The 71,058-nt window shown below is 42.5% G+C and overlaps 2 protein-coding genes and 1 long non-coding RNA gene across 10 annotated transcripts; 2 read left to right on the forward strand and 1 right to left on the reverse strand.

Moving 5' to 3' along the window:
* Window positions 1–18,035: 18,035 nt before the first annotated feature.
* HNRNPU (heterogeneous nuclear ribonucleoprotein U) lies at window positions 18,036–40,196 on the forward strand. 3 transcript variants are annotated; one of them, XM_045537197.1, is made up of 16 exons: window positions 18,036–19,135; window positions 20,029–20,140; window positions 20,223–20,296; window positions 22,313–22,452; window positions 23,014–23,113; window positions 23,567–23,679; window positions 24,111–24,374; window positions 24,686–24,805; window positions 25,229–25,357; window positions 25,466–25,634; window positions 25,919–26,173; window positions 26,477–26,661; window positions 27,034–27,105; window positions 27,547–33,123; window positions 35,263–35,365; window positions 35,967–40,196. In XM_045537197.1, the coding sequence occupies exons 1-14, from the start codon at window positions 18,448–18,450 to the stop codon at window positions 27,598–27,600; spliced, it is 2,475 nt and encodes an 824-aa protein (XP_045393153.1). In that variant the 5' UTR covers window positions 18,036–18,447; the 3' UTR covers window positions 27,601–33,123; window positions 35,263–35,365; window positions 35,967–40,196. The 3 variants fall into 3 exon arrangements, with proteins under 3 accessions (XP_045393153.1, XP_045393152.1, XP_045393154.1); XM_045537196.1 differs by having other exon boundaries at window positions 27,547–35,365; XM_045537198.1 differs by having other exon boundaries at window positions 18,036–19,078; window positions 27,547–35,365.
* LOC123627554 (cytochrome c oxidase assembly protein COX20, mitochondrial) lies at window positions 34,085–45,298 on the reverse strand. 6 transcript variants are annotated; one of them, XR_006731340.1, is made up of 6 exons: window positions 45,190–45,298; window positions 38,870–38,984; window positions 38,682–38,745; window positions 37,720–37,916; window positions 36,010–36,208; window positions 34,085–34,255 (listed from the first exon to the last, which is right to left on the reverse strand). XR_006731340.1 is itself a non-coding variant. In XM_045537200.1 (4 exons), the coding sequence occupies exons 1-4, from the start codon at window positions 45,229–45,231 to the stop codon at window positions 37,778–37,780; spliced, it is 360 nt and encodes a 119-aa protein (XP_045393156.1). In that variant the 5' UTR covers window positions 45,232–45,298; the 3' UTR covers window positions 36,009–37,777. The 6 variants fall into 6 exon arrangements, 2 of the variants coding, with proteins under 2 accessions (XP_045393156.1, XP_045393157.1); XR_006731338.1 differs by having other exon boundaries at window positions 36,010–36,211; XR_006731339.1 differs by having other exon boundaries at window positions 37,659–37,916.
* Window positions 45,299–50,562: 5,264 nt separating this feature from the next.
* Window positions 50,563–56,861, forward strand: LOC123627555. The gene is made up of 3 exons (XR_006731341.1): window positions 50,563–50,613; window positions 52,683–53,338; window positions 56,745–56,861. It is a non-coding gene; the product is annotated as an uncharacterized LOC123627555 (long non-coding RNA).
* Window positions 56,862–71,058: the final 14,197 nt, after the last annotated feature.

Raw genomic sequence — 71,058 nt, forward strand, 5'->3', positions numbered from 1 at the left:
TGCCTCATGCAAAAACACAAACAAACAAACAAAAAAACAAAAACAAAACAAAACAAAGAAAGCCCAACATAGGTTGTAAGTTGAAGCAGGAGGAAGAAGAGGAAGAACTCCCAAATTACACGCTTGAAATGTTGAGTGGAAGTTGGTCTTGCCTTCTTCATTGAAAATGATCTTTATAATTTTCTGATTGGACAGATAATGTAGCTGGGATTCTGGATTCAAGCTGTGTGGAAGTGAGTGGGATTTAAGTAACTGTATATAGCAAAGGGTTGAGTAATTCTCAAAGCTGCTTTTAAAGAAAACAAGGACATGGGGGGGGGAGGCAAATAAGAGTGGAACACGGTATCTCCAAAATTCCATTGCAAATATGAGGGCTCAGAATAGTCTTCAAAAGAGTCCAAGTGAAAAATATCAGAAAGAGGGGAATGAAAGAGTTCTGGCCGTACTGGGCAAGCTGAGCCGGAGACGGGGCCAAGACGGTAGAGCAGTGACAACCAAAGGGCAAGGGATGGGCACGGGAGGCTCCATGCTGAAAAGACGTAATTCTGCTTGAGACCAAATTAGGGCATGGCCCAGAGCTCAGCCTGGCGACAGGAAAGTGGAAGTGTGGTGCTCACACAGAAGGGTCACGACAGGGGCTTTGAGGTGCACCTAGAAGGAATTTGTTAGAACTCTGAGTGTGAGGTGACATTCTCACCGTTCGTCATGGCCTGAATTGTGTTTCTCCAAAATTCACATGTCGATGTCTTAACACCAAGGACCTAAGAATGTGACTCTATTTGAAGACAGGGTCTTTAACGAAGTCATTAAGGTTAAATGAGGTCATATGGGTGGGTCCTAATCCAAACTCACGGGTGTCCTCATAAGAAGAGGGAATTTGGGCACATGGAGAGACACCAGGGCCGCTCGCACAGAGGGAAGACCACGTGAGGACACAGGGAGACAACGGCCATCTATAAGTCAGGGACAGAAGCCTCAGGAGAGCCCCAACCCTGCTGACACCTTGATCTTGGATTTTCAGCCTCCAGAACTGTGAGGAAATACATTTCTGTTGTTTAAGCCACCCAGTCTGTGGTGTTTTGTACCGGTGCTCTGTTTTGGTCTGTTTGCGTTGCTATAAAGGAATCCCTGAGGCTGGGCAATTTATAAAGAAAAGAGGTTTATTTGGCTCGTGGTTTCTGCAGGCTTACAAGAAACATGGCACCCGCATCTGTTCCTGGTGAGGACCTCAGGAAGCTCCCACTCATGGCAGAAAGGGAAGGGGAGCTGGGATGTCACGTGGCAAGAGACAGAACGAGGGGGTGCCAGGCGCTTTTCAACAACCAGTGCTCATGGGAACTAGGAGTGAGAGCTCACTCACTTTTGTGACAATGACACCCAGCCGTGCATGAGGGATGCACCCCCACGATCCTGACACCTCCCGCCAGGCCCCACCTCCAACTTCGGGGATCACATTTCAACATGAGATTTGGAGGGGCCAAACATCTAACCTACGTGACACCCCTAGCAAACTCATGCACTGTTTTACAACTCTAGGTAGTTTGTAATCTGAAATTTCTTCTGGCTGTAGTGAAATTTAATTACACACCTGATCCGACTTTGTAGCTAAACCACAGGGGACATGAAGGAAAAGGCACAATACCACAGAGGCAGTGGAGACAGGGTCACGACGGAGGATGTTGGTTCTCCTTGCAGAAATGGCCTTCCTTCTCCCCCACCGGCCTGCAAAGAAGTGCCTTAGACTCCCCAAGAGGCAGGAGAGGGCCAACTTCGTGCATTTCTTTATTATACACATTTTGATGTCAAGCCTAGCAAGAGCCTTCAAGCGCATAAGTTGATACCGATTTTTGAAGAAGCTTGTTGAAATAAAAGACATGAAGAAGACACTCTGGTGAATTTATTTATTTGACGCAAATGTGGACAAGAGAGTTCTCTTTGCCACTAATGCCCTAATTAAAAAATAAAGCATGATTTGATTGGAAAGCCACAGTATCAATGACAAACTGAGGCCTTAGTTGGGAACGGAGGAAGAGCTGGCTGACTGGCAGGCAGGACACCTTCCCTGTGCCATCTTTGACTTCCAAGAAGCACATTTCTTAAGATGCAAAGGAAAAAAAAAAAAAAGAAACCATAATAAAGTAAGATGGTAAAGTGACTTCATAAATATAATATTCTGAGGGGCCAGAATAGAGAAAGTGGCAGCAGAGACATGTGTCCTCATAGATTTAAACTGGATCGTCTGATGAGCTTTGACTCTCACTCTGTAGACTTATTCTGGAAGCAGCTAGAGATGTCAAAAGTACCAAGAGGTAATCATCATTGCAGTTTAAAGTTAACCCTAAAAGCCAGAGGGAAGGGGCTATGGGACGGGGGTGGGGGGCCCAGAAGTAGTGAAAGCGGTTAAGAAGCTTTATAGTCCAATTAGAGATGAATAGGACCCGAATGAGGGCAGGAGCCAGGAAAATTGGAAACACATATGGATTTTTCCAGAGATACTCCAAGGTAGAAGCAGAAGAACTGGGTGACTTATTAAATGTGTGGAGCTAGGGAAGAGTTGTCAAAGGCGAAGTCAAGGTTTCTGGCTAAGGTCGTGTATTAGTTTTTTATTGCTGCTGTAACAAATCATCAGAAATCTAGCATCTTAACACCGATTTACTACCTTACAGTTCGGCAGGTCAGAAGTTTGATATGCATCTGTCTCACTGGGCTAAGGTCAAGGTGTTGCAGGGCTGTTTCTTTCCGGAGGCTCTTAGGAAGAATTCATTTTCTTGCTTTTTCCAGCTTCTAGAGGATGCCCACATCCCTTGGCTCGTGGCCCCTTTCCTCTGTATTCAAAGCCAGAAATGGCAGCCTGAGTCCTCCTCACTTTGCGTCTCTGTCCCTTCTTCCATGGTCACGTGTCTCTCTCTGATCACAGCCGGGAAAGGTTCTCCACTTTTAAGAACTCATATGGTTAGACTGGGCCCACTTGGATAATACAGGAGAATCTTCACATCTGTAACTAATCACACTTGCAAAGTCCCAATTGCCATGTAAGGTAACATATTTGCAGGTTCCAGGAATTAGGGTGTGGACATCTTAGGGTGAGCTCTCAAAGGTATCAAAGAGCAGAGTTTTTCAAACTGACTCATTAATAAGTTGTGAAATCAATTTAATAGGGCCCCACCATTTTTTAAGAAGGGAAGTAGAAATTAAGGGAATGCAATACATGTAGTAAGAATACTAATTTTTGTGACACTTCAATTTAGTTGCATGTATGTGATATAAAATGTATTTCTTATTGGAGGTCACAGTCAAATATGTTTGAAAGCTATTGACTTAGACGAAAGGATGATGAGAGTGTTAAGCAACATAGGACATAACCCTGATAGCTGACATTCACTGAATGTTTGCCATGAGCTATGCCTGTTCTAAGTGCTTCATATGTAATCTTCCCAATAACCCACTAAGGTAGACATTGCCATTATGTTCATGTTGTGAATGAGGAAACAGAGAGATCAACTGTCTTGCTGAAAGTCACACAGCTAGAAAATGGTATAGCTGGGATTCAATCCCAGACAGTCCAGCTCCTGGCTCCCAATCCTGTATACTTAACATCACTCTGTAATGTCTAGGAGCACCCAGGGCCCTAGGAAGACGGCAATCCTGCCTCTCTGGTTCATCCAGCTACTCTGAGAACCTTCGCCCATGCATGGTATCCTATTAATATTTAAAATAGGAAACACCAATCCTGCAGAGTGGAAAACAAACTTCTTACATAACTCCAGGTACAGGTGTATGTTAGGGAAGAAGGGAAAGACCCAATCCAGAGTCCACAGTGAGCTTCCCCCTGCAGGCTGACAGCCTGAACTTCAGCCTGGAAGTCCAGTGTAAGTGTAGCATTCACCATTAAGTCTAATAAGTGTGAAATTAATATTGTTTCCTGAAAGTTCTTAGCAATAAAGGACTTAATAATAGATAGGTAAACCTTCTTAGAAGAGAGACATGCAATATGACACATAGCATAAATACACATATACAACCTGTTTTATTTCCATGGAAAGTATTATGTTTATTATCATAGTAATCAAATAACTATGAATTGATTAACCACCCTGTGCTTTGCTATGGTAATAAGAAAAAAAGGTGCTGACCCTTTTTCCTTGGAGATAGTGTAGAAAGAAAACGCTCATTTTTCTTTCTGATCTGAATTTTGTCTGAAAGCCATCAACTTCACAAAACACCTAGCAAACTTCATTTCTTGATTCATAGATAAAGGTAATAATACCTACCGCAGAATTGTGAGGATTTGATGAGGTGATATACACCAAAATTGATTTGTAAACTAGAGGGTGCTAAGATGTGATTTAACCATATTTTTAATTTTATTTACTTATTAGTCACTGATATAATACTTAGGAGCCTGGCATCATTTTAAGTGCATTGAAAGTATTAATTTATTTAATGCTCATTAAACTGTTTGAGTTATGTCTTATTATTCTCATTTTGTAGATGAGGAGGAAACTGAGACACAGACAGAAAACTCGCCTGAGCAGCCTGGCTCCAGAGTCTGTGCTTTTAACCCCTGTGCTGGGTGTCGCCTCTGGCAGGAGCATTAGAAAGAGCCCTCTGCCTAGACGTCACAGGCATCAGGCATATAGAAGCCAAATGAGATCTCCAGCTTCTTATCCAACTACTGTCACCTCTCTGCTGCTTTCCATTGTGTCTATCTTAGTCCGTTTTGTGTTGCTAGAGCAGAATGCCCAGACTGGGTAATTTATAAAGAACAGAGATTTATTTCTTACAGTCCTGGAGGCTAGAAAGTCCAAGGGTGAGGGGCCGGCATCTGGCAGAGGCCTTCTTGCCATGTTATCCCATGGTGGAAGATGCAACAGTAAAAGAGGATGAAGTGGGTGAGGGGGAAGAGAGAGAGAAAGAGAGAGAGAGAAAGGAAGGGGGCCAAACTCATCCTTTTATCAGGAACCCACGCCCGTGGTAAGGGCATTAATCGACCTCTCATCACTGGTGCATTAGGAATTAAGTTTGCAACACGTGAACTTTGGGGGACACTCTCAAACCATAGCCTTGTCTGTGATTGACAACCAGGGTTTGAGGAGATCTTTCCTCCTGGTCCCCATTTGACATTAAACTTTGAAAACGGGGAATATTCTTTATCACTCTGATTAATCTCATACTTTTGGTATTCTCTTTTCTTTAGGATGCCTCCTAATATTTTATTATACGGTATTCTGATTTACTTCCTTACTTTATAAAAAGACTGATGTTTATTCAGCAGAACATGAAAGAAGAAACCGGAAAACATGACCACCATGCAAACTACTGATAGTGAACAAATTGTGCATAATACTTGCTGTCAAGGATGCCGAGAGGCTGTGCAGCAGGTGGAGGGGTTTGCACGATTCTGGGGCATGTCGCCCAATTCAACTCCTGCTAGACTGACCTTTTCCCCAGTAATAGGTCTCGCACCTCAGCGTCAAGTGTAACTGTTTTCTGGGACTCTTGGACTTTGTTAAGTGGAAAGGTATAAAATAGCAAAATTTGCTTAGGCATGAGGGACTGAGAGCTAGAAATGAAGAAATGGAGGAAGCTGTGTTGATTCTGGCCACAGAAAGTCAGGAAGGGGTGGCTGCTAACACGAAGGGAAGGGAAAAGAGAAGAAAGGGTAAAAGTAAAGAAGTCTCGATGGTAACACGAGATATTGTTTGTGGAAGCATTTTGTAATGGGGAAAGGCCTAAGCAAATACTGTATTTTTGCCAATAACCTATTTTTGATTTAGCAAACATTGAGCACATATGAAGTGCTAGCTGCCTGGGCTATAAGGATAAATAAGACCTGTCTCTCTGGTTTTTTACACACAAAGGGTGATTAGGTTTGCATCTGAGTGTATTTTATCTATTAATACTATTACATTTAAGTTCAAGAGTGCATCCTTATGCCTTACCCACAGTAGGTACTCTACAAATATTTATTGAATTGAAATATTCAAGTTGGATAGGACCTGGTTCAAAATCATTTATGTATTTATTCAGCACTTTTTTATTGTGGTGAAATATACATAATGTGAAATTTAGTATTTTAACCATTTTTAAGTGTAGAGGTCAGTGGTGCTAAATGCCTTCACACTGCGACCATCACCATCATCCATCTCCAGAATGTTCTCATCTTCGCAAACTGAAACTCTGTACCTATTAGACAATAACCCCCCACTCCCCATTCAACCCATTTTTATATGTTCCTTCATTCAAGGAGGATTTATTGAGCACCTACGATTCAGCCCAGTTCTCATTATGGGAGGTCTGGTTACAGAATGGACAGGAGGGTACGATCTAGGGAGGAGGACAAACATGACCAGGAGCAATAGGCAGAATGCTCGATGCTCCTTTGAGGGAGGTACACATTCCTACCAACTCCCAGGACAATAAGCACTAGGAAAAGGGAGGTGCGAGCTGCTCTTTGGGACCAAACTCAGTCTGGAGGACATGACTTGGTCAGGGCAGTCGGGGTTACACTGAGACCTGACATGTAACCCTGGAATGACACCAAGGCCAGCTCTGGGAACAGAGGGCCCCACGAAGCCCTGAGAATCCTGAGATAAGAATGGAGAGGTAGCAGGAGCCACATCCCCGAGGGCCCAGGGGAGGGCTCCTGCTCTATCTCCGGGACAATGGAAGCCACTGAAGAGCTTGTAGCAGAGCCTTAAAAAGATCAATCACCCTGGCGCTTTGTTAATAAGTGACTCATTTCTCTGCCTTCGTTATTAGCACGCTGATGGCAAGGACACTAACGTAGAACCACCCATGGTACAAAAATCACTCATATTTACATTGTAAAATCTTTCTGTATTTATGTTTGAAGTTCCTGTTCTGGGAATTCCCATTTCTTTAAGTAAATGGTATAACCAAACTCTGAGAAATATGACACAGGGAAAAAACTGGCAATCAGTCTCATTTTGCAGCCCATCACACCTCTCCGAGGTTGGGAAGAAATCTACCCCTTCTCCAACTGATACAGAGCATAAGCCTGAAACATATCTGGTCTCTCCCAGCTTGTTGACTCACGTCTTCCCTGGGGCAGGGAGGCAAATTCCCTCAGTTCCTTCTGGGCCAGCGTAAATGAAGATTCTGTTTACAAAGACCTTAATTAGCTTGCCTAGGCGATATTATCCATCATAATTTGAGAGAGAATTTGCTATGATCTCATCTGTTGTAGGACTGCACAGGGCTGCATGTGCACATATGTGATAAAGGCCAGGTTTGGAGGTTCAGTTTCTTGAGGGGACAAGGATCGGTTAAGCACCTCTAAGTGAAAGTCTATTCTACACCCTGAGCACGTGCTGCGTGCAGCCCATAGGGCCTTCGTGTCAAACCGAGGGTCACTCAGTAGTCTCAGGTAAGAGTAGATGGCTGTGCAAATTCATTCCCACTACGGGAAGGAAACCTGTCCTGCTGGATGGGAAGTCGGTACCTTTATCTTCATATTTTAAAGCACAAACATTATCAGCTTTATTATATTATATTTAATTTTTTTTTGAGACAGGGTCTTGCTCTGTCATCCTGGCTAGAGTGCAATAGCATCATCATAGCTCACAGCACCCTCAAACTCCTGGGCTTGAGCGATCCTGATACCTCAGCCTCCCGAGTAGCTGGGACTACAGGCATGCACCACCATGCCCGGCTAATTTTTTTCTATATATATTTTTCGCTGTCCAGATCATTTCTTTCTAGTTTTGGTAGAGACGGGGGCGTCTCGCTCTTGCTCAGGCTGGTCTCGAACTCCTGAGCTCAAATGATCCTCCCGCTTCGGCCTCCCAGAGTGCTGGGATTACAGGAGTGAGCCACCGCGCCCGGCCTGCAATTGTCTTGAATGCTTCTGTCCCAGGCCAGGCTGAGGACACACAACAGACAGACACCCAGCAGGGTCCCCCCGGAGAAGGTCGGCCAGTGGGGGAGACAGACACAGAAGCAGGTAATTATGAAACTGCGGGGCAAGAACAGCATCGGGGGGGTTGGAAGCGCAGAGGAAGCATACCCAATCCAGGCAGGCTCAGGAAGGGAAGATTTCCTTGGGGGAAACAGGGAAATCTTCCTGGAGGAGGTGATACCCAAACTGAATCTTGAAACAGCATATGATAAGCAAGGCCTGGCCTCTTATCTCAGAATCATTGTGCCGATTAGATAATGAGACAATATTTATATGTTTGATATAGGAAAAGTAATTAATAGATGACACAGCTGGGCAGTGACTCAGCTGGGCAGTGACTCAGGGAGATGGTCGGTGGAGAATGGGGCCTCTCCGCAGCTGAGACCCATCTAATGAGACTCTGCTTCCTTCTCTCCACACCTCCCCGTGTGACTCCATTCCACGTCAGAGCTCTCCTTCGCTGTGCGTTTAATCCTGTTTCAACTGTAGAAGGACGTGGGGAAGAATGGAAACAATTTCCCAGGCCTTACATGATGCTAAGTCTTGCATTGGTTCTTCGACTTCATTCGTGTGCCTCTTAATCTGAATTGGACAATTGTGGGGATGATAAGAACGTAAGGAACCAATTCCAGGCTGGATACCTTCACATAAGCTCATCCAAAAAGCCCCAAAAGCTGGGCATTGCAGCTTTTTCCTCTTAGTAAAGACTGTGCCCACTCCCACCAATCATTCCTTCTCCATTCCAACGGCAGCACTGTTTAGAGAATTAACCCAAATGGCTCTATTTGCCAGGACCCAGGGGTCATGTCAGAGTCCAAACAAACAGGGTCTAAGAAAACCCTAGGAGTCTTAAGTGATCTTTCCTCACAGCCCTTTTGCCCTTCTCAAGATTAAACGGATCAATCTGACCTGGGGCAGAGTGGCCTTCACCACTTCTCACCTGTTTAAATAACCTACCTCCTCGCTGGTCTTCCTGCCCGTGCCCCCTTCAGGAACCTTTAACCCAGGGTTAAAAGTGCATGGCCAAAGATAGAGTTTTTTGGAGTGCATGGTGTCGGTCATCTCTAACATTCAGTGGATGTCTATCAAAATAAATATTTTCCAGTTCACTTAAAAAAAAAAGAGAAAAACTGATAATCCTGGGGCCCATTCCACATAGCCGTAGGCGGTTGCCCCCTTCAAATAGGGGTTCTCACTCCAGTTCTCCTCCATCTCCATCACTCCCCATGGTGTCCTGACCTGAAGCCAAGTGTCACTTGTCATGTATTATCATCACCGCCGTTTTTATCACACCTGTTCCTCTTCATTTGTTTCCTGCGTACAACCTGTAGGCTTGTGCGTTTTCAACACTCCAGAAGCCTCCATGATCTTTCCAAAATTCAGACCTAATCATGCCACCTGTCAGCTTAAAATTCTTTACTGTCCCCACTTCCCACCTCTTTATCAGAGGATGAAGCTCCAGCTTTGTATCTGGGCTGGGTTCTTTGCAATCTGTCTCTTCATCCGCTATAATCATTTCCTAGCCCTGCTCCTGCCCCCGCAACCTTACCCATTCGGACTGAATTCCAGCCACAGGAGTGACTCTCACCTCTGTGCATTTGCAGAGGCTGTTCCTACTGCCTGGAATACTCTTCCCTCTCTCTCAGCTCTGCTCCCTCTTTGAAGACTCAGCTCAAGTGCCTTTGGCCCCAAGAACCATTTTTTTTTCCATTTCCCATGCTGAATACATACCTCTATCATATCACATAGCACTCTTGTAATGTAACTGTTGGTTGGCCCGTCTCTTTCTCCTGTACCATATACTATAAAATCTTGCTGGATCAGAGCATGCAGTGTTTACCGTTGAAGCTCTAACGATTTGAACTTTTTCATGCAGGAGGAAAAGCTTGGGTGTGGAAGTCAGGCAGCCCTGATCTCAGTGTTACCACTTATTAACCTTGGCCAAATTTCTTAATCCCTCTGTTTCTCGGTTTCCATATCCATACACTGAGACTAATGATTCCTGCCTGAGGTTGCCATGAGGATTAGAGGTATAAAATGCCTAGCTCAATGGTTGGTACATAGCAAGCGCTCAATCACTGGCTGCTAATATCACAAATAAATGGATCAGGACACGACATACCAGATTTAAAAGATAGCCTATATGAAGTGTGTTTGGATGCAGCAAAGTGAAAACAAGAAAAAGAAGGAAAAGTTATATAGACATAGAGTATGCACGGTGCACTTTCAGTTTGATGTATTTTCCCCGAGAGCCCTGACAGCTTTTGATGAAGGATGTGCTTAGTTATCTGCTGGCAGAAGTCTGCAAATGACAGGCAGCTCTGTATATAGAATAATGAATATCACAGACGATAATCTTGGCTAATGACTGTTTACTTGCAAATGCCATACAACTGGCTTCTTGAGTGTGTTGTGTGTGTTGGGGGTGGTTTTGTTTTGGTTTTGCATGTGTGAATGTTTGTGTGTGGGCAAGCATGTGTACAAACCTACACCATAGGAACCCTCCAGACAATGGCTCCGCAGTTGGTCAAGATGACTGGGTCCCTCGAAGCTGTGCTAGTGTTCCACGGCGTCCTGGTTATAGCTTGTCTTTCTCTCCAAATTGCAAGCTCCTGGAGGCCCAGGACTGTGTCACTCATTTCTGTTTTCCTTGCACATAGAATAATATTTGGTACATAGTAGATGCTCAATAAATACTTGTTATATAATATTTGTTGTATAGATAAGTGGGTGAATTAGGAGTTAACTACATTCCATATATTAATATATATCACATGTTTACTCCCATTCCTGGGCCAACTTTCCATTAAGTCTAGCTACTGAGTCACATATATTGTTTCTTACTTGGTGTAAGTTATACCTTCGAAACAATCAAAGCAGGGCTGTCACAAAGAAATTTCTGTGATGATAGAAATACTCTATTCTTCATTATCCAATATGAGACTGGTGGCTACAGAGGTACTTGAAATGTGGCTGCTCTGATTGAGGAATTGAATTTTGAATTTTATTCCATTATAATTTAAATTTAAATAGCTACATGTGGCCAGTGGCTACTGTATTGGTCAGCAGGGGTCTATAATCTCTAATGTTTGTCATCTTTATGTGCTTTTCCAAATGATACTCATATGCTAGATCCTAGATGACACTTTTTAACGGTGCATATATCTGGAGTTGGAAGACTTTCTTAATGGTCTAATGTCACCTTCTAAAGAAAGTCAAAAATATTTATTGAGCATCTGGTATTCTGTAATATTGCTAGAAATTATGAAGTCCCTAAGTTTGTGTTACTACCATCTAACAAGGAATTGGATTAGGAAGCAAAGCAAGAAACATTAAAATAGGGAAATAGATTACACAGCCTCAGGCATGGTTACTCTCAGTGTGAGTGTGAAATCAGTTTTTGACACAACCCTGCTCAACTAAAAGGGAGCAATTGCACAATACACTCACTGTCAGTATAGGTGGGGAGAGTACTTAAACATATACTTAAATTCAGGCTGGGCGCGGTGGCTCATGCCTGTAATCCTAGCACTCTGGGAGGCCGAGGCGGGTGGATCGCTCGAGGTCAGGAGTTCGAGACCAGCCTGAGCAAGAGAGATCCCGTCTCTACTAAAAATAGAAAGAAATGATCTGGCCAACTAAAAATATATAGAGAAAAAATTAGTCGGGCATGGTGGTGCATGCCTGTAGTCCCAGCTACTCAGGAGGCTGAGGCAGGAGGATCGCGTAAGCCCAGGAGTCTGAGGTTGCTGTGAGCTAGGCTGACGCCACGGCACTCACTCTAGCCCAGGCAACACAGCGAGACTGTCTCCAAAAAAAAACCAAAAAACAAACAAAAAAAATTCATGGGCCATGAAACATTGGTTCAGTAGCTCTAAGAGTTTACTTTGGCACCACTGATAAAAACCTTTAAGGGGTTCACTCATGGTGCCCCCAATAATGGCAGCCTGTGGAAAGCAGAGCCTTGCAAATATAATTTATTTATTTTGCAAGTATTGTGTTCAAAAGGGTTTGGTGAATAAAATTTATTATCAGAGCCTTTACCTAATTTTGAGACCTCTGTCTTTTTTTTTTTTTTTTTTTTGAGACAGAGTCTCGCTCTGTCGCCCGGGCTAGAGTGAGTGCCGTGGCGTCAGCCTCGCTCACAGCAACCTCAAACTCCTGGGGTCAAGCGATCCTCCTGCCTCAGCCTCCCGGGTAGCTGGGACTACAGGCATGCGCCACCATGCCCGGCTAATTTTTTCTATATATATATTTAGTTGGCCAGATAATTTTTTTCTATTTTTAGTAGAGACGGGGTCTCGCTCTTGCTCAGGCTGGTCTCGAACTCCTGACCTCAAGGGATCCACCCGCCTCGGCCTCCCAGAGTGCTAGGATTACAGGCGTGAGCCACCGCGCCTGGCCTACGATTTCTTCTTAAATCCTATTAGTAGTTGATAAATGCATCATTCTTAACACAATAAAATTGTTTTGGGGAAAAAAAACCCATGTGTTTGTGAAATTTTTTACTCTAGTAAAGCCCGGCTTATCAAGTCACAAAGGTGCTGGTTCACGCAGGAATTTAAATGCTTCCTCGTAGTATTCTGAACCAAAGTTTCTTATGAATAGGTAGCACTTTCCCGTCAATGACTGGTATTTTACTGACTTTGTGCTTGTTCACACTAGGGTAAGCATCACAGCGTATTTGCCAGTACTGGAGTTGGGAGGTCAGGTAGGATGGAAGTCAGGAAAAGAAGACATGGTTTATTTGGGCTTAAGCAACTTAAACTGAGTGGTTGTGAAGTGCTGGGGATCAGGGAAGAGTGAGCCACGGTCCTGTCTTCAAGGAGTTTCTAATCTAATGGGGGAGATGGCAACAGAAACAGACAATTTGAAAACAACACAGCAAGTTTGAAGGCAGCAGTATCTGAGGGCTTAGTTCTTCCCCAGAAGCATTTGCCACAAGTAGGTCATATATGGTTAATGGTGAATGTTGTTGCTACTCCAAAGACAGTATGGTTATTTCCTTTGTGTAAGGTGAATTTTGGTGAATGTTATCAGTCTTCACCTGGTAAATATTTTAGTTATCAGAAAAGGCCTGGTATCTTACTATTAACCACATGACTCTGGTTTGCCAGCAACTTTCTAATTGGCACCTCTTATTCTACAGAAGTTACATAATTTACATGAAGACAAAGATTCAAAACATCAAAGACAAGAGGACTCAGATAGATGCCATTTAGTTTAAAACTTTTACCCTATTAAGTCAGGTGCGGTGGTGCATGCCTGTAGTTCTGGCTACTTGGGAGGCTGACAGGGGAGGATTGCTTGTTGAGCCCAGGAGTTCAAGTCCAGCCTGGACAACATAGCAAGACCCTGTCTCTAAAAATAAAAAGAAAATAAAATAAAGAAGTGTTTTATTTAAAATTTAAAAATGTGTAGTACAGTAGTTCAAATTTCATGTCTACTAGTTACTTGTAAAATGCTTTGAGACTTAAATCTTTTTTCAGTATTAACAAGTAAAAGCTGAATATGAATAAACAGTTATTTCAAAATTTAACAATGCTCACCCATTTACGGTCTTCTCCAAGTGAGCAAAAAAACTCACAGAAGGTTCTCCCTGGGGGTTCTCTACAAACCTAGTCTGCTCTGCCTCGCTCATAGATGAGGAAACTCACATGTAGAAAAGGTCATAAGGTCACACAGCCTGTTGCCCTGACAGCGCCGGGCCTAGAAGGGAAGTCTGCACACCTTTGGTTAGACTTTCTTTCACTTTTTCCCAGATTGACATCTTACCATGAACAATTTATTGACAATTTACAAAATGTGTACAGTCATAATTTCCTCAGTAAGATTTTAACGTTAATAATTCAATTATAGATTTTTCTTAACTTCCTTAAATTGCTCAGAGTATCTAATGAAGACTACTATTCATCGGACTTTACCGTGCGCCAAGCACCGCACTTAGGGTTTGTATTTATTACCTCGCTGAATTTTCCCAACAACCTCAGGCAGCAAATATCATTTTTATATATGAGGAAATTCAGGCATAGAGAAATAAATACCGTGTGCAAGATTACACAGCTATGTGGTATAGCTGTGAGTGTCTGATTTTAAAGCTTGTGCTTTTTTTTTTTTTTGAGACCGGGTCTCGCTCTGTCACCCAGGCTAGAGTGCAGTGGCGTCATCACAGCTCACTGTATAACCCCAAACTCCGGGGCTTAAGTGATTTTCCTGCCTCGGCCTCCCAAGTAGCTGGGACTACAGGCGAGCAGCACTATGCCCAGGTAACTTTCCTATTTTTTGCAGAGATACGGTCTCTCTTTTGCTCAGGCTGCTCTCTAACTCCGGGCCTCAAGCGATCCTCCTGCCACCAGAGTGACAGGATTATAGGTGTGAGCCACCGTGCCCAGCCTAGAGCTTGCACTTTTAACCAGAACTTGGTACAGCCTCCCTCCTAATGGGGCTGTCTTGTTTTTCTATGGAAAAATGTCTACTTTTTAATGCTTAATAATTTGGAGGCACTTGTAATTTTTCAATCTTTTGTAAAATACATTGGAAAATGTATTTCAGCATATTTCATGCTTCTTTGATTAATTTAATTTGGGCTTGATTGTGCTATAAAAAAATAACAGAGTTAAATGGAATACCTTCTGAAGTCCATTTAATTTAGCATTCTTGTCAATTCACGTCATTCCTTTGCTAACCTCACGGGAGATATTTTAAGTCTGTTTGGGCTGCTATAAAAAATTACCATAAGCTGGCTAGTTTATAAATAACAGAAATTTATTTCTCACAATTCTGGAGGCTGGGAAAGCTAAGATCAAGGCCCCAGGCGATCTGGTGACTGGCAAGGGCCCACTTCCTCATAGAGAGTGCCTTCCTGTCATGGCCTCCCATGGTAGAAGCAGCAAACTCTGGTCTCTTCAGCTCCTTAGAAAGGCACTAATCCTATCAGTGAGCGCTCCACCCTCATGCCTACTCACCGCCAAAGGCCTCACCTACCTACTAATATCATCACAGGAGGGAACAGGTTTCAAAGTATGAGTTTTGTGGGGACACAAACATTCAGTCCATGGCAGGAGGCATCCTGTCATCTCCCCTAGGCTCTTGCCTCTGCTGTTTCCTTCGCCTATTCTAGGTTATTTGCTTTCATGTTACCTGATTTCTTTTGTCTTTTGTCCCCCCAGCTTTATTGAGGTATAGTTGGTATACAGAAAACTCCACGTAACTAACGTATACAACTTGGTGGGTTTGGACAGATGTATACACTTGTATTACCATCACTCCAATCGAGTAATGAACATAACCATTACCTCTAACAGTTTCCTTGCGTCCCTTCGGTCTTCTTTTTTCTTTTTGTGGGGTAAGAACATTTAACACAACATCGACACTCTTAACAAAATCTGAAGTACACAATATCATATGGTTAACTGTACGCCCTGTGTTGGACAGCAGATCTCTGGCGCTCACTCATCTTGTGTCACTGTAAAATGTTACTTTACTTCTCAGGCTTCCCTGACCACCCCGTTTATAGCTGAAAAACTCACCCTACCCCTCCCTCAGCACACCCTGCCTCTCTCCTGTTTATGTCTTTTTCTTTTTTTATAAGATACCATGAGTGAGATCTCCTGTTTTTTTCTATACTATTTGTCATCATCTCTATTTTAATTGTTAAGACTCCTTAAGAGAGTAAAGGCATAATTACGGTCACTGCCATATCCCCGGTAGACTAGTGCCAGTTTGAGAGAAGGTACTCAGAAAATATTTGCTGAGTGAATTGTGTGGCAAAGTATAGCGTTTGGGTATGTTCCTTTGCTTTGACCTTAAAATGTAAGTTATATATGTTAAGCACCATAACTTCGTAATTACCTGTCACAGATCTATTATCTGTAGGTAATTCACTAATCATTTTTTGCTATTGAGAATTAATTTGTCTCCTCTCCCACTCTGTATTCTTGGTAGTCTCCAGGATTTCAAAAAGGGGGAATTTAAAGTTCCTTATACCTCAAAGATTTAGAGGAAGTGACCTGGACTTCTAGTGGTCTCTGTAGAGCAGGGCTATCATAATAGCATTAAAAATATAAGCAGCAAAAATAATCAGTAAAATGAAGTCACCATTTGTCCTTTCAAATGATAACATAAAATATAGAATGGCAGATTTCCCCTGTTTGTGAAAAGGACAAGTAGCAAGATGATGGTTCTTTGAGCATTTAGAACTAACCGTTTTTCTTTCAGATGTCGTCTAAGGCAGCACAAGGTAACGTCTAAGGCAGCACAAGGTAACGGCAGGAGTACTGTGGTGGGAGGGAGGGTCTCAGCTCTTGGGCTGTGAAATGAGCAGGATGAAGGTGATCTCTAGGTCTCACTCAGCTCTAAAAGTCTGTAAAGCTCTCAGAAGATAAAGCCATGGAACCATCTCGTGTGCATCCAAAGTTATACTTCATGTTTATTATTACAACTGACTCAATGTTCCAAGAATGACTGTTACAGATCTATTATACTTAGATGCATAAACTTAGTTTTCATAGTTTACTTTTTTCTGGTTAAATGAAAATTGTTTTCATATCACTCATATTTAAAAATGTAAACAATATCTAAGGACACATAAAAAAACCATCATAATTATTGTATTTAACTCTGATTCACTAAAAGACTCATTATCTGGTGTGAATGTGTGAGTCCCCTGTAGCTCTTTCCCATTTTTGAACATGAACAAAGCAGGGTTCAAATTCCAGTTTGTGGCTTGGTCATAAGCTTCAAAGACATTATAACCAAAGGTTAAAATGACGTTTTGGCACTATTTGGAAGTTTTATTTTGGGTGCTATCCTCACCACTTAATTTGAACTGAGGATTTCACTAACTTGAATTGAGGATTACTGGTAGTACTGTTATTAATTTCAACTCAAATCATTTCACAAATGTTAATATTTCATCTTTGTACATGCTTGCATCGTGTGATGCAATGCTTCTTAAAAGCTACTGAAAAGAAACTAAAAATAAAATTTATCAATCACTTAGCCTATGGGAGAAATTTCACAATTTTATACTTGTAAATTTCAAATTAATATTGGGCCTGTATTATTGTGCCAGCGAGAGCGCCAAGCAGTGGGTACAACCCATTTCCTTAGTCAGATAGGAGAACACAGGCTGGACACTGTGCAGATTCTCTGGGGTTTAAGATGTTAACTTGTATCACAAACCTACATTCTGGCATCCTTATCTAAAATTTCAAGAATATACCATACCTTTCATTTATTAAAGAGAAAAATCAAACTTCAAAAATACAACAAAATGATGGATTTTTTTCCCCTAGAAAGATAGTCGAGTTTTTGCTTTTTTTAACAAAATCATAGCCCTTTATTCTTTATGAGCTATAAGAGTTTCAGCATGATTTGGTCGAGTCTTTCTACAGGAATAAGAAGAAGATCCAAGCGTATGACCTAGCTGGGTCTCATCCTCACCGTTATCTATCTATTGGGACTTCATAACCAGACGACTAGGTCCTCAATTGGACAGAACAAGTCTTACAGAAGGGCCGTCTTTTTGGTAGGCATAGAAAACTTACAAATGCAATTCCGAGGCTTATTCCAGGGCTATTAATACCATCAGAATAGCTGCTATGAAAAGGCTGGTAAATTGCGTTTTGCAGCACGGAGTAGCAAAGCCAGCCTCTAATTCCCAGGCCCTGCACACGGGGCTGTGGAAGAGACAAAAGAAAGGCTCTGCCCTCGCCCTTCTCGAACTCAAAATTCAATTCGCAAGGCAGGGCTTGCAAAAATTAACCTAAATGCAGTGTTATGCAGGAAAAAAAGAAAACAATCTCCATATAAGATTTGCCAATTTGTGCTATACCAGCCAAACTCGAACAACATTTTAAGGAGTTTTAAACGAATAGCTCGAGAAACATACAAGAAGGGAATCTAAGATGGAAGAAAGAGTGGAAGATTCGAGTCGAAACGCCAAGTTGAAGACGGAACGAAAGCATGCGGGTAAAGCAGCCTCCAGGCTGGACAGGCAAAGAGCAAAACGAGGACTGCCACCAAAGAAGCAGAAAGGCCAACAGACTTTGCAGCAGGCCAGTTTAACTGCAACGCGGCTTCCTTCCCCCCATTTGCTCGGCCGCAATTGCAGGCGCCCTGCGCGGCCCGCGCCGCGCTCCCGCCCGGGGCTCGGCGTGGGGGCGGGGCGGGAGGTCCGGCGATGGGCGGGGTCGAGCGCGGGCGCGCTCCCGCTTCCCTCCCGCGCGGCGCGCCCGGCGGCGCAGGGGGCGGAGCGGCTATATTACGTGCGCGGCGCCGCCCCTGCGAGAGGACGTTGCGTGCTCGCTCGCGGCAGGCGAGTCTCCGCGTCTCCCTCGCGAACTCGGTGAAAGGAATTGGCGCCGTTCGACGCCAGGCGGGTCCGCTCTGCAGCACGAACCCACCTCCAGCCGCAGCCGCAGCCGCCGCCCGCGCCGAGGAGCAGCCGCAGCAGCCGCCACCAGTGGCCGAGCGAGCGGAGCCCAGTTTGAGCCAGCGCCTAGCGGTGAATTGGGGCCCTCACCATGAGTTCCTCGCCTATTAATGTAAAAAAGCTGAAGGTGTCGGAGCTGAAAGAGGAGCTTAGGAAGCGGCGCCTTTCTGACAAGGGGCTCAAGGCCGAGCTCATGGAGCGACTCCAGGCCGCGCTGGACGACGAGGAGGCCGGGGGCCGCCCCGCCATGGAGCCCGGGAACGGCAGCCTAGACCTGGGCGGAGATTCCGCCGGGCGCTCGGGAGCAGGCCTCGAGCAGGAGGCCGCGACCGGCGGCGACGAAGAGGAGGAGGAGGAGGAAGAGGAGGAGGAGGGGATCACCGCCCTGGATGGCGACCAGATGGAGATAGGAGAGGAGAACGGGGCCGCGGGGGCGGCCGACTCGGGCCCGATGGAGGAGGAGGCCGCCTCGGAAGACGAGAACGGCGACGATCAGGGTTTCCAGGAAGGGGAGGATGAGCTCGGAGACGAGGAGGAGGGCGCGGGCGACGAGAACGGGCACGGGGAGCAGCAGCCTCAACCGCCGGCGACGCCGCAGCAACAGACCCAACAGCAGCGCGGGGCCGCCAAGGAGGCCGCGGGGAAGAGCAGCGGCCCCACCTCGCTTTTCGCGGTGACGGTGGCGCCGCCCGGGGCGAGGCAGGGCCAGCAGCAGGCGGGAGGTAAGAAGAAGGCGGAAGGCGGCGGAGGCGGCGGTCGCCCCGGGGCTCCGGCGGCGGGTGAGTGCTGCGTTGTACGTTGCGCGCGGCGGGAGGCCCGCGCGGGTGGGGACCGTGCCCCAGGCCTGCCGGAGCCCCGCGGGGGGAGGGAGCCCCCGGGCGGGCGGGGGCCGCGGTGCGGGCGGCGGGCGGAGGCCGGCGGTGGGGGAGGGGGCGCGGGGAATCCCGGATTAGCCGGGAGGCCTCGGGCTCGGTGCGTGTGTGACGGGGGTGGCAGCGCCTCCATTATGTGGCACGGGAGCCGGGGGGAGCCGCAGCTGCCGCGGGAGGGGGAGGAGCCGCGGGCGGCGGGAGGGAGCCCCGTCGGCCCGCGGTGGCGCCGTCGCGCTGCGTGCGCGCGGTGCGGGCACATGTCTGGGGGGGGGGGAGAGGCCCGCGGGCCCGGGGCGGGCGCGCTTTGGCGGCTCCTGGCCGCTGTATTGTGCAAGGAACGCAGGGGCTCGGCGTGACGTCACTTCCGGCGGGAGGAGCCGGGCGGGGGGAGTGGGGCGGAAGGCGAGTACAATGCGGCCGCGGGGAGCGCGGGCCCGGGGGGGAGGGGCGGGGAGGGCCGCGCTCGGCCCCTCCCCCCTTCCTGAACTCTCGTCGGGATGCACGTGGGCTCCGGCCCGGGCCGCGCTGGTTTTCTTTGCCTTTCTCGAATAATCGAGTAGACTGGGAAAATTAGTAACGTCTTTAGACTGCGTCACTGACTGCGAGCCGATTGTTCTTTGAGTTAACGTTCGCTTCGTCGGTTAGGATCTCATTACCCGGTAAAGTCGAGCTGGTTTGCGCTTTAAAAGAGAAAAGGCGGCCTTTTATTTTTATTTATTTATTTATTTTTTATTTAGGGCGTTTTTTTTTGTTTTTTTTTTTTGAGTTTTGGCCTCTTATAGCGGTGTTGTGTGTTTTAGGAGACGGCAAAACAGAGCAGAAAGGCGGAGATAAAAAGAGAGGGGTTAAACGACCTCGGGAAGACCATGGCCGCGGATACTTTGAGTACATTGAGGAGAACAAGTATAGCAGGTAGCGGAGCCCCCAGTTCAGTGCTGCCCGTCGTGTGTTCCCCGACGGGAGGGCTGTATCAGGAGACAATTGTGTCTTGCAGGGCCAAATCTCCTCAGCCACCTGTTGAAGAGGAAGATGAGCACTTCGATGACACGGTGGTTTGTCTTGATACTTGTAAGTGAAGCTGTTTCCCCCCTTCTCCCCATGTTATCGAGTGGCGATGGTTTTTTGGTGCCAGCATGTTAAAACTTAATGCAGTATGTTGAACTTAAGTGTAAAAAACTCAGGTTTAGTTTTTTAAAAGCAGGGAGGTAATGGCTTACAGTCACATTACAGGACTTTAATGTTTCGTTTGGTATGGGTTGCATTGATTATTTTACAGGCTCTAGCATTTTATGTTTTTAAGATTTGGAAGTTCTCAGGAATGTAAAATTAATGTCAATTTTTGACTAGCTAATGGAAACTTGTAACAAAACTACCTATAACTTGTTCTTGTAGGCTTCTATAATAAAGTAATTTCATTTTTTGTGGAACTATATTAAGTGAGCTATTTGGGCTAGTTAAATATTTATTGATGACTTTTCCCATTAGCACACCAGTATATTCCCTATTCTAAAAGATTGTAATATTTTTTCAATAACTGCTCTTTTGTTCTCAATTCCAGTTCAGTAGCTGCTGCTTTAACATAAGTTGATTTCTTCCAAAGACCTGGGGCAGCAGCAGTGGGCCATCACTGGGCCGCTAGCTTTCTTCAGCAGCGAATGGTGGCAATGGCAGCACTGTAAATACTGCTACTTTACCCAGTTGGGTTGCAATTGAGTATGAGGAAGTATTGCAAACCTCTAAGTGAGCCTTGGCTGTCAGACTTGTAATTTTTTTTTTTGGTTAAAAAAAAGGTTGTTGGTTTAGTAATTAGAAAGCACACAACTTTCATTGTGATAAATAGAACAAAAGGTAGAAATAAGTACTTGAAACATAAGAAGTAAGGTGTCATGTCAACATGCTTTGTTAGATGTAAGGAGTTGAAGCTTAGATTCTCATGTTTTCTGTTGTAAAGTATTGTTCAGATTTGTATGAGAGTGTAAATGTAAAACTCAGGATTTCTTATTGAATATTCCTTAAGTTGAGATAGTCATTTGAGTCTTTTAAAAGAAAAAACTGCAGGTGGAAAAGTAGTTGATTCAAAAGATTAATGTCAAATTTAGTTGCTTAAGTATTGTCACTAGGAATTGGCGGGATACCGAAGCAGTGATTTAAGAAGGTAATGCCGCTGTCATAGGCTTTTAACAGATCAGCTGGGAATATCAATTTGTTGAGTGCAATATTGGGTTCAAACACATTTATTGAATTAGAAATTCTACCAGTGATTAGGAATTTTAGGAGCAAAGCTAATTTAACAAAAATTCCAAACTAGATTTAATTCTCCCTCATCAGTAAAAACTGCTAAAGAAAACAGCTTTCTAACTTGACTTTAGCTGTCCCTCAAGTGAGAACTCTGAGAAGGGTGCATACTAATGAGCCAGTGACCCATAGGTGGCTAGGTTAAAGACACTTTGGATTTGGATAATCCGGGAAGTGGTTAATCCCTAATTGTAACTAACAGGCAAACCTGGGAAAAGAGGACCTACAATGGTATTAACAGCATTTGATGACCAAGTTTGTACTTTGTAGATTTAGGCTGTCTTCACAAGCTTTAGGAAAGCATTCAGGACCTAGACCCCGAGTGTTAAGTTAAAAAATGCAGAATCACCAGCTCATGGGTTATTTTGAAATATTTGGTCGTGGCCTCCCTTCAGTTTTATTGTGGCACTGGTAAATTCTACCTGGTTCTGGCATGCTTCACTTTGATTTCCTGTTATCCTCTACTGCTTGCCTCTAAATCAAGGTAAAGAGCAGAGCAGGTATGTATTAATGTCACCTTGTCTTGATTATTTTATAAACTTAAAATACACATGTTAAGCCTTGGTATTAGTTTCACAGGCAGTTTACTCTTTAGTACATAATTCAAGAGTGACTTCTTGGTTGGGGTGGGGCTTAAACTGAAAATTGGAACAAGGGTGTGATTTGTAAAAATGTTTTATGCAGCATGAAGAAATACATGCAAAAATTTAATAACCAAGTTTTGTCTACATAGCAGATACGTTTACATTGGATATCAAGCGAGTAATGTGATATTTGATATGCTTACAGATAATTGTGATCTACATTTTAAAATATCCAGAGATCGCCTCAGTGCTTCTTCCCTTACTATGGAGAGTTTTGCTTTTCTTTGGGCTGGAGGAAGGGCATCTTATGGTGTGTCAAAAGGCAAAGTCTGTTTTGAGATGAAGGTAAAAGCAATTTTGTGGATTTTTTTTCTTTTTTCTTTAAAAGAACCTTCGTGAATTTTCATTTGCCTGACACAGCTAAGCGTCAGTTTTCTGTGAATTAGGGGCTTTAGAACCTTTGTTTTTGAGACAGACAATTTGTTATATCAGGACTTTCCATATATTAGAGCCAGGTCATTTTATCAGGCACTTGAAATGGCCACCAAAGAGTTAAAAGAAAAATTTGGTTAGATTCTTGTTAGAAAAACACTTAGCTAAAGGTATATTTTAGCTGGCTTTAAGTTGAGATTGAGAAATGTACTTTAAAAATAGTAACTGTTCTTTCAAATGCGAGTCGGTCAAATATTTAACTCAGACTTTTTCGATTTCAAGTTGTAGGCACTTACGTCAATTTTTAAAGTTCTTGTAATTGTTGGGGATGGGGAAGGGAAAGGTGAGGCAGAGTTGGGTGTCTTCATATAACAGCTAGAGAAGAAGCAGCCCAGAGTCCGTATGAAATAAGCCAGAGTTAAGGGTTTACCTTCCTGGGTTTATAGTTTAATCATTTAATGATTTGACTTTCAGGTTACAGAGAAGATCCCAGTCAGGCACTTATATACAAAAGATATTGACATCCATGAAGTTCGGATTGGCTGGTCACTAACCACGAGTGGAATGCTGCTTGGTAAAGTTTCCATTTTTGACTTCCGTGGGTTTATGAATGTTTAGGGTCTGACTTAAGTATTTTATAATGGAAGGTATTCTAAAATTTTGGCCTGTTTTTATCCATTCATTCTGTTAATATTTTAGAAGTAGGTAATACTACTAAGCACATGGCAGGTGCAGACACAGGCTAAATTTTAGTTTTTGTTCCTTCGTGGTTGATTAAGTTTATGACCGATGGCTAAGATAGACTTACCCATGACACAATTTGTCAACTAATTTTATTTACATATATACGTGTGTGTATGTATATCTCCTATCTCTCATCAATTCAGTATTTGGTACAGAGGTAGATAAATGAAAATGTCAGTAAGAGATTATTAAGTTATGTACTCACCATTTCTCTTGCACCTTACAGCTTAAGTATAATACAAAATAGATTGAATTGTTTTTAAAAGTAAGCTGTTTTCCTTAGGTGAAGAAGAATTTTCTTATGGATATTCTTTAAAAGGAATAAAAACATGCAACTGTGAGACTGAAGATTACGGAGAGAAATTTGATGAAAATGATGTGATTACGTGTTTTGTTGTAAGTTATAGCTAAATTTCTATGTATAAATGGCAAATTAGTAGCTATATGTAGGAATTTTTAAAAAGCTACATCATCGTTAGCCTTCAGCGTGTTCTGTAAATACGTGAACCAGCCCTGGGTTAAAGACTTAATTTAGCAGTTGAACTGGGAGAATACAGAAAATATTTAAGGGAGAAATCACTAAGTCATTTTGACTGAAAAGTATTAAACATGAAGTTGACCTGAAAGTCTGTTCCGTCTTCCAGGACAATATCATTTCTGGTTTTGGGATATGTTGTATGTGTTTTATTGTTTATAACTATCTGAGATTTCTTAACATTTAACCTAAATATATCTTTTACAGGATAAGCTTCCTTATTTGAATTTTAAAGTTTTTTAGAAAGCTTACAGAAAGTAGCTTTAAACTCTTAAATTATTTTTCCTAACAGAACTTTGAAAGTGATGAAGTAGAACTCTCTTATGCTAAGAATGGACAAGATCTTGGCGTTGCCTTCAAAATAAGCAAGGGAATTCTTGCTGGGCGGCCACTCTTCCCACACGTTCTCTGCCACAACTGTGCAGTTGAATTTAATTTTGGTCAGAAGGAAAAGCCATATTTTCCAATACCTGAAGAATATACTTTCATCCAGAATGTTCCCTTAGAGGATCGAGTGAGAGGACCAAAGGGGCCTGAAGAAAAGAAAGATTGTGAAGTAAGTGGTTTTTTGGGGAGGGAGGGAACTGCAGCATTTGATTGAACATTGCTTTTGCTTGGCAAAAATGGCATTTAGAAGAGTTGGATTAATCTTGTTCTGCTGTACATATTGCTCTCAACTAATGATTTTCTCTAAGTAGCTTTTTCCTTTACATGGAATGTTAAACTTTATGTAAACAAATAAGCATAAGGACTATGAAAGTTTAGCTACCCATTGTTAAGCATTGTAAGCTTTAAAATAATATTTTTAAATATTAGGTAGCCTCTAGTGATTGAACTGTGAAATAACATTTTTTCTTTCCATTATAGGTCGTGATGATGATTGGCTTGCCAGGAGCTGGTAAAACTACCTGGGTTACTAAACATGCAGCAGAAAATCCAGGGAAATACAACATTCTTGGAACAAACACCATTATGGATAAAATGATGGTAAGTAAAGTGTTCAGGGCCTGATCTCAGCATTTAAGATATACCAAGAGGTATTCTGGGTAAGTAACTCATCTGCCCGTTGGTACTATCCATTTTGTTAATACAGTGTCGTGAAGATAGATGTGTGGGCGTAATTAAGAATTTTACTTAAGCTGTTTATGTGTAAGGTAAACTGCCTTCCAGTAGCTAGGCTTGTGTTTTTCCAATAGATTTTTTTTTGAACTCTTATAAGCATCTTGCGGCTAAACAGGATTGAATAGCATAGGGTCTTGTTACAGGATTAAGTGACCTTTTTTCTATAGCAATATAGATGAAGGTAAAAAATTATAATTGCCTGCTTTTCATGATAGATCTAAGCTGGTGTTAAAGGCTTGACTTGAGAGTCACAGATTTAAAGGAAAATTTTAACTTTTGAAAATACAGGTGGCAGGTTTTAAGAAACAGATGGCAGATACTGGAAAACTGAACACACTGTTGCAGAGAGCCCCACAGTGTCTTGGCAAGTTTATTGAGATTGCTGCCCGAAAGAAGAGAAATTTCATTCTGGATCAGGTAAGCTGTAGCTTTCTAGTTGAAAAATGTTAACTGATAATTGGGTTTGGTGAAGAATTAATGTTTAGGGTTACAAACTTTAAAAAAAATTTTTTTTTTTTTTTAAAGACAAATGTCTCTGCTGCTGCCCAGAGGAGAAAAATGTGCCTGTTTGCAGGCTTCCAGCGAAAAGCTGTTGTAGTTTGCCCTAAAGATGAAGACTATAAGCAAAGAACACAAAAGAAAGCAGAAGTAGAGGGAAAGGACCTACCAGAACATGCAGTCCTCAAAATGAAAGGCATGGAATCTAACTCTGCTATTACTATGTTAAATCTGTTTATATGATTTATATCTGAAAAATTAACATTTTCTCCAGCTATACTGTTTGCAGGAGTTAGAATAATTTTGGTAAATATGAGTATGTTTGGTTTATTTCTGTTAATTTTTAGGAAAATGTTAAACCATAAGTAGATACTGTAATCTATTGAAAGAATAAAGCCATTCAAGAATGGAAAGCTTTAGGATTAGAGATACTTGCTGAGGCGGCATTCTAAGTTAATAATTTGACTTTGTTTCCTACAGGAAACTTTACCCTCCCAGAGGTAGCTGAGTGCTTTGATGAAATAACCTATGTTGAACTTCAGAAGGAGGAAGCCCAGAAACTTTTGGAGCAATATAAGGAAGAAAGCAAAAAGGCTCTTCCACCAGAAAAGAAACAAAACACTGGCTCAAAGAAGAGTAATAAAAACAAGAGTGGCAAGAACCAGTTTAACAGAGGCGGTGGCCATAGAGGACGAGGAGGATTCAATATGCGTGGTGGAAATTTCAGAGGAGGAGGCAAGTTAATTTTGACTGTTTTGTATATTTACTTCAGGATGGAAAAGAAGTGATAGTCTTAATGGGTTTAGCTAAATTCAACATAGAAAGTCTGTTCCTCCTCGATGCTGTGCTGTCCTAATTTAAAGTATTGGTGTAATTTGACATTAAATGCACTTCTTAAGTGAGTGGTTAAAATTAAACATTACTTTTGTCTTTAAACATTTATTATGTTCTTTCAAAACTGAAGGAATGGTCCAGAACACTAATCTTGTGTGTGAGTAGGGTGTAACACAACAAAACTAAAACATTTCCTGTCTTTAGCTCCTGGTAATCGTGGTGGATATAACAGGAGGGGCAATATGCCACAGAGAGGCGGTGGCGGTGGCGGAAGTGGTGGGATCGGCTATCCATACCCCCGTGGCCCTGTGTTTCCCAGCCGAGGTGGTTATTCAAACAGAGGGAACTACAACAGAGGCGGAATGCCCAACAGAGGGAACTACAACCAGGTAATGGTTTAAGATCCCTGGAGGGCACTGTTGTGTGTGCATAATTTTGTCTGGAAAGTTGTAGGCCTACGTCGTGGGGTCTCAGTCATTGTAAGGAACATTATGTATGCATTGACATTAGCAAAATGCAACTAGTGATGGTAAAATTAATCCACTTAATTTTGATTTCTCAGGTACACTGACTAGCAACAAGTCAGGTAGATTTCTTGTAGTAAATAAAAATTAAAACACTTAAGCCAGCAGAGGGTGCGGAGAGTTTCTGTATTCCCCTGAGATCAGTGGCTAGCAGCCTGTCCATTTCTGCCCCCTTTATGCCCCCCCTGACCTAACAAGCAGCTGGGCTCAGAGCTCCTGAATTTTTCCTTTTTGTAGAACTTCAGAGGACGAGGAAACAATCGTGGCTACAAAAATCAATCTCAGGGCTACAACCAGTGGCAGCAGGGTGTAAGTAATTTCTTACGTGCTTATGTACATTAATTATATTTTGAATTCCTAAGAATCAGTCTTGGAAGAGATCTTGTTCCAGACATTGAAGTGTTTAGAAGTGTTAATAGGCGAGGTGTGAATTGTGTTGCAGTTGATAGGTGGAGTTTGCTATAACTTAATTTTTTTAATGAAGTAATATTACGTAATACATATGGTTCTTTTTACTACTAGCCTTAATTGTGTAAACTAACCAAGTCATGGTGTGTTTCCTTTTGTAATGTTTATTGATAATAATGGAATATTAAAACTAACTAAATGTGGTTTGATAGAAATCAGAGGTATGACAGGTATAAATTTGTTTCCAGCAGTTACTCTGAATTAGATTCATTGTCATTTCCTAAAAGCAGTTTGAGTGGCTTATTGATGTTTTTTCTTTAAAAAAAAAATTTTCTCTTACAGCAATTCTGGGGTCAGAAGCCATGGAGTCAGCATTATCACCAAGGATATTATTGAATACCCAAATAAAACGAACTGATACATATTTCTCCAAAACCTTCACAAGAAGTCGACTGTTTTCTTTAGTAGGCTAACTTTTTAAACATTCCACAAGAGGAAGTGCCTGCGGGTTCCTTTTTTAGAAGCTTTGTGGGTTGATTTTTTTTCTTTTCTTTTTTGTACATTTTTAATTGCAGTTTTAAAGTGAATCGTAAGAGAACCTCAGCATTGTGCACGATAAGAGAATGTGTCAGTATTTCAGGGTTCTACATTTTATCTGTAAAATGTGACTTTTTTTTTTATCACAACAAAAGTAAAATGTTGCTTTGTACCTGGTGTCTTTTATTAAGAATTTACTCCCCCCATTTCTCACAGAGAATAACAGTCGGGAGTCATTGTCACAATATAATAGAAATGTTAGCAACCAGATTCATGTAAGGACTGAGTGGTCCTCATGAATTGCGTAAGACTCTGTACTGCTCATATTACACTCCATCCTCTCTGCAGTTTGCCGGGTAGTGGAGGGGGTAAGCTAAATAGTTTCTGACAACAACTGGGAAGGCTTTTTCTTGTTGAGTAACAATGGAATTGGCATAATTGGGAATGAAGATTAAAAACTTGGAACTAAGATAGAGAAGATGGAGTGTATGTAGAAGGGCTGTTAAAAATGTAAATCTTGGTTGCATTATTTGTGGAGGCTCAAACTTGTGAAGGTTAAATACCATAATTTTTTCATTTGTTCTGCATTTTGATTCTGAAAGAAAGCTGGCTTTGCCCATTTCTTATTAAAAAAACTTGTTGTAAATCCAGTTGTCTAATGGGATCTATATGAAGTTAGCTATGTCTGTATGCCCTTCTCCCACAAAATACTGTATAACTAGTGTGCTTGTAGTAGTTAACTCCACCATCTTTGTAAGCTAATGAAATTGTGAGTCACCCATTTATATCTTAATTTTTAATCATGTCAGTTCTTGAATGGGTATCTCCTTAGCCTGCTGATTTCTTTTTCTTTCTAAAGAAAGTGGGTGGAGAAATTAATTTAGACGTTTTGTTTGCAATAAAAAGAATTCATTTTACTCTCGTTTTGGGATTCTCGCCATCAAGGTTCAAAATCCCTTTATATAACTCCCAAAGTGGAGAGATTCTAAGTGTGTGCTTTCTGGACAGCTTATTCTTTACTCTGTACTTAGAACATTTAGGTTTTAAAAACTTAAATGTATGCTGACAATTTATAATTATGAAGTAAAGTTGAATTCTTCCCTTCCCCTCCCCCACAGACAACTTTTATCATTTAATGAGGGGAAAAGGTACTGGCTGGGAGAAGTTAACACTCAGTTTATCATCTTTACAAAATGCTAATGGCTGTCCTCAACCGATTATTTTATATACATATTTGAGATACATGAAACTCTGGGAACAGATGCTTTTAGAAGCCATCATGCAAGCCAGTCATTGATTTCACTACTACACAACACTGCTAACTTAACTGTAGCTATGTGATAACATTAGATCCCCTAATTGTAATTTTATTGGGTTTGCACAGAACACTTTAATCTTCCCCTCACTAAGTGAAGTGAGGAATAAGGAGTCAAACTGTAGAACTAAAATTTGACTTCAGTCTAGTGTTTTGTTGGTGTTTTTAGGTTGCTTCTGGTAAGTTTAGGTGTGCTGTATTTCTGATTGCTTAGAATTTTGTTGCAGCCTTTTCAAATCAGATTTTTAACTTGAATTCATATTCCTAGGAAATTTTTTGCAGCAAGCTAGAGTTCTAGATTGTGGTGTAGGTTTAGTTGAGAAATTTCTTGAACAAAGGCTAATCCTTGATTAATGTAGGATACTTAACAGTCTCAAGGTAGTGTCTCATGAATTTTTGTCTTTTTAGCAATTAATGCTAGCAGCCATTGGACTGAGCTACTTTTCAGTATACATTATTTTTAGGATTGCATATATTTGCCCAGAGGAAAAATTTAAACTTGATTCTTTTTAATCAATGTTAGGTGTCCTGAAGTTTTCATTTGTGCCTTTTAAAATTTTGAATATACCTTCTAGTAGAGAATTGCTTATTAAGGAATTCATTTCATAATTACAACAGGAAAGTGATGGTCAAATAACACGCCTATATAGGCCAGAGAATTTTGGGGAGGAGAGAAAAGGGGATAGATAAAAATGCTGTTCAGAAAAAACTGTTAAGATTTTAAGCAATCAAGATTAGAATTAAGTTATGTCTATATTTATGTGAAACAAATCTTAAAGTATTTAAAAAATTCAGAAAAGAGAATACACCAAATAGCAAGCAAAAGGGAGAAAAATAGGTAAGTTAAGAAATGCCAGGTTCTGGAAGAAAAAGATCTCTGAATGAGAAACTTGATTTAGATTTATTGTTCATCCAACGGCATGCCATCCCCACTCCTCCCCCCAATAGCAAGCAAAAGTCTGAACAAAGACACTACAGACTTAGTTATGAACAAATTCTGAATGACCACAGAAAACTGAGATTGTGGTTGGTTGAAGGGGCAGTCTCACTAGGAATTTTTGTAGGTAATCTTACATGTGCTGCAAAAAATTGGATTGGTTTAGCTACAGTAGTATGAAAACAGCATTAGAGACTAGTGACGAAAGGAAACGAAAATTGCTGCCAGGTAGAAATGGTAAAAAAATTATGTAGAAAGTTTTCCTTGTTTGGTAGGTTATATTGTACTCAATCTAGCTTTTGAAGGCCCCTGGTTCTAACTTACTAAGAAATCAGTGACCAGCTTCTTCTGCCCTTAATATCCACATAGCAAGATTAAATCATGAAGTAACAAAAGCAAGCAATATTAAATCTATAAAAATAATAAGCTGATTTGCCTAGGATATATTTTATGTAAAAATTAGGAATATGAACCTAGATGTCCTGAAGCTCTATCTAGTAACAAGGTATTTACTCATTAAAGGCAATTTTCTTTGAAAAAGTATTTAAAATTTTTCTAGGAAATATATTTAATAGTATTTTTAAGGGCTTTTCACCCTGGAGATTTTATACTTACAGACTGATAAACCTGTATTTAACATTTGCCTCACCTGTGTGGGAATTGGATGGCGTGTTTTTCTGTAAATTTGTTCATAACATAAATTGGCGTTTTACCTTAGGACCACGTCTATAGTGGGTTCCTCTGCATGAATAAATATAATGAAATATTTTAGGACCTTGTAAGGCAGTGGTATAGACATGGATATAAAGACCTAATTGTAGAGCTTCTAAGAGTATGTTTCATTTTTTTTTTTATAAGCCAAAACTAGAATAAACATAGTTTAGTGAGAAAAGCATAAACACCTCTTAGAGCCCACATCTTCAGTGTCTGTTATTGGACATGATAAGTGGATATATTACAGAGTTTCCGTAAATCTCTTCCTATACATAAATGTATACAATATTGTATCTGAGTCTAAGCCTTGTCATTTATTGTTCGTAATGCTGGAGCTCTGAGATTGAGGTGTTGAGGATTTGTGAAAAATCGTTTAAGTTTTAACATTTTAATAGTAGTTAATAAAAGCAAGGATATATATGTTAAGGCCTAACAGTAGGTTGCCATACCCATGCATTGGGACTCAAACCTAAGCATAAATTTTAAGGGGTGGTAAACATTGTGTTTTCGGCTAGAATCAGTTAATCTAAGTCTCCAAACAGTAATTTAAATTTATTACTCTTGTAAACCACAAGTCTGTTTAAATTGCTAATTGCCTAAACCTACCCTAAAATACTCAGTTAAATTGCAGTACCCTTGGAAGAAAGCCTTTTGCTTAGTTTTTAGCTATGGAGGGGTTTTTTGGCCACAGCTATTCCTCACCGACATTTTTAAAACATGAAAGTGAGTGATAGATCTAGCTAGCTTAGTGCTCGAGTTTTTAGTTTTGTAGGCTGCTCTTGGATCATCCTCAAAGTTGTTTTTTTAAATCTATTAGTACTACAGGTCCATTTTTATGAAATAAATAAGCATTAAAAGTACTTTGTCCAGCTCACTCACATTGGATTGACCTTTGTCTTACTAACCCTTGCTGGTAACCTTGATCTTTGAGCCCTTTAGAATTTGAAAGTGAGTTACAGTACTTACTGAAGTGTAATGTGTGTCCGTTGAGTGTGTGGGAATAGATTAAAAACCAGGGCTTCCCAAGTTTGTTGACATTCCACAATTTTAATTATGTGTGTGTTTATGAAATAGAACAATTGAAACAACCTACCTTAAGGTGTAGTTTTCATTATGTTTAGCTACATATGTATGCTAGTTTATTTGGGGTCACACTTAGCTTAATTGCAAATCATGTAGAACAGCAGGACCTCCGAAAATAAGAACTTATGTGAGAAATAGCTAAAATAGATTGTATATTCACATTAAGGCATACTTTCATGTCTTAGCCAATTGACTAAAAAATACAAGTGATTAAGCTTAATTAGTTGCCTCAAGAACTTCATTTAGTCTACAAGGAATAGTAGATTGGAAATAGGTAGGTTGGAAATTTTAATTTAAAAAATTAAAATTTATTATGTTAACTAGAATTGTTCAGAAAATGACACCTTCATAGTGGAATTGATAGTTGGTAGGAAAACAAATGTTCAAGATAAGTGACAGGCCAGAACCACTGATCACTGCTTGGTTAGGTGAGTAGTTAGGACCGGGAAGTTAACCATGTGTTTTTGTTATCTAATTACTGCCTAGGAATGTTGTTTAATTTCTTTTTTTTTTTCATGCCAGGAGTCAGCTTAGATTTTGACAAGAAATGGGTTTTGCTTTTAAACAAAGCTGAATCTGGGCATGAGAAACTATATACTATAGTTGAAAGTGATGAGGTAAATGAGAGTCTAGAAATGTTTCTAGAAAGGTTCAATTCGTTGTTATACCATTACAATCACTGAACTGTCCGATGGCATAGTTACTCATGAGCATGCCCAGCCTGAGCGTCCGCACTGTCCAAAATTAATGCACGGATTACAGGCTGGAGAGCCAACATAGCATCTAACTGATAAACACTGAATTTGTGGCATGTTCTCCTGCTTTTCCTTTAACCAGTACCATTCCATGACCTTAACAGGAAGTAAAATCAGTTTTTTCAGTAAAATATACTTTGCAAACACAGCATTGCCACAAGTTGGTATCAGCCAAACAATTTTTCAAAATTTAAAAAGCCACCAAGAACAGATTACTGACTAGTATAGACATGTAATTTATAACTGTGACAAATGCCTTTGAAAGTATTGAAGCATACATAGAGAAGACGAGATAAAATCAATACTTTGCATGAATGATTGGGGCTTATTTGAATGGCAACTAAATGATTTTTTGAGGTAGCGTGTACCAGTTGTCTGTAAAGGGAAACCCGGAGATTCATGGTCAAGTACAAGAACACAAGGTTCCAACTTACTTTTTTTTTTTCCTTGAGAAGTAATAAAACAGAAAGAAATGTGCTGATTTAAATTTCATCTCCTTTTCCTTAGTCTGTCCATGTGAATGTGCTGTGTGGAAGAGTTAAAGGGCCCAACTAAATGTGTTCCAGTGATTCCAATAGGTATTCCGAATTAATTGCTGCTTGTACATTTAGCAATTGTTAGGTTAGGCATCCAGGATCACCTTAAATAGGACTCTAATTGTTTTAAAAAGATGGGGGGGGAGAGTAATTGGTAATCAGATGGACAGATTCTCTGCAACAGAAAAAAAGGTGTTCCAATTTCTCTCTTGCATACCTGGAGTATCTCTTAGCAGTTGGTACTCTAAGGTTTAGGGGAGTATATGCAATTAGACCTGAGTCCTTTCAAGGTTAGGTCCATTTTCTTGGTGGCTCCAATTCCTTCTTTAACTTTGCAGGACATTTAACATCCTCTCTACTTGTAGGGCTTTTTTAAAAAAAAAAATTAGCTGAATTTAAAGATTCAGACTTACAGGGTTTAAGTAAATACTTCCTTACGGTGTTCTAATGAAAAACAGTAAGTCTAGGTTAGGATACCTTTCCGTCCTCACTTTCCAAAAATCTTTTTTGCATTTATACTAAATACACAAATACTCCTTTTTACTAACTTTAGAAAATTTGAAAAACAGGTTGAGGTCCTTTCAGTTCCTGAACTGATATAAATCCGTGTCTGGAGGTATATAAAATCAACTAGGAAGTAAATTTAAAATCAAAAGGCTGAGGGAATAGGAAAGCTTGGGGTGAGCTTTGATTGTGTCAGTCAGTCCCCAGAGCATTTAATTTTCAGCTTCCCTGAAAGACTTGATAAGCTTAGAGAAAATTTATTTTTCCCACTACATGCTCCAGAGTAATGTCTTTAGGTGAAATGAGAGGGATTGGGTGCTGTTGTGATTCCAATGTACCTGTCAGGGTTTGCTTCTTAATGAAATACGGCTCTGCTCACAAAAAGCAATATAATGACTTCGGAAGAGCGTGTAACTTGGTTGCATAACCAATTCTGTTCGTTTGAAGAAAAAAAAAAACCATAAAACTAGAAAAGCAACATTCAAAAATAAGCTTTGAATAGAGATGGTAAGGCTTAAGGCATGTTTTATTTCACATGACTTTCATAATGACTTGTCTTTATAGGGGAAGAAACATTTCTGTGGAAACTTAATCCTTTAAGAAACCAGTAGATGCAGAGATAGGTTTTTGGTATCCGTTAAGGGTGTGCCGTATAATGGGTGGTTTATTCCTAGAAAAAGAACAGACATCAACCATTACATTGACACAAATTTTTAAAGTGAACAATAGAAACTTAAAATTATTTGCCTATTGTAATCAATAGTAGCCTTCTCAAGATAAAAATACTCATGTCATCCTTACTCTAGAAAATGGAAGAGTAAGGTGGAAGCGATGATTGAAAAGCACTCAAATATCTGCAATACATACATCTGTAGTGCTCATATTACAAGCTTTAAAATGTAATACTTTCACGATAAAACTTTTTGTCCCCCATCTTCCCTTTTAATGAAAAATCTAAAAACATTTTAAAATGGAACTGAATGTGCAAAGCAAGCTGTGTAAAATGCCAGTATTTGGGTGGTAGAGAATATTGGTATATTATATTGACCTGACATTATTACTGGACTATTTTAAGATGCTTCCAGAAAATACTTTATTCAAGAGGACCATTGAAAATCATAATTATAGCAATCTTTTAATTTTTCTACTTTCCTTGTTAAGGTCTTCTGCTTACCCCAAAATAGTGTATGTCTTAACATGACTTTTAAAGGGGTGTCTTGACCCCCATCGCAGATTTTTATCTAGGAATAGAAGGATTCAAACCCTATTTGTTACCTAGCTCTTTGCTGAAAAGTGCATAAACAGGAATCCTGAATTTATTATATAGACCTCCTCGCATTATATAATCGAAGCAAAGGGAAACCAGCGATGGAGTAGAGGTACGTAGACTAAAGAGATGCTTGCAAATCCAATAATGGTACCAGGGATAGTCAGTTTCTTATTGACAAACTCAAGTCATTATAAATTACAAATCCAGAGAAAAGCTAGTTAATTTGAAATTCCCTGAGGTCCTTTTATTGAGATGGAAAACCAAGTAGTCAAGGAGAAACAGAGGGAGGGGCAAAGGGAAGGGGGAAATGCATAAAGCACTAGAAAGATCTTTTTAAAAGCTGATATGATAGATAAGCCACAAAAAGTTTTTAAGACTACTAATGCCCACAATTCTATTTTAATCAGCTATTTAGCTGGTACCTACTGCTATGTCACCTAGTGTGAAATTTCGGAATTAATGGAACGATGAAGGAAGCAGTGCTCTGGAGGCTCCAAGAGGGCGTGGAAGGTAGGTTACTCTTCACGGTTTAAGATTTGCAAAGTGTGAAAGTCTAGACGAGAGGGGAACGTGGACACCATTTGGTGGTGAGCATTAAATCTAACATATTTTTTTACTATATTGTGCCAGATACCGGTTAAGAATGTAAAGGTAAAAATGGGGACAAGGTTCTTGCCAAGAAGAAATGTAGGCTGTGTGCACTAGTGGTGCTAGCAGACACCAGTGACCAATAAAAGTCAACTATTACAACAGATAAACATAGTATTGAGAACTTAAGTGAAAAGATGATCAATCCCCAGAGGTTAGTGAGCAAAAGAATAGAAAGTTATGGAGAAGGTCAGAAAGGCATTTCAAGTGGAATGTACAAATTGGATTAAGGTAAGGTCATGGTGGGCTGAAGTTTCAGCATAACTTAATACAGTTTGGACTGGGAAGTTTTATGGCAGAGTAGAAACTGATTGGAGTTACTGGAAGTGTTGAGAACAATTATAAAATACATTTTGTAACATCTTAATAGTTCAAGAAGAAAATAAAGTTATTAATGATCATGCAATGATGTTTTAAAAGTAATCCGACCAAATAAATGTGTTACACCTTTGTTTTTATCCAGGTCTCCAATTTATACAATCATTCTGCTGTGAAACTGAACTAACCTTGTAATTGGTGAAGGCGTTGGAAATTTTACCAGCCGAGAGGTTTGTTTCTCTCTTACTCAGGGTAAGATGTAACCGCAGTATGCTAGAGCTAGAAGGGACTTTAATTACTTAATCCATCTGCTCAGTTTTACATGTTCCATACATTAGAATGTCAGCTCTCTGTATCCTCCAGTTCCATATCCTCGGACTCATGCAACTGCTGATCGAAGGTATTGGGAAAACCAAACAATAACAATGCAACAACAAAAAAATACAATCGTTAAACAGTACAGTGTAACAACTAGTTACATAGCATTTCCATGGCATTAGATATTATAAGTAATTAGAGATGATTTATGGGAGGCGGAGAACAGCAGACACCTGTATGTAATCCCAGATGCCCAGGAGGATTGCTCTGAGTGCAGGAGTTCGAACCCAGCCTGGGCAACAGAACGAGACACTGTCTCATAAATAAATGAATAAAAACTATATGGGAGGTTGTGCATACTCATGCCAATACTATTTTATATAAGGAACTTGGGGATGTGCTGCGGATGCCCAGGGAAGACTGCACACGAGCTGAGAGCAGAAGTGGTCTGTCCGTACAGCCTGTTAAATACCAGATCATTAGTGCTCCTCAGTGTTCCCCCCCTTCATGAAGTGCTGCCTCTTACTACAGGTGAATGTCACTTGGAATTTTAAACTATTCTTTGGCTGAGATCAGTGTGAATAATGTAGACTGCACTCAACTTTGGTTTGTGCTAGTACGAGCAGGCAGATCATGCAAAATTGCATTTTCCTTTCTGTTAACCTTTTCTTAGCAATGTCTAAATCCCTCCTTTGGTGGCTGCCAGATTAGAATCAGTAAAAGTTTTCTCTCAGAACATGTGTTTGACAATGTCATTCACTGGTAGTTAAGGCACATGGTAAACCTCTCAACCGCTGTACCCTGACCCTCCTAGTGGCAGCTAAAAGCAGGTGGGCATGGGAGGGGAAACGCTCTCGTGAACTGACTGGAGCGAGCCCCACTTTTCCTTGAAGACTTCTTCCTTCCTTGCTCTGTTTCAGTGGCTTGCCATGGTATTTCAAAGTAACAGGACCAATCAATAACGGCTACAGTCCTGTCGACTGATGTCTTTTTTTTTCCCCTCAGTATTTCTTTAGCACTTAAGCATCTGTGTTTTATTGTATTTAACAGATCCTGAAAAATAATGTCCATTAATACTTTGCAAGAAAATAACTTCATTTCCTTAGGGAGAATTTCTTCTGGGTGAATAATATTGATTTACTTGGATGTTGGGTAATTTTATACTTGTATTTTAAAGGATTTTTTAATGGGGGCAGCCAATTGACTTTCAAATGGCTTGTTTACCTTAATGCAATGACATTAAGTGCAATTCTACAATATTTCCATTGCACCATTCTACCAAACAAGTTCTGAAAGCATTTTTATACATACCATGCACATAATTTGAATTCAAAACCAATTTTACTTAAAAATTAAGACCGTGCATACTTACAAAAAACATTTAGGGCACTTAAAAAATTAAGTATGACAAGTACACTATGTGCAACACAAGAATGCTACATTGGCATTAGATAACAAGGCCAGAATAAACTGGCGAGTTGTCATACAAGTGTGAACAAAAAAAAAGACTACAACTTACACATACTTTATTTACTTGATGGCGAGCTTATTGAACATAAAATGTTTTATGTGATTAATACCAGCTTTGTTCACGTCGACATCAGGGAGTTGTGTTTGGTATTCTGTGCTCAAGATTGCTTAGCTGCTGCTGTCGCCGTCAGTTTGTTTTCTTTCAGGATCAAGGTGGGTGCTTTCATATAGTATCTTATTTTTAATCCCTTCTCTGGCAATTCTTTCCTGGATTCTTTGCTTTGCATTATTATACCTACAATGGAACCTTGTAAGAAAAGAATATGAAGAAATTATTAATATAAAGTTCCTATAGAAATTAGTTTTATCAAATTTATTTATTGCTCTTTATAATGGCACGGTTTAAAAATGCTCACAGATAACTACCCCAAGACTGGAAATACAAAGTGTAGCTTGGAGTGCTATTTTGGGATGGTTGTCAAAATACCTATGAACACATGCTTTTTTAAAAATTAAGGGATGTCTACATAAAATGAGGCTTTCTATCACTTTAGCTTAGTTCATCTGTTAAAGAACTGCATATATAAATGGAACCATAGAGTATGTGCATCGTGCACTGTGGAATCTGGCTTATTTTGCTCAAGAAAATATGTTTGAGATTTGTGTATCTTACTATTCATCAGTAATTGTGAACACCCTTAAAGTAGCACTTTCAGATGTGATGAACAAGCAGGAATGATATATAGGCGTTAGCGTAAGGGCAAGGTTGAGGCCTTCCTAAATGAAGTGTAGAAACCATGACTTTGTTTTGATGGGATGTCTAATGTCACACATTCATCTGTTCAAGCGTGCAGTGAATGATATGGTATATGGATAGATGTGTTGAAAAGGTAAAGGCATTCCAGCAATGTTGTTTGGTAAGACAGATTCCATTAAAAAGTCCTTAATCAAGATTCATTCTTCATTTTAGGTGGGACTCTCCCAATGGGAGATAGCTCTGAAAAAAGCATGTGCTTCGCTATTAGATAACCTATTATAATCATGGATTTTCTTCCATACTTAGCAAACATACCAGCATCCTAAAGTCACCAAGATAAATCCTCCTACTCCAACATCACATGATCTTCTAATTCTACCTGTTTAAGTAAGCATAAACAGTATAATTAATTAGAATGTAACTACACATTATAGTTACTCTAGAAAAAAATTACTAATCAACATAGAGAAAATTTTTTAAAAACAAATAAAAAAGATACTCACTAGTTAACAAAAGATGTCCAAGGCCAGCCACAGCGGATCCTAATGAACCATACAAGACCGAATCCCGTGCACAGGGGATGTTTTCAACATCCAAAATTCCTAGGAGCTTAAATGGCTATGATTGAAAAAAAAAAAAAGCTAGATTGAACAAGAAAATAGTTTATTTCAAGGTGTGTTGGCAAAGATTACAATACATTCCCCTTGGTACCATCAAGAGATTATTAAGCTAGAGTATGTGCCGTGTGACAGCCTGGAATCAATTTCTGCTTTTTCCTGCTTTTGGTACACAGTCTGAGTCTTGAAATTGGAACCCTTGAAAACTTGATCAGAAAGCCCTAGGCAGTAGGATAACTTTGTGTTATATCATAATTTGCTAATCAACTAATTTGGAAATAGGAATATACATATTTTATGTGGTCTTCAAATGACATTACTTGGGAATTTGGCTATCATTGAAATTAAAAAGCATCATAGTTTGCTCTAATAATCCCAGTAATTTGGACCACATTTGCTTAACATTAACATGCTGTTTTAAATCCCATTTTCGTGTTTTGTTGGTGTTAACTAGATGAACAACATTTGTGGTTGCAACAGATACTTCACGTGAAGATAAACATGGGCAATATATTTATCTCTTCTAGTCTCGGTTTTCTTGCCTGTGAAAAGTGAGGTTGCACTTGATCCTGCATTCTCCCTATGTGGTAGCCGCAGCCCGCTGTGGTGGGGACAGCCGGGAATCCCCAGCTGGGTTTTGTTCCGGCTCTGCCACTAACTTCTCCAACCCCATCTCAATCTGTTGTAAGTTCCTTCACCTGCTAAAATGGCTTTTTCTACAGTCTTCATTGGATTTATGGACTTGTTTTCCCCATGTTTGACTGGGATGTCTGTCACTATAAACTGTACTTTAGGGCAGCAGCAGGACAGACATTTAACAGTCATGTTTAACTGGTATTTCTACTGAGTAAAAAAAAGGTTAGAAATGATCTTTTCTAATACTTGATTACTGTAAATGTAAGTTTCCAGCAACATTGCTTGCAAGGTTTCACAGTTTTCAAAGTGGGTTAGTACTGTGTGGGGTAGGACATGAAGCTAGAGGAAGAGGATTCTATAGGATGAGATGATAGCTAGAAGGTAGTATATTTTAAGGGGAAAGAGATTAGAATGAGGAAAGGACAGTAAAGGCCAGTCAGGTTTTAACCTTTAGGTTGAAACGTGAAAATATTCTCAATTGTATTTTTTGCTTGTGTTTGGTTCTTTGGCTCAAGCATCTGCTGGAAAAGGCAAAATGTGACTTGATTCATAATAAAGCAAAAACCATATACTCGTTTGGGGTTGTCATTCTATTTCTTTCGCCTCTCCCTGTTTCCCCCGCTGCACACTCGGAACAGATTCCTTCGTGCACACAGCAGGTGCTCCCAGCTGCGGGCTTTAAAAGCTCTGCAGTACAGAGAGGTTAGGGGACTAAATTCTGCTTCTAGCTTTTTCATTCGGCAAAAAAGACTTTTTTTTTTTTGGTTTGTTTTTTTACCATATCAGCTCAAAAGCCCAGGGGACTGTATGGTTGTGTGGGGGTAGCTGCTGTGCTGATAAGGAATGCTGGACTCTGCACTCTGGTCCAGAACTAAGGCCCTTACTTCGAAACCAGCGTATTTCCGCAGGGGTTGGATGCGGGGCCCAGAGGGAGTGGTGGTACTACCAGGTCTCAGATGCCAGCGTAGGAGCAGCAGCTCTGGTGCTTTTCACATACCAGGTTGGCCACAGCACGCCCAGCGCTGCGCCCCTCCCCCAGCACGGCAACCCAAAAGTTCCTTCAAGGCTTCCGAGCTTTCTCATTTGGATTCCCTTCCAGGATGGTGGAGCACTTGGACAAAACAGTGGTTTCAGGCCTTAAAGATTAAGGAACTCTTAGACCAATTTTTTTGTAGACAGTTATTTTTAAATCTTAGAAAAGCAGCTTTACCAGCTCACCCTGATGAAACAAGCCAGCCAGGCAACGAGGTTATCTTGAGCTTTTTAGAAAGATTTTCTAGTGTCACCCTCAGATTTTGGTTTCAATTTGGGATGGGCCATTGGAATCTATGTTGGAAACAGTGCCTTAGGGCTGGGCACGATGGCTCACACCTGTAGTCCTACTATCGCTTGAGGTCAGGAGTCTGAGACCACCCTGAGCAAGAGTGAGACCCCAGGCTCTACCAAAAATAGAAAAAACCAGCTGGGCCTGGTGACTCATGCCTGTCTGCAGTCCCAGCTACTGGGGAGGCTGAGGCAGGAAGATTGCAAAGCCCAGGAGGTTGCAGAGAGCTACGAGGACACTTGCACTTTAGCCTGGGTGACAGGCCCTGTCTCAAACAAACAAACAAATTGCTTTAGGGAAAAGTATATAAACTTTTTCAAAAAGTAAATTTGGAAGTGCTAGAAAGTATTTCAGCTCACTTTAAAGATGTCTTACAGAAGTTACATATCTCATTTAAAATGGTACCTTCTAAAACCAAGAGAGCCAGCGATGGTGCTGTTAGACACCCTCTAATAGCTACATCAGCCCCACACCCAAGACTGGTCTTAAATGTTGATAGTGCCGAGGTTGAGAAACCCTGGTCTAATTAAACAATCTCATAATTTAGAGCTGGCAGGGGGTTATTACTGCCAAGCACACTACACCCTTTTCCTCTGATCATCGAGCACTGCAGTTTCACATTTCCCGAGGAACTGGGACTTGCAGGTACGCACCACTACACCCAATGATTTTACCACCTCTCTGAGATTGTCTCTGAAACAGACTCAGGAACTTAAAGAGGCAAATAAGCACTGGCAGAGTGGAGGTGGAAGTCAGTGTGACCCCTAAAAGGCTGTCATTACCACTGAACTAAACTGCATCTATAACTCTGGCTAAAAAACAACCAAAGCTCTTCCTTTCGGATCCGCCATCTGCGGTGGAACTGCTACCAAGATGCAGATTTTTGTAAAAACCCTTACAGGGAAGACTATCGCTCTCCAGGTCAAACCCTCGGATACAACAGAAAATGTAAAGGCCAAGATTCAGGATAAGGAAGGAATTCCTCCTGATCAGCAAGACTGATTTTTGGTGGCAAGCAACTGGAAGATGGACGTACTTTGACTACAACATTCAAAAGGAGTCCACTCTTCATCTTGTGTTGAGACTTCCCGTGGTGGCGCTAAGAAAAGGAAGAAGTCTTACACCACTCCCAAGAAGAATAAGCATAAGAGAAAGAAGGTTAAGTTGGCTGTCTCGAAATACTATAAGGTGGATGAGAATGGCAAAATTAGTCGCCTTCGTTGGTCTTAATCTATCCCAAGCTTCAGTCTCAATCTGCCTGTTGTTGACACCTCTCTTACATGTCTAATAAGCACCTTGAACCTAATATTTGCAAAACACATTTTTTACGTCCAAACTTGCCTCTTAATGGCATCACTACTCAACCAAGTTTTAGGCCAAAAACCCGCGAGTCATCCTTGATTCCTTCCGTCCCTTCATCACATCCATGACCAAGGTAGCAGCAGGTCTGGAAGGGGCTACCTTCAAAATATATCTTGAACCAAACCACTTTCACCAACTTTGTTACTACTACAGGTTGAGCATTCTGAGTCTCAAGTCCAAAGCTTTCTGGGCACTGCCATGACATTCTAAGGATATGTTCGTTGGAGGATTTTGGATTTGGGATGCTCAATTGGTATAATACAAGTATTCCATAATCTGAAACATTTCTGGTTGGTCCCAAGCATTTCAGATGAGGGATACTCAACCTACACTACTTGTCAACAGTATCTTAAATCTTGATTGTACTCTTAAAAATGTGTATCAGATGACTGTCATTCTCCGTTTTAAATCCTCCATAGCCTTTGATTATGCCCAGAATAAGGCATGTACTCCTTACCGTTACTCCCAAGGCCCTACATGATCTGGCACTTAGCTCCTTTTGTATCCCACTCTTTACCTTGTCCTCTTGTCTAGGCACACTGGCCTTACCATTCGCCTAACAAGCCTAGGTGGTTATTACCCAACATGTGCTACCTTTCTCCTGGATCTTTGCATGGCTGGCTTAGCAAATGAGTCTTACTTTATTGATTCCCCCACCTATTAGTACCTAATATTAACAGTAGGTACTCTGTAAATATTTTTTGACTAGGTGAGTTAGTGAATTCAGAATTTTCCTGAATGTCAGTTAACCTGCATATACTAAAGATTACATTTTAAAGTTTCTTGAAGAACAAGAATGAGGGGGCAAAGCAAAAAGGTTTTAAGGGCTACTTCTATCAAGGTATGGTAGCTTGATGACTCCTATTTTTACCTTACGCTTGCTAATCCTAACAATCAAATAATCCTTTTCCCTGGGTCGTACTAGCATTCTCACTGATAAATTCTTTTTAATAACTGCAGGCTTCCTTTTCTGACATTGCCCTCAGCTGTTGATCAGGCATAGCTTACATTATATCAATTTTGTTATCTTTTTGATGAGCTTTGATAGGTACTACTGTTTCAAGAGCAATTTATTTGCAGGTCTTTTTCTTTTTTTTTTTTTTTTATCTTTGGTCCCCAAAACCTGACAGTGCTATTTCAAGGACTTGAAGCTATCCTTCATTTCACTGACTACGATAGTGTTTTGCTACTGATGGGCCAATTAAATAGGTCAATATTGATCCAGTTTTTTTCTTTCATTGAGTTCTTTTTTTGATTTGCAATGGATTAGACACCTCTTATGACCCTGAAAAGACAGCAGTTATCTCCCGTCAGAGATGAGTAATCAGATACAGAAAGAATAAAAAGTCCCATGCAGGACAAGATCGCAGTGTTCATCACAAAGCTGAACTAGGATTTAGTGTTTGTAGTTATGGTGCACCTTGAAATATGCAAGTTTGGAAAACGGATACATTTTCGTTTAACATCACACATATTCCAAATGGTCAGTGTATGAGACAGTAAAAACAGAAAAGGCACCAACAGTTTATGAATTGACAAAACTTGTTTTGGTATTAAATATGGAAACAATCCAAATGGTCAGTGTATGAGACAGTAAAAACAGAAAAGGCACCAACAGTTTATGAATTGACAAAACTTGTTTTGGTATTAAATATGGAAACAATCCAAATGGTCAGTGTATGAGACAGTAAAAACAGAAAAGGCACCAACAGTTTATGAATTGACAAAACTTGTTTTGGTATTAAATATGGAAACAATTTCTGCAATATTTGTTCATATTAACCATATGATCTGCTGTCTTGGCCAAATTTAGATGGAAATGTCCAAAGAGAAGCAAGCAAGAGCAAGAAGTGAGCAAAATTTCCAAGCCAAGTAGAAAATAGCTTTAGATCTATACATTAGGGTGCCATGGCACTTGCCTATGGTCTCAGCTACTTGGGAGGATCGCTTGAGCCTGTAATTTAAGACTGGACAAGATAGCAAGACCCTCTCTCTAAAAACAAACAAAAAAAACCCCGTAGATTAGGAGCCATCTAGCACACAGTAGATCTTCAATAAATGTTTGCTCATGATTGATCCAATGTTACTATCTTCACATACTATTTAAATTTTTTTTTTTTTGCATTTTTTTTTTCCTGAACACCTGTGATTTGTTCTGCTATTACCTCCCAATACGATAAATGCTGTAATGCTAAAGCTATGTACGAGATGCCAGGGAAGATCGGGAAAGCAGCACCTCAGCTGGCTTTCGGGAGGCAGAGGAGGCCCTTTTAGGGAGACCAGACAGCCTGGTCTAGCTTTCCTATACTAAGAATTTGGGTTTTAAAGAAAGGGGCTGCTATAACTGGATTTTCGGCAGAGGGGTGAAATTTTCCAGTTCGCAGGTTGGAGCACCGAGCCAGGGACACCAGCGAGGCAGGACACTGGTCACATACAATGCTGTACACTCCACTCGATCGAAAGAAAGCTGATGGGAAAAAATCTGAACCCCTCATCCTCCTGCTGGATATAAACTCCAAGTTTTCAGACCTCCGCGTCTACCTCCATGTTAAGTGTGAAGAATGCAACAATAAAGACGGTACCTGTCCCCTTTGCCTTTACCATCAACCTTCACCAGCAAATCACAGCGCGACGCGTTTTGCAAAATTTTCTCGCCAAAGGATTCAGCACTAGCTGTTTCATAAAATCCTGCAGTAAGTCATTAGCACCGCAGGTCCCCTCCCCTACTTTGGGTCGGTATCGCCCTGGCGACTTAGGTAAGACTGCCGGGTACGAGTGTCACGCGCACGGGTGGCGGAGAAGCCAGGGACACGTGCCGCGTCCCCACGCGCCGCCCCGAGGCGGCGTCCCCCGCGCGCCCCCGGCCCGCTGCCCCCCGGGTTACCTTCCCCTTCCCGGGCTCGCCGGGCTCCGGAGCGGCAGCCATGGGGACGAGTCGGGACCCGGTCCCGTCCTCGCCCCGCCCTGTCCCCGCCGAGGCCGCGGCAGCGGAAACCCGGCCCGCCCCGCCCGCCGTCCCCGCCGTCCCCGCCGCCGGCCGCCATCTTAGGGCACGTTCTTCACGCTCCGCGGCGGCCTCGCGGGCCGGCCGGCGCCCCGGCTGCCGTCTCCTTTGTCCCTCGGACGGGTCACACGTCCCTCCCGGCTCGGCAGCCGGCCAGCAGGGCTGGCGGCGAGGGGCGAGGCCGGCCAGCGAGGCTCCCGGGCCCCGGGTCCCGGCGGGCGGCGCGCCGCGGCCCCTTTTCCCGCCCAGCCCCCTCCGCCGCCCCGGCCGCCATTTCCCGCCGTCCCCCGCGCTCGCGCTCGCGCTCGTGCACGCGCGCCGGGCGCGCGCCGAGGGGCGGTGCCGCCGCTTTGTCCTGCGGGGCGGGGGGCGGCCCGGAAGTCGCCGCGCGCTGGCTGCGCGGCCCTTGTCCCCCAAGTGTCCTTTGTCCTTCCGGCTCCGGGACGAGCCCCCGGTGGCGCGGGGCAGCGCCGCTCGGCACCGGCGGCCGTTTGGTCCCCGGCAGCGGCGACACTTCCTCCTCCCTTTTTTTAGTTTCATCACTTGGTGTCTTTAAAATAGCGCCGCTCAGCTCGCCTAGAGGGGACCGGGGACAAAATGGAGGGAGCAGCCGTGAACGCGCGCCAGGACGTCGGTGTCCCCGGCGCGACCTGGCTGGGACAGGCTGGGGGGGGGCGTGCTCCGCCGTCCAAGGAGAGCAGCGCCCGCCGCGCGCAGTTTGGTTTCATTTTTTGATATTTGCTTACAATCTGGACTGAATCCTGCCGCGTGCAGTTCTGGCGCGAGGTCGTGTCCTGCGACGGCGACATCGCGGAACAGCGCTGCGCGGTGGCGAGCGGGGGCGGGGCGGGTTTTCAGCCGTCAGAATAAATCCCATGCAGTTTTCTTTAGCATTTAATTTTTCCTGTTCAACTTTGTGCCCCCTTTATTTATGCACCTTTACACGTCGCGTTTGGGCTTTATGTAGTGCAAGGGTACAGTCCGGTAGAGAATGCCAGTCTCGCAGAGCATGTCATTGTGCAAAGTCACGCTGCTGCTAATTATGCTGCCGCCTGGCGCGCAGTTAATGCTCAGTGTTGGCGATGATGATTTAATGTCAGCAGTCATTCCCTGAGCGTTTTCTTACTCTGTGTTAACTGAACAGTTTCTTACTCCTTATTTTCACGTTCATGTAATACCTTTTTGCAACCCCAGTAAAATACACAATGTATGATGTGTACTTCTGTGTGACATTTTTAAAAAATGAGTGTCTTTTTTGGAAATAGTTACAAACTCCATACTTTTCTAATATTTATTAGGGAATAGAAAAAGAGTAACCTTACCGGTGATATCCTGCCTTATGCTAACTATGCTTTGAACTCTAGGTCTGGAAGGTAGTAATGTTCCACAAAGGAGAGAGGAATTCTTCAGAAGTAATTGCTAATTATGTTGTAGAGAGAGGGAAACTGGAAAAGTACCAGGTAGAACACTACAAAGCCTTCCTATTTTATTTTTTATTGTGACTTTGAAAAACTGCTAAGGGAGACTTACTTGGGGTTCATTTCATTTGTCTTTGAAAAGTATTTTCCTGTGGATTTTTTCTTTATATTAAAAATTTTGCTTTCAGAAAAATTGCTTAATACTTTCATGGTTTTCTTTAACAGTTTATAGAGTCGAAAATAAAAATCTTTCTCACTCCTTTCTCCTCTAAGGTAGACACAACTAACAAATTGATGTATCTCTTTCCAAACTATTTTCTTTTTTTCTTCTTTTTCTCAAATATTACTACATAAATACATATATTATGTGTATACACACACATATATAATGTATATATATAAATTCTTAAAATATATGTGGTAAAAAGTGAAAGTCTCTGCGCCACACTTGCCCCAACACATATGTGTAAACATGTCTATTTGTGATACACGTACCGTGTCATTTGTATTCGTTACTTTTTGCCGTTTAATTCTTACCTTGGAAATCTTTCCAAGTACCTGTAGATTCACTCATTCATTTTAATGACTGCTTAGTAATCCTTAAACTATTTTCCCTCTGATAATTTCCATAGAAAGTTTTTTCTCACTAATCCAAAAAAATCCTTCAGTGGGCATCTTTATGCATATATCTTTGTGTACATGTTCAAGTATTTTCAAAGGATAGGTTTCTGGATGTAGAATAACTGATTCAAAGAGGTATACACAACTAAAAATGTTAACGCTTACTGCTAATTTGTCGTGCAAAAATACTACCAATTTACACTTCCCGTCAACAGTATATCAAGCTGGGCCTGGTGGCGTATTCCTGTAGTGCCAGCTACTCAGGAAGCTGAGGCAGGAGGGTCCCTTGAGTCCAGGAGTTGGAGGCTACAGTAATGAGCTAAGGTGGTGACACTGCACTCCAGCCTGGGTGACAGAGCGAGACCCTGTCTTTTAAACAAAGCAAAACCAAAAAAAAATAAAAATAAAAATAAACAAAGCAAAACCACGTAAAAGCAGTATATGAGAGTGATTGCTTCTGCACAACCTTTTCAACACACATGATCATGTTTTAGAATGTCTGCTGAATGTGATGGGTGAAAAATCGTATCTTACTGCTTTAACTTTCTTGATTATATTAATAGTATGGTTAAGCATTCCTTCAAATGTTTATTGGCCATTCTTTTTTTAGAATTAACTTTGTATAGCTCTTGTGCATCAAAAATTTGGGCCTCTGTGATTTTCTTATTAGTTTATAGCAACTCTTTACAATTATAGCTTTTAGCTCTTTCTCATATATGTAACAATTATTTTCTTCTAGTTCAGTTATTAATTTTGTTCATGGAGTTTTTCATTTCTCAAAAATTTTAACTCTTCTGTGGGGTCAAATCTGTGAATGTTTTCTTTTGTGGTTTTCAATCTTGTGTCTTGCTTAAGTAGGCATTTTTGACTCCCATAATACAAACATACTTTCATGATTTTCAAAGTAATCTTTACATGATCTCTTTCTCCTTCATAATTTTGACTACTTTTCTTCTTTCCTTAAGAGACCAACTTTTGGTGTTAGTAACCAAGTCTATTTTTTTTTTTTTTAAGGCTGGTCAAGTGAAGCAGAGGGAGCGGAGAAGGAACAAAGGAATCTGTAACTGATTGTGATCAATTACTTGTAAACACCACTGCACTCGGACCAACCTATTTTTAAATCTCATTTTCTAGTTTACATATTTTCTATTTACTTTGTGTCTATGCTGTTTTCTTTTTTCTAGCTTTTTGAACTGACTGCAGAGTTCACTGATTCTCCATCTTACTTGGTTTCTAATGAACGTAGTTCTGGCTATAAAATTTGCACTTCCTTGCACATTCCCTGCTTTTTGTGTGTGCTTTTGGTGGTGATTTTGCTGTTTAAAATGGCCCCAACCACACTGTTGAAGTGCTGTCTAGTGTTCTTAGTGCAAGGAGGCTGTGATGTGCCTTACAGAGAAAATATGTGATAAGCTTCGTTCAGTCATGAATTATAGCACTGTTAGCTATGAGCTCGATGTTTGTGAATCAACAATACGTAAGGTGTCTTTAAACAGAAGTACATATAAACAAGGTTATGTGTTGTTTGGTTAATCAAAATGTTGTGACCAGGGGCTTGCAGGAACCTAAGCCCATTTTTCCTCTAAGAGCAATCAGTGGTTCCGTATTTGTTAACTCAGTGTTGACAGCAACTTTAGAGAACATAACTCTGGTGAATAATGAGAATTGACTGTATATTTTTAACATGTTGTGGAGTGTCATCTGGTCATAGAGGTCAGTAAGAGTTTTGAAAAAGGCAAAACAAACCCCAGTCCCTTCTAGAATGACTTAGATGTAAACTAAAGTATTATGGCATTTATTTTGTTGTCGGTAAAACCTTAGTTAAATCTCTAAAGCTGTAGTGATTATTGCTCTCTCTAGAAGGAGAACACCGTGAGAATTTGAAACAGTTATTCTTACTGTCAGTTTCTGATGGTATGCTGTAATTTTAGTATTATTTTGTGACCTTTTCTAAATACAGCCATACGCTCTCATTGTTAAAATGGGAGATAATTATAGTAGGGTGGATTGAGCACTCAGTTTGGAGTCAGAAATTCTGAGGATGAGTCAAAACTATTAATACCTTAAAACGATTAATACCTATGTATAACCTTAAGCAAATCTCAACGGTTCTGACTTTCAATTTTCTAATCTGTAAAAATGGAGACAATAGCCAAGCTCACCTAACTCTGACCTCAGGTGGTCTAAGAGCTTTTCATTTAGTCCTCAGCACTGCGAGGGAGACACTACTCCCTCATTTTACAGAGGAGGAAACAGAGGCCCAGCGAGGTCAAGTGACTGGCTCAGGGTCACACAGCCGGAGAGAGCTGAGGTGGGACTCTGAGCCCAGCTTGCTGGCAAGAGGGGACCTTACCATCTGCCGTCTCCAACAATGGTGTAAATCCCAGGGCTAATAAAATGTAAGGTACTACTATTTTTGCCAGTAGGGTTAATATTTTTGAATGTTATTATTTGAAAAGGAATTTTCCCTTAAAATATGTGATTTTCAAAAAGTTTGTTGAAATCGTTTAGCATGCCGTTCGTTATTCACCCAGGGACTTAGATATTTTTTTCTTTTTAGGAAGACTCATATCTAATTTTAAATTGAAACTGAATTGAAAAAGAGGATTTTAAGTGGACATTTTCTTTACAACAATCCTTCGTGGGACTTGTTTTGCATTTAGAGTGGAAAAATTGTGTTTGTATTTGAGGGTGATTTTTCAAAGGCGTAAGACGTTAAGTCACAACCCAGAGAACTGTTTCACTGGCAGCAACATAAACTAATTAGATTTGAAAAAAGAAGAGATAAAAGGAGAAGAGGGTGAAAAACAGCAGCAGACAACCGGGGAGCCATTGACCTTCTGTGTAGACTAATAAACCGGCTTGGAAACTCTGCCCCTCCCTTGAAATGAAAGTTTCACACTGAGCTGAAACTACAGCTTTCTCAGGTGGGCTTCCTCGCTCACTCATTAGCTCATTCACTGATTGACTTAAAGATATTTTTTGGCGGGGCGTGGTGGCTCATGCCTGTAATCCCAGCACTTTGGGAGGCTGAGGTGGGAGGATTGCTTGAAGCCAGGAGTTCGGGGCTGCAGTGAGCTGTGATGACACCACTGCACTCCAGCCTGGGTGACAGAGCAATACACTGTCTCCAAGAATTAAAGAAAGGTACTTTCTGATCATCTGCTATGTGCTCGGCACTCCTCTAGGCCCAGAGGGTACGGTGATGGACAAGATAGATGCGTGTGGCCCCTCCTCTCAGGAGGCTGACTTTGAGCAAGAGACGGTGGGTAAAAGCAAGTAAAATAATCTGAGATGGTAGCAATGCGATGAACTGCCACTGTCTCGGTGCACGCTCTCTCTCTCTTTTAGATCTTTCACTCTGGGGGAAGCAAGGTACCATGTCGTAAGCAGCCTAGGGAGAGGGCCAGGTGGCGAGGAGCCGTAGCCTCCTGCCAGTAGACTGCAACAACCAAAGCCTGCCAGCAACCACGAGAGTGCGCTTGGAAGCGGATTCTCCGGCCTGGCGAGCCTGGAGATGGCCCGGTCCCCAGGAGAGACCTTGAGCCAGAGCCATCTAGCTTAGCTGCGCTGAGATTCCTGACCCTCAGTAACCGTGTGAGATGATAAATGCTTGTTTGAAGCTGCTAGATTTTGATGTAGTTTGTTAAGCGACAATAAAGAACTACAGTTCTAAACTCTCTTGTTCACCCATTCTGTTCATATCATAAACCTCCAACAATGGGATGGACCTGAACGTTCTTTTATGAGCTCAGAACCAGGCTGCAGAATATTGCTAAGGACACCCACAAAACAGAGCATATAGTTTTCATGTTCATCAGTGTCATTTTTTTAAAAAAATGAATTATTTATGTATTTATTTTAATGTGACTCACTGGTTGTAATCAATGTCATTTTGATCCTTAACACTGCCGGACAGTGTTTCCCTAGTGAACTCTCTCATTTTCAAGTATCAGCCCTGGCCAGGTGTGGTGGCTCATGCTAGTAATCCCAGCACTTTGGGAGGTCAAGGTGGGAGGATCACTTGAGCCCAGGAGTTCGAGACCAGTCTGGGCAATACAGCAAGATCCCATCTCTAAAAAAAAAAAAAAAAATTAGCTGGGCGTGGTGGCTTGCTCCTGTAGTCCCAGCTATTCAGGAGGCTGAGGCGGGAGGATTGCTTGAGCCCAGGAGTTAGAGGTTACAGTAATCTACACTCAAGCCTGGACAACGAAGCAAGACCCTGTCTCTAAAAAATAAGTAAATAAAAAAACACCATATTTTTTTCCATTCTGTGACATTACCTGTCAGTAAAAACCCTGCAGCATGCATAATATTTAAGTCTAGAATTTAATGTGACAACTTGGGTGAATCTCAGAAGGTTGAGTGAAAAAAGTCAAGACATTAACATGTCTACACTGTAGGTTACCATTGATATAAAATTCAGAACCAGCTAAATCTGTGCTCTAGGCGTTGGAGGGTGGGGTCAATGGGTGGGGGCAGGCAACAGAGCTGGGTGCCGGCGTGTTCTTGACTGGGGTGTTGGTTACAGGGGTGCATTCACTTTGTAAAAACTCATCTAGCTGTGCACTTACGATGTGTGCACTTTTCTGTCTGTATACTTCATTAAAGATTTATTTAAAAAAAAGATTGAACCTATATTGAATCCCATTCCCTTTACCTAATCTTAACCTCCTCATAATCTGTTTTGTCTAGTGATCTTTTTAGCTTTTTTTGTTGTTGTTGTTCTAAGACCTATCCAGTCATGAGTTGTATAACAATGTTTTGGGCAGTGATGGATTGCACAAATGACAATGAAGATTACAGTACCCATGAGATTACAGTACCGTGTTTTTACTGTACCTTTTCTATGTTTAGACATGTTTCAATACACAAATACTTATCATTGTGTTTGTCATTGCCTGCAGTATTCAGTGCAGTAAACATGCTGTACAGGTTTGTAGCCGAGGAGCAATAAGCTATACCTGATAGCCTGGGAGTGCAGTGGCTCCACCATCTAGTTTTGTGTGAGTCACTCTGTGATGTTTCACAGTGACAACATCACCTAATGATGCATTTCCCAGAACATTTCTCCATCCTTAAGCAACACATGACTGACTGTACTTTATTTTTGTTTATTTATTTATTTTTCTGTTTTGAGGAGAAATGAGGTCAACATTTCTTTTTATTTTCTTTCAGTCTCTGGCACTTTCCATCAAAACTTTGAGGCAATTCATATACATTGTTAATCACTAATGGATTAAATTATTAGTTTAGCATTCTGTGTCTTTGAGACGTCAATCTAGGTATAGAGGGATCTACCACAAGGGTTAAAATGTGGTTTCTGTCTTTTAGGAGCTTAAAATCAGCATTTGCCATGATGGCCATTCAGAAGCGATCACATTCAGTCATGCATGTGCCTCACGCTGACCGGCTGCAGCCCCGGGATTCCGTCACATGCCCTCTCATCCATCCTACTCGTCAGCATTTACTGAGACCTTACTATGTCTCGGAGATTTCCCTAACAGCTATACAGTCAACTGTCCCACAGTGCCCTGTACCGCGTTGAAAGGCACAGGTTACTGAACTTGGAGTAACAATGACAGTTACATTTGACTTTGCATGTGCGGGCCAGGAACCACATGGGAGGCTGGGGCAGGATGTGGGCAGGAGGAAGCCCAGAAGTTGGGGACCCCATGGGGTACTTAACAGGCCCAGCACAAAATGTGTTCCTCCAGCTCCTGGGAGCATCTTGAAGGACAAAGGCTGCATTTTGGCTCTGGAGGTGAGGCGTGGGGTCCTGGAGAGCACCGGGACCTTCCAAACACCCCCTTGTGGGCATTTTCTAGCTGCGACCCTCGTGGCCCCGCTGGTTCCTCCTCTTCCCTTTCTGCACAGTCCATCAACGCTCCTCCTCGTCACCACCAAGACACGAGATTGCAGCAGGAAGGACATGTGATTCCAGGGAGTTGCTGCTGAACTAATATGTGAAATCTCAAAAAATAGCCAGAGTGAGTAATTCTAATTCATTTAAACAAACGTACACCCCTGAATATATGTGGACACCATGTCATACTTTGGGGCTCATTGGAAAGGTGTCAAAATGAAATCATTAACAACTGGGGTCAAAAGTTAAGGTTTTCTGTTGCATTATTTCTTGCAGCCTTGTAGAAAGACTCTAAAACTGAAAGCATCTATTTTTCCCCCAGCTTGTGAACTGTTCATGCGATGTTCATTTCCTTGGCAATACAAGGCATTTGAGATCCATGATTTATTAACAGAAAGGTGTATCGCCTGTTCTTCTCCTTTGAGCAGAGATAATCAGCCATTACAGAACAGCCTCTTTCTCACCTAAGATGCAGCCCTGTTGAGGTTAGCGTAAGCTCATATCAATAAAATAAAACTTATTTTAAAGGAGGAGAATGCTACAGTATTTTCACTGCATGAACACTGTATATGTGTATTTACACATTGGACCTAACTTTCCAAATCCAGTGTGTTAGTATTGGCACTCGCTTATGTAGACCATGATCAAAGAACTGTGAATAATCTCGCTCTATCTTGATACTCAGGTGGCATTATGGGAAGCATTTAAAACCACACCTTTTCCTCATTAGTACCGTGGTAAAAGAAATAAAATGAAGAAAATTTTTACAAAGTTATAAATATAAAAAAAAAAAGAATAAAATCCCCCCTTTTTCAGTGCAAGCACAAGTGCTGAGGGCAACAAATTGCGCTCCCTAGTGGCCGATTTGAGTAATTATCATTGCAATATTAATTGTAAGAGTAAAAACAAAGTTACAAAAACCCACTGTATATTTAGGTTGCTGTGAGAAGATTGCATATATTTCTGCCATCTTCTTTCTTTCTTTCTTTCTTTCTTTTTTTTTTGAGACAGAGTCTCGCGCTGTGTCGCCTGGGCTAGAGTGCAGTGGCATCACCCTAGCTCACAGCAACCTCAAACTCCTGGGCTCAAGCGATCCTCCTGTCTCAGCCTCCCGAGTAGCTGGGACTACAGGCCTGTGCCACCATGCCCGGCTAATATTTTTCTATTTTTAGTAGAGACTGGGTCTCGCTCTTGTTCAGGCTGGTCTCGAACTCTTGACTTCAAGTGATCCTCCCACCTTGATCTCCCAGAGTGGATTACAGGCATGAGCCAGCATGCCTGGCCCATCTACTTTCTTTATACTATTTTTAAGCTTTTTGTTGGAAAATAAAACACAAATGCAGAAAATCTCACAAGAACAAACGTATAGCTTAATGAAGACAAACACCTTTGTAACTACCATCCAGGTCAGGAAATAGAATTTTGCCAGCCACTGAGATCTTCCACACGCCCAGCCCATTCATGTCCCAGTCCCACCCCCTCAACCCCCAAAGAACAAGACAAGACACAACCACTTGCGTGTGTTTCTTCATCATTCTTTTGCCCACGTGAACACCTGGGACTCCACAGTTGTCCGTTTAAAAAATTCGGTATGATTTTAAGTCTCTGAATCTGCAGGTTTTCCTGCTATTTCTCATTCTTACAATCTCTCTGTTGAAAAACCCAAGTCCTGTGACTTGTGATAATTCCCACAGTCTGGATTTTGCTGACAGAATGTTCTTGGTGCAGTGCAACGTGTTCTGGGTTTCGTACAATTTGGCAGCTGGATCTTGAGGTCTGAAGACCCAGCTGCAGTCCCTTTGGCAGGATTATAGGTCATGATTTGATCTTGAGTCAGGAAGCACAAAACATCTGGTTGACTCTCTTGTTACGTTAACAGTCATTGATGCTTAAGGCCTAATCCATTAATTTATTGGGAATTGCAAAATGGTAATATTCTATTAATGATTCTATCATTTCTTTTTCATTTGTTTGTTGCAATACTTTCATAAAGAGATACTTCCTTTCATCTACCATTTCGTTACCCAGTGGTACAATTCATGTAGGGAAGGCAGAGAAAATATACTTAATTCTTTTCTATTATTTACAAGGTCTTCAAGGTAAAAAATTCGTTTCCTTACATCCTACAAATGTGATTTTTTTTTTGAGACAGGGTCTCACTTTGTTGCCCGGGCTAGAGTGCTATGGCATCATCATAGCTCCATGTAACCTCAAACTCCTGGGCTCAAAAGATCCTCCTGCCTTAGCCTCCCCTAGTAGCTGGGACTATAGGTGCGTGCCACCACACGTAGCTAGTTTTTTAAAAAAATTTTTTGTAGCGAAGGGGTCTTGCTATTGCCCAGGCTGGTCTCGAACTCCTGGCCTCAAACGATCCTCCCACTTTGGCCTTCCAAAGTGCTAGAACTTCAAGCATGAGCCACTGTGCCTGGCCACCCCCGGTCTTTATTTTGACATCTCAAAAACTCTATTTATGCCAGGTTCATTTTCCCTGTAAAAAGAGGAGGGGAAAAACATGACCACATGTTGACATGGTTGGCACATAGTAAATAACATTTTATAATGCCTACTTAGTAAAATTCAACCTGCAAACTCTGTGAACTCTCTTGCACATATGAGTTGGAGAATTTCACATTTATGACCCACTATCCAGTCTTTGTGGTTGTTGTTGATGGTGGCGGTGAGGACAGCGGGGAAAAAGAAAGCTGACTTTCTCCCTCCCATTAGCCTAGACCCGTTCCCCAACCTCAGTGCTGTTGACATTTTGGGTTGGATAATTCTGTGTTGGGTGCGGGGCTATTTGTACCAGCATCCATGGACTCTACCTCCTAGATACCAGCAGCACTCTTATTCCCTGTTGTGACACCAGAAATGTCCCCAAACATTGCCAGATGTCCCCTGAAGACAAAATCACCCCTGGTTGTGAACCCCTGCCCCAGATGCTGCTATTTGGACCCTCGTGGATTCAATATATTGTAATTTCAAGCAGTTAACCCCTAAGTAAAAGGAACGTATTGCAAAGTACAAAGTGCAAACTAATGATGTCTCATCTTCAAGTAGTGTTACAATTCCGTGAAAGGAAATCTGCAGCTGAGAGCTAACTTTGTAACAATTACCTCTATTATAATAATAGCTAATATTTGTAATAATAGCCAACGTAGTGTAACATAATACTCAGATAATTCACAAAACATTTTTCACTTAGACTATTAAGTGAACTAAGTAGGGATGATTAAATCTTCCCATTCTGTGGATGAGAAAGCTGAGGCCCAAAGTGGTGAAGTATCTTGCACAAGGTCAGAATAACAGGAAGCAGCAGGATAAATGACCAGGATCTCATCTTCATTAACTGAGTCTCGGGTCATGTCTACCCTTAAGGCACAAGTAGAACCACACACACACACACACACACACACACACACACACACACATATGCATGTTGACACATATGCATGTTCACACATACACCATTTCTTGTTGCTAAACCTTTGGGATGGTTCTTAAAATTTCCACATTGTTTAATTTTATTTCAGGAATAAACCAGGCATCCGCCGTTAGAGGAGGGTCATGATGTCATCGCACATCTTACCACCAGATGTCGCCACAGTACACGTACCCGTTTCTTCATTGGCGAATTCCTCATTTACTAAATGGTCGTTCAGCTAATTTACATTAAGAGTATCATGCAACTCGAAACAGCCGAAGAACACCGGGAAGATTCACAAGATGAAGAGGGTGATGTTACGAGAACGTCAAGGAAATAGGAACCACGGTAAAAAGGGATTTTTTCCCCCCACTTTGTGGTCCACTTTACATAAACCAGAAAGGCAAATGCTTGGCCTTGGCCATGATCCTTTTTGGCAAACAGAAACTCCTACTGTTTTTCCCGTTGTGATTTTCAAAGGATGTAGGTGTAAATTTTTTTAAGGCCCTTTAAACATTGCTTTCGGATTCCTAAGCACTTGCGTTTAATTCAGAACAGCGTTGGGAGATGGAGGGTGGGGTTGGGGTGCAAAGGGTGTTTCTACTTTGAGGAAGCTTAGAGTCTACCAGAAACATCCTTGTTAAAGCAAAGTCTACAAGGCAGCTGAGGATCAAGGAGCAAATGACGTTTCAGATGGTCAGTGCTGTGGGGCAGGTCTGAGATGAGGACGGAGAGCAGGTGTTTATGAAGGATCCTTAGGCTCAGCACCTGAGCAAGGGAGGGGACAGAAGCAGGAGGGGCGGAGGGAGAAGCTGAGCTGTGATGCAGGCCAGTGACAGCCTTGGCCAACGCCGGGGAGCCCTGCCACAAGAATGGCCCTGCAGAGTCATCTCCAGCTGGGCTGAGATGACCAGGCCTGTATATGCCCTCATTTCTCAGCGGGGGAGGTGGGCTGCTCCAGGAAAGCGGTGAGTATTTGAAAGTGAATATTGACATACCGATACTAAATGAAAATGGCCTGCCTTGAGTATTATTGACGTTTTTATGCTGGTAACATAGGTGAGTGATCACCGGATCATTCGCTGGTCACCAGTTCACGGAGACCATAACCATAAAGGACATGGAAGTAGGTGATTTGACCTTCTGAAGGTCAAGACCAATCCAAAGCCAGATTCGGGCCAAATACTGAAATCAAAGCTCAACTTGAGCGGGTCTCTAACCTTTTGACCTGGAAATCCCACGTCTAGGAGTCTATTCTAACTGTAGTGGACACACACGGGCTGTGTCCACATCCATCCTCGTGCGGACAGCATCCCCTTTCCCTTGGGGAATTGTCACCTTGGGCTAGGAGGCTCTCTGCTGCAGAGTCCCATGGCACGTGAGCAGCAGGGACAGTAAGTCCTCATTTGAGGGGGAATCAGAAGGGGGTATCACAGTGTCCTCCATTGGCTACATGAAGTTGTCACTGTGGGAGGGAGGGAGCCAAGTGGGCCCGGATGGAAGGGGGGGAAGGAGGTATCACAGGGGAAGGGGCAGATGCAGAGAGACGGGAGGCAGGCGAGGGCAGGGCGTGTTAGAGGAAGCCTACCCAAGAGGATTGGTCATGTGCAGGCTGTCCTTCTCCTGTCGTGCTCATTCATGTGGAAGGTGGAGGGGTGGATGGAGTTGGTGGAAAGAAGGTGGGAAGAGGGAAAGATTGTCATGCAGTTTGTCTCCAAGGCTGTCATATCTTCCATGGCTCTGGCTGTTGCCACCTCCAGATTCAATCTGACTTTGCAACCGGCCAGTCACGAGAAGCAGGACCCCCACCTGGCTCTCTGGTTTCTCACTTGCTTCCCCAGGGCCTGTTTCTTGCTGCTGAAACACCGTGGGTAAAGGGCACCATGTCTTGCTGTCTTCCTCACTTGAATTGATTGCACAGAATCAGTAACGTCTTAGAGATCGTACTGATTGATCTCAGAAGTAGCCATGGTTTCTGCCATATTGTTTCCGATAATGTGAAGTCACACATACCCCTCTTGAGGTTCAAAGATAATGGACACACTGGAGAAGGTGAAAATGAGCTGTAAGCATTTGTCGCTGCTTTGAAAAGAAACTTGTTAATTAATAATTGATTCATTAATTAATTTTTATTTCAGTAGATTTGGAGGGTACAAGTGTTTTTTGTTTACAGGGATGAATTGTATAATGCTGAAGTCAGGGCTCTCGGTGTACCTGTCAGCAGGACAGCGTATATCATACCTGACAGGTGGATTCTTATCCCTCACCCCCTCCTCCGCGCTCCTTAGTTTTCAATGCCCATTACACCACTTTATGACTATATATACCCATTGTTTAGCTCCTACTTGTAAGTGAGAACTTGTAGTATTTTTTCCATTCCTGAGATACTTCACTTAGGACAATGGTTTTTGATTCTATGCAAGTTGCTGCAAGAAACATTATTTCATTTCTTTTTATGGATGAGTAGTACTCCATGGTGTGTGTGTGTGTATATCTCACATTTGCTTTATCCACTCATCAGTTGGTGGACATTGGGTTGGTTCTAGTTCCTGGCTGTTATGAATAATGCTGCTTTGAACATTTATGTTCAAGTAATTGTGTGGATGTGTTTTCAGTCTAGGAATGGAATTGCTGGATCATATGGTAACTCTAGGTTTAACATTTTGAGGAATTGCCAAACTGTTCTCCAAAGTGTACCATTTTTAAATTCTCCGCAGCAGTATATGAAAGTTCCAATTTCTCCACATCCTCACCAACATTTGTTATTTGCCTTTTTTTTTTTTTAAGATGGGGTCTTGCTCTGTCACCCAGGCTGGAGTGCAGTGGCACCATCATAATTCACTGTAACCTTGAACTCCTGAGCTCAAGCGATCCTCCTACCTCAGCCTCCCAAGTAGCTAGGACTACAGGCATGGGCCATCACATCTGGCTAATTTTTCTTATTTTTTGTAGAGATGGGGTCTCACTATGTTGCCCAGGCTGGTCTCAATCTCCCAGCCTCAAGTGATCCTCCTGTCTCTGCTTCCTGAAGTGCTGGGGTTACAGGTGTGAGCCACCACACCTGGCCATAAGGGTTCTTCATATGTTTGAGTATAAGTCCTTTATCAAATACATGAGATGCCAATATTTTCTCCCAGTCTGTGGGTTGGCCTTTCATTTTCTTGATGGTATCCTTTGAAGCAGAAAAGTTTTTAACTTTGATGAAGTCCAATATATCTATTATTTTCTTTTGTCACTTGTGCTTTTGGTGTCATATCTAAGAAGGCTTTGCCCAACCTAAGGGCACGAAGCTTTACTCCTACGTTTTCTCCTATGAGCTTTGCAGTCTTAGCTTTTACATCTGGGTCCATGATCCATTTGGAGTTTTCTGGTTATGGTATAAGGAAGAGGATATCCAATTGTCCCTGTACAACTTGTTGAAAAGATTATTCTTCCCCCACTGAATTGTCTTGGCACCCTTGTCAAAAATCAGCTGATAATCAAAGTTAGGGTTTATTTCTGGACTCTCAATTCTATTCTGCTCATCTGTCTGTCCTTATGCCGGTACTGTGCTGTCTGATTACCCTGTACTAAGTTTTGAAATTGAGAAGTGTGAGTCCACCAACTTGGTTCTTCTTCCTCAAGATTGTTTTGGCTGTTCTAGGTTCCTTCCATGTCCATATGAATTTTAAGATTAGTTTGTAAAAAAAAAAGTCCGCTGGGATTTTGATAGGGATTGCATTGAATCTGCAGATTAATTTGGGAAGTATTGTCTCATATTAACGATATTGATTCTTCCAATCCATGAACATAGGATTTTTTTCCTATTTATTTAGATCTTCTTTAATTTCTTTCAGCAATGTGTTGCAATTTTCAGAGCACAAGTTTTGCACTTATTTTGTTACCTTTATTCCTAAGTATTCTATTCTTTGCGATGCAATTATAAATGGAATTTTCTTAATTTCATTTGTGTACTGTTCATTGCTAGTGTTTAGAAATACAATTGAGTTTTATACATTAATCTTGTACCTCGCAACCTTGATGGATCTATTTATTAATTCTAACAGTGTTTTTAGTGGATTCCTTAGGCTTTTCTATATGCAAGATTATGTCATCTTCAAATAGAGTCAGTTTTGCTTCTTCCTTTCTAATAGATGCCTTTTATTTCTTTTTTTATTTGTTTGTTTTTGCCTAATTGTCCTCCCATCAGATTTTTAGGGCTGTTGTTACCATCTGGATTGGTTGAGTCCTTGATATGCCAAATGTTACACATTTGGAGTCATGGGCTGAGATTTGGGTTTCTGGGCTGAGCAGAGCTTTTCTTTTAATAAGCTGATGGGCTCTATCATAGTGGGGGTATCAGCGTTTCTCCCAAGCTCTGCTAATTAATGCTTCAGTGGAGGCGTGATCTGCAGTCAGTTGCCTTCACAGTCAAAGCAGAGGGTCTCCCCTCTGAACCCCCAAAGGCACACGTACCCTGCAGTCCCCTGGCGAGGTGTCCCCATCCCTGTCTTTGCCTTCAGCCATCTCAGTCTTCTTTTTCAACACTCTCTGCTAGTCCCTGCTGCTCGACAGTTTGCAAGGCACCCAGCTCCTTTTTTCTGAACACTTAAAACACATTGGAACATTTTTAAAACTTTTCACAGTGGAGAAATGTGGGTGTATTCTCATTTTTGACTCCCAGGAAAGATGTAGGACTAGAGAGATGCTGATGTAACTGAGTCTCCATCATGCACACGAACACACACACACACACACACACACACACACACACACACACACACACGCAGTTGAACAAAGAGCAGAAACCCTCCCTGACTGTAATGGGAGGTGGAAAGAATGTTCTATTCTGTCATTCTGCTTTCTGCACAGACCTCCCTGCTGGGACGTGTGCAGGCAGCAGGCCCAGGGCTGGAGGAAGGACGCCCCAGGGAGCGGCCGGACAGCCTGGGCGCTGGCATTCCCAGCTGCCCGAGAGCGGGGCAGAGTGGCCACCTTCTCCTTCGCTGCCTGGGCATCTCGCCCTCCAGCACAGTGGCGAGCAATAGACCAGGGGTGGTGACTTTTCTGGCACTGACAGTTGCTGGGCTGAGCTGCTGGCTCTCTCCCTTCAGCTCTCTTGCCAGGCAGAATTCAGATCGGTATCTCTGAAGTGCCACCGCGCGGGGCAGAGCGGGTGTGGCACATCCATCACAGGCAGCACGCTGCGTCCCCTGTCTCAGGGTCAGTGGCGATCAGCTACGGGGATGAGTGGGCAGAGGATCTGCTGATCTGTTTGTTTTCCTGCTGGTCCCTGGCGAGAGCTTGTTTGCCTGCCAGTCTCTGCAGCTAAATCGATCACGTTGCAATCCGCCGTCTGACAGGGGGGCGAGCTTTTTATCCGACCTGTATATGTCATGATAATATTGCGAGCACTTGAGGAAGACTTAACTGTTCAGAAAGAAAGAACTCTCGCTTCCGTCATCACCTCACTTCCCCTCAGGTCCTGAGAGGTTGATTTGTCTCAGAGGGACAAGAAGAGGGGTCACCGCCACCCCCAACCGTCACCATCAGTCCCTCACCATCAGCAGAATGTCACTTCCCTGCCCCTCAGTGCAGGGTCTCCCACGCACAGGTGTGGTGGCCTCTGTTTTCCATTGACGTCCGGGAGTAAAACCATACATGGTTGTACGAATTGTCACACTCTTGAATTCAGTGCTGCTAGAACTTTCTGCAGTGACGGAAGTGCTCCGTGTCTGCACAGTCTAATACGCTTGCCGCTAGCCCGTGTGGCTAATATGTGCTTGACATGTGGCTGTTATTCCGAGGAACTGAATTTTTAATTTTATTTAATTTAAATTTAAGGAGTCATATGTGGTTAGTGGCGACAGCAGGGGACAGCACAGCCCTACATAGAAAACACAGAGACAGACACCAAAGGCCTCCCGTGTCGAAGACATGTCTATTCCCAGAACAGCGTTGCAATACAAAAAGGCATCATCTTGAAAAGTTTGCGAGAATAAATAAATTAAAGTAAGTCTTTTTTTTTTTTTTTTTGCTAATGAGGATGAAAAGTGTCAATCCCCCTAAAAAAAAATTTTTAAGCACCAGGAAAAGGTCTCATTGCAATGAAAAAAATTCAGAATGTTTAAAAGAAAAAAAATCTGACTTTCCCCCCCCACCTAAAAATAGGATCTTAAAATTTTACCACCAAAATAAAAGGGTTTTTGAGATTGTGGAAATAATATGTTAAGAGGAATTATAGTTATAAATGGCATGAGAGTTTGGATTGATCTCAATAGTCTCTTTCTTGCTAATGGAAGCTTCTTTCATTTGTCAGGAAAACTTTGACAAATAAAGTGGTAAAACTCTGCTCCAATAACTCAGATATATAATATGTGAGTTGGTGACGCTGGTGGTTCTCAGCCCTGCTGGTACATTTGAACCACCCGGGCATCTTTGAACAAAACACTGGTGCCTGGGCCCCCTCCCCAGAAATTCTCATTTAATTCTAAGTGGTCCAGGCTGAGCCCAGACCGAACTTTCTAGGTGATTCTAATCACTAATGACTAATCTATCTAATCACCACCAGGCGGTTCCGATGTGCAGGCAAGATTGAGAACCCCTGGTCTAGAAGGCAAAGCCGTGTCTCTGGTTGTCCCGATCTGCTAATAGCATTAACTGAGATACAGACTCTAAAACTGGCTTAAAGAAAAATTCGAGAGTCCTGCATTTTATCTTACCTCCTTGCATGTGGGAGGGGAGGGATAATCACCCCCTTCTTGCCTAATGCAAGAAAACTCACAAGTGTTTAGAAAACTGAGAGGGCAATTGTAATGGTATTACTACCAGGGAAACAATTAAAGGCGATGATCAGTGTTATAAATATTTTAAAGAATAAAGGTCATTTTCAAAACGATCTCCGAAATCCCAGGATCTCAGGAGCTCATTTGCTTAGAAGTAATACTTGCAAGGGGCTATGGTTTGAATGACCCCTCCAAAAACTCATGTTGAAACTTAATTGGGGTTGTAAGAGTGTTGAGAGGTGGGATCCCTTAAGAGGCTATTAGACGATGATGAAGGCTCCACGCTCGTGCGTGGATTCATGCCATTATCAAGGGAGTGGGTTAGTTGTCACGGGAGTTGGGCCCCTTCTTTCTCTGTCTCTTGCACGTTCGCTCTCTGCCACGTGATGCCTTCTACCAAGTTCTGACGTGGCAAGAAGGCCCTCACCAGATGTAGACCCTCAACCTTGGATCTCCCGGCCTCCAGAACCGTGAGAAAGAAATTTCTGTCCCTTATATGTTGCCCAGCCTGTGGTACTGTGTTATAGCGGCAGAAAGTGACCGAAGGTGGTTTAGGATGCAGAACAGCATCTGCTTTTTCCAGCTTCAGCAAAAGACAGCATGCTTTCCTCCTCCTCGTCTCCAGATGATCTCTCTCTCCGGGCATTCGAACAGCCTGCAGTTTTCAAGGCTAAGTGCTTGAATTCCATCAGTGAGCACCGAGACAGTGGATGAAAAGTAAGCTGAGATGCTGAAAATTTTAAATATGGATTTTTTTTTTTTTTGGAGACAGAGTCTCACTCTGTTGCCCGGGCTAGAGTGCCATGGTGTCAGCCTAGCTCACAGCAACCTCAGACTCCTGGGCTCAAGCGATCCTCCTGCCTCAGCCTCCCGAGTAGCTGGGACTACAGGCATGCGCCACCATGCCCGGCTAATTTTTTCTATATATATTTTTAGTTGTCCAGATAATTTTTGTTTCTATTTTTAGTAGAGACGGGGTCTCACTCTTGCCCAGGCTGGTCTCGAACTCCTGACCTCGAGCGATCCACCCGCCTCGGCCTCCCAGAGTGCTAGGATTACAGGCGTGAGCCACCGCGCCCGGCCAAATATGGATTTTTTTTAAATAAACAAGGGCAGAGAGGAGTACGAAGTGGAGTTTGGGGCTTGCAATGTTTTGCAGTTGCAGTGTAGACCTGTTCGTTCACGGAGGTCTGGTCTGGAACTAACCGTTTTGCCATGGAGTTTGCAGCGTGTACGTGGAAGCATCACTTTTGTGGCTGTTTCCCACCCCGGACCTTTCAGAAAGGTTCAGGGAGTCTGTGACTAGAGAAACCAGGACATACCCATCCTTAAAGATCCGTATTGATGAGATATCACTGCCTCTCTGGATAAGGCTGCTCCCATGGCTGCTACTTCTTAGAATTGAACAAGTCTTCCATAGGTTAACTTTGACCCTTCCTTTGTAGCTAACGTATATATTTTTCTGTGTTAGCTCCTGTGGAGACAGTGAGTGACCAGCTACATCCTTTCGATAGTAAACAAGCTGCTTTTAAATCACCAGTGACATTTTTCCAAAGCCAAACACCTGCAACTTTTCTTACTACTTATTTCTCCAAGTGCCTGCTACATGTCAGGCATTGTACTAAGTACTTCACACAAACTATTTCATTGAATCCTTCAACAGTCCTATGAAGCAGGTAGCATTATTCTCATTTTACTAATCAAGAAACTGAGGTTTAGAGAGATGAAGTGTTTTTTCCAGCTTCAAAATACTAAATGTGCTGGGCACGGTGGCTCATGCCTGTAATGCCTGCACTTTGGGAGGCTGAGGCAGGAGGATCCCTTGAAGCCAGGAGTTCAAGACCAGCCTGGGCAACATAGCCAGACCCCTTCTCTACAAAAAATTAAAAAAATAAATAATTAGCTGGGCACAGCGGTGCTGGTCTGCCGTCCTAGCTACTTAGGAGGCTGAGGCAGGAGGATCACCTGAGCCCAGGAGTTTGAGGGCTATGATCACACCACTGCAGTCCAGCCTGGACAACTGAGACAGGGACCCCGTCTCATTAAAAAAACAAGAACAAAAACCCCAAAACTGTCAGAGGCCAAAATCCGCTCAGGCCCTGCAGACTCCACAGGCTCTCTGTGCCGCCTTGCCATGCGTAGGTTCCAAGGACGGGAGGTCAGAGAGGGGCCCCACTGCAGTCATTTTTCTGCAGTACATGAGGGAACAGGCTCTGAAAACCACTTGCATGTGAGTGCAGAGATCCTTAGGCTGGGGATCGCCCCATTTGCATAAGCGCAGGCCTTGGTGCCCCACCGCGTGGCTGCGTGAACTTCCCTGGACCCTGGGATGTGGCAATGACCCAGACAGACCAAGATCCCCGCCCCCCACTGGCATTTTGGAGCAAAGGGAGACCATTAACGAGGGAAGTGAGTACAACGCACGCGTGTCCGATGGCAGTAAGTGCTCGGGTGGGCAGAGGTAGCAGGAAAGGGGGCTGGGAAACATTGGGGAGGGACGAATTTGTCAGGAATGGCGTGTCTGGGGGAAGGCGGGGGAAGCAGGAAGTGCCAGCCCTAAAGCAGATGCCCGGCACGTGGTCCGGGAGGCCAGTGTGGCAGCAGCAGAGTGGGCGGGGCCGACAGGGCACAGGGGCAAGGTCAGGTGGGGACCGCAGGTCCCTGTAAAGGTCTATGGCTTTTCTCTAACCAAAGGGGAAATGCCCTGGAGGGTTTTAAGCGGTGGGTGACAGGATTTAACCAGATCGCTCTGAAAGCCGTGTTGGGAACAGACTGCAGGGGCCCGAGGACGGAGCAGCGGACCCGTTAGGAGGCTACTGCAGTGACCCAGGTGACGGATGACCGTGGTGGCAATGGGGGAGACAAAAAGTAATCGGGTTTGGGGTATACATATTTTGAAGGTATAGCCAACAAGATGTCCTAATGAACTGGATGTGCGGGGTGAGAGAAGGAGAGTTGGGGATGGTAGCAGTGTCTTCGCTCTGAGCAACTGGAAGAATAAAGTCGTCTCAAATGGACACAGGGAAGACGGTCGAAAGGCCCAGCAAGGGGAGAATCAGGGGCTCAGTGAAGCCGGAGACCCCCGTTAGCTACCCAAGCGAGGGGCTAGGCTGTTGGGTGGTGGGCGTGGAGCCCAGGGGAAAGGTTCTTGCCAAAGATAAAACTCTGAGAATCGTCATGATTTCTGTCATCTCCATATGCAGCTGTCAGATGCCTAGTGTTTGAAGCCAGGGGGCAAGATGAGATGTCCCAGCGTTGAGTACAGATATGCAAGAGAGAAGGTCCGAAGCTTGAGCCCTGGAGCGCGCTGACAGTTAGAGATGAAGGGTAGGAAAGAGAACCAGCAACAGCGCTTGAGAGGGGGTGTCTGGGAATGGAGGGGGAGATCCAGGAGCGTGTGGCATCCTGGAAGCTAAGAGAAGGTTCAAGGAGAGAGCGTCACGTGTCACTGGCAGGCCACGCAAGAAGAGGGCTAGAGCTGGGCTTGGTGGCACGTGCCTGTAACTCCAGGTTCCCGGAGGCTGAGGCAGGAGCACGGCTTGGGGCTGGGCGTTCCAGGCTGTGTATAATCACTGCAACCAGCCAGCCCCTCTCCTAAGGAGAAGAAGATGGCTGATGGGTGACCGTGGTGGAATTCACTAGTGACCTGAGGAACTATTTAGTAGTCAATTCTTTCAAGGAGTCTTGCTGTAAAAGAAGAAAGAGAACTAAAGTGGAAGCCAGAGGGGGATGTGAAGAGATTGTTTCTGAGATGGGAGAAATACCATATGTTTGTGAGCTAACGGGACTAATTCACTAGAGGGAGAAAACAGCTGCTAGAGCAATGTCCTCGAGGAAGCGAGAGGGGTTGAGCCCCTGTCCTGCGGAGGGGCTGGCCAGGGCAGGACGGGGCAGCGTGGCCACAGCCACAGGGGGGAAGGAGGCCGTGTGCGTTGGCTCAGGCTCAGGGGGGTGGGTGCAGCGCTGGGGAGAGCGTGTAGGAGTTCTTTTCTTGTCACTCGGATGTTCTTGGTGACGTAGGAAGCGAGGTTGCTGAAGGGGAGGGTGGAGTGGAGGTGTTGGAGGTTTGGGGAGAGAAGAGAAGGTATAAAATCATCACCTGGGAGAGTGGGCGGGAGAGAGAAAAGCCTAGATAATATGTTTGTGGGGTGTCATTCAGGGCCCGCTTGGCTTTATCACAGATTTAAAGGCTGGCTAGAGAGAGTGACTGGGCGTTTTTCTCCAACCATCATGAGACGCAGGACCAGAGTGGGTGGAGAGTCAGACTTAGCCAGTGTTGTGGTTTCAGCAGGGGACAGCCTTAGGGAGAGAGGGGGGCAAGGGAGTCGAAGGTCTAAGCAAATGAGTGACCTTAAGGATTGGCTGTGGAATAAGGGGGGTCAGGAGGGAGGAGAGGATGGAGGAAGCCGGGAGACAGAAGGTGGTGAGGCCTCTACGTTGCAGGTCTTGGTGGGGACACAGGGTTGTTGGAATCGGGGAGCTGAGGGAGTGAGCTGGACAGGTAGAGGGCGTGGTCCACGAGTGCTTTGAGAGTGTGTATTAGGGGATGTAGGTCTGGGAAATGACAAGGTTAAGGGCATGACCCTGAGGGGACTGACACAGGAGGAGAGGAGGTCCGGGGCCTGGGAAGCCGGGGTTGCCCAGGCTACGCTGACCGGGCTCCTGTGGGCCAGTCAGGACCCTGGACAGCTCCTGGGGAGTTGAGTGAGCCCCACGCTCTCTGTGCACCGGTGCCAGCGTCTTCGCTTGGGGAAGGGGCCCCAGCGGTTACCAGGGGGGCATAAAGGACAAGGAGAGACAGAGGAGAGGATCAGAACAAAGAAGAATCTGTTTTTACACTGGGAACCAAATTTATGATTTTGACTGCTTAACTGTATCTCCCACTCTGTGATCATAGGCAACTGATGAGTGATTGTTGAGTGAATGGCTGATGTACTCAAGGAGACATTTTGGGAGAGTGTGCAGCTCTGCAGACACTGCCAGGCTTGCAGCCAGGGCTTGCCGAAGGGCACTGTGCCAGGACAACTACTTTTCCCTTTATTCGAACTCCCCGGAGTTTTCTGGGTTTACAATAATTTACTGTATATTTTAAAATAACTAAAAGAGTGGATTGGAATGTTCCTAACACAAAGAAATGAGAAATGCTTGAGGTGGTGGATACCCTAGTTACCCTGATTTGATCATTACACGTTGCACGCCTGCATCAAAACATCACATGTATCCCATGAATATATATAACTAGATATACCCATGATTGTTAAAAATTAAAAAAATTTTAAAAACATGTTTTCCTATAAAGTTGCTAAGATGCTCAAATGAGATATTTATGAGAGTGCTTTGTAAACTGTAAAGCTCTAAGAATTGTTACTTGGTATTGTTTTGCTGTCTTTGGAGAAATAGCAGCAAATGAGTACAAGAAAGGTGAGAGAGAGGGAAAAAGGGAAAGGAGAGAGAGCAAGAATTCATTGCGGGGTAGAAGGAGACCCTAAATAATGCAAGTCCAGGAGGAGCCAGCCAGCCTAGACCAGATTCCCATAAAAATCAAACCAGGAAGAAATAAAGAAAAGGAGTTAAAGTTCATTGCTGAAAAACCATGTTTTTCTTTTGGCCCCGTGGGAGGGGGTTATTATTTTAGCGTGGGAACAGGACTACAATTCATTTTTTCGCAATCAGAGCCTTTTGATGTGTTTCCATGATTCACAGGCTGTGACTCATGTATTAGAATTCTCACTAGTATATTACTAATAGTTTATATTCCTTAAAAAGTACATAAGATGAAGAAGATTACATAATTATTTTCATTTCAGCTTATGCCTTGGGTTTATCTGACATGATAATTTCAGAAAGAGAAAGTTTCTCTCCTCCTGCAAAGAAAAAGAAAATTCATTGTTTTCTTCAGGGATCGCATTTCCAAAATGGTTGTTAATGTCAGTGCTTTTCCAGTCACACTTTATAAACTACTGCGTAAGAAATGAATTTTTCTAAGGTCAGCAAGAAAGTTAAACTGATGCAAAATACCCCTCCCACCCCCAAGATTTCTTTACAGTCAATAGTCATTCTGAAACACATTTATTATGTATTTTTGAATTATATTTGTTGTCTTGAATTTATGAAGATTTGAGAATCCATCAGTTCATCAAAATGCAATTAAATACATTACTTTCCCACTACCCACCAAAAGGATCGATCGACTGTAATAAAAATGCCAAGCCAGCCACACTAAAGTTATTGGAAAACAAATTTTATTTATTCCATTTTATTGAAGATTTCAGCTTACCTAATCACAAATACTCTAATCTGATAGATTCAAAGCCTGTTGATGACTTGAACCTTGTCTAGATTCTATATAAGTGTCTGCTGTTGAATGTGAAGCTACAAACTTCCTGCAGAATAAAGGAGTTCCTGTACTTTTTTCGTTCATCCACCTTGACCTCATTAAGCCAGTGACTGACCCACACTGACTTCACAGGATATTGAAATGATGATGATGATGAATGTATATTATTTACCTGGAGTAACTTCGGTGGCTTAGGCCCTTTGCATATATGCATTTTTTTTAAGAGACAGGGTCTTGCTCTGTCGGTAACCTCGAACTTGAACTCCTGGGCTCAAGCAATCCTCCCACCTGAGCCTCCTAAGTGGCTGGGACTGCAAGTACACGCCACCATGCCCAGCTAACTTTTTTATTTTAGTTTTTTATAGAGAAGAGGTCTTGTTGTGTTTCCCAGGCTGGTCTCGAACTGGACTCAAGTGATCTTCCCACCTCAGCCTCCCAATGTGCTGGAATTGCAGGTGTGAGCCATCGCACCTGGCCCATATACACGTTTTAATCCATCCCACAACACTACAAGTTTGAGGAAACAGCCTCAAAGAGGTTAAATAATGTACCGAAGGTCACTCAGTTAGTGGATGGCTGAGCCGGAGTCCTAAACCGTTGTCAACTTCTTTCCAGTGTATGACATGATGCCTAAATACATATTCTACCAAATGAAAGGAAAAGCTTATTTTTGAAGACTTTTAACAAGACACTCAATTCAGGCCAAAATTTTAATTTGGAGTCCAAATTAAATGGACTCTCTGCCTTGGTTACCCTAACCTTGGTTTAGTTGATTTCTATTTCTTTGGATGCCTGTGGATTTGGGTCTCAAAAAATATACACTTGGAGCAATTAAGAAGAAAAAATTCCTTTGGACAGGATGCCTTCAAAAAATGAACCAAAGCGCCCTGTTGGGCTGTGGCTCTCCCTCAGAATTAGACACGAATCGGGTGTTAAATCAGCATCTCTCCATCCAGAACTTTCAAAGCAACAGTGTTGAGAAGGAGACTCAGGGAAAGCAGGACAGCAACAAAAACGGGAGAAATTTTGACTGCAAGGTTCTCGTGTGATGTTGCTTCACCTTTCTCAGCTTTCCCAGAATTTCCAGTTGTGGCCCCTGCGGGGGTTGGACTGGGCTCCGTGCTTTTGGCGGTGGCATGAGTGCCCCAGAGCTCAACGCTGTCCTTCCCGGCGGGGACTCCTCCGAGGGCAAAAGAGATGCGGCTCAACCTAACTGGGCTTTAATGTAATAGAATGAAAGCAGGAGGCAAATGACTCAACTTCCCATCCAGGAATCCTGAGAGGCTGATGGGTACTAGCCAAGAAAACGTAAGTTTCTTGGA

The sequence above is a fragment of the Lemur catta genome, chromosome 25 (assembly GCF_020740605.2).
Source record: "Lemur catta isolate mLemCat1 chromosome 25, mLemCat1.pri, whole genome shotgun sequence".
Lineage (NCBI taxonomy): Eukaryota > Metazoa > Chordata > Mammalia > Primates > Lemuridae > Lemur > Lemur catta.

Excerpts from the sequence above, each read along its gene's own strand:
- HNRNPU (XM_045537196.1), top strand. The coding sequence starts at position 18,448 with ATGAGTTCCTCGCCTATTAATGTAAAAAAGCTGAAGGTGTCGGAGCTG. Across the intron at positions 20,141-20,222 it reads GAGGAGAACAAGTATAGCAG|GGCCAAATCTCCTCAGCCAC; the intron begins GTAGCGGAGCCC and ends TGTGTCTTGCAG. Across the intron at positions 27,106-27,546 it reads ACAACCAGTGGCAGCAGGGT|CAATTCTGGGGTCAGAAGCC; the intron begins GTAAGTAATTTC and ends TTTCTCTTACAG.
- LOC123627554 (XM_045537200.1), bottom strand. The coding sequence starts at position 45,231 with ATGGCTGCCGCTCCGGAGCCCGGCGAGCCCGGGAAGGGGAAG. Across the intron at positions 38,985-45,189 it reads GCGAGCCCGGGAAGGGGAAG|CCATTTAAGCTCCTAGGAAT; the intron begins GTAACCCGGGGG and ends TTTCAATCATAG. Across the intron at positions 37,917-38,681 it reads TTGGTGACTTTAGGATGCTG|GTTCCATTGTAGGTATAATA; the intron begins GTATGTTTGCTA and ends TTTTCTTACAAG.